The sequence below is a fragment of the Chenopodium album genome, chromosome 1, assembly GCF_948465745.1.
Source record: "Chenopodium album chromosome 1, dcCheAlbu1.1, whole genome shotgun sequence".
Classification (NCBI taxonomy): Eukaryota; Viridiplantae; Streptophyta; class Magnoliopsida; order Caryophyllales; family Amaranthaceae; genus Chenopodium; species Chenopodium album.
Window position 1 is genome coordinate 38667756 of NC_137834.1, and position 72089 is coordinate 38739844.

Genomic DNA, 72089 nt, shown 5'->3' on the forward strand with positions numbered 1-72089 from the left:
GGAAAATCAGGGAGAAAATAGAGCCCCAAGCTTTGCTCCTCTACTTAGTCCACGAGATTCGACCGAGCTGTCCACCAATACTATATTGGTCGAGTGATTGAGGAAAATCACGATCACCACCTTTACGGACAATCAACCACCGCACGAACCACCACCACCACCACGAACCACCACCGGCGTGAGGAGGAGGAGAGAGCCGTGTGAGAGAGAGGACTTTGAAAGGGGTTAGGTTTCGTGTTTGCTAATTAGGGTTTGATCACACTATTCAGTTAATTGCTTACTTGTAAACCTAGGCACCTTGTCTTTTTATAATCCTATTATAATTAGACTAGGGCACTAAGCCAAAAACCCCTTCTAATCCTCCATATGGCCGGCCACCTAGAGTGATGAGGCCCATGATGGGTCTCGTCCTCTAATGCTCGATCTAGCCCCGTTGTGTGACCTTATAGGATCCGTCCAATTGCGATTTGGGCTATTTTACTAGTCCAAAGATCGTTAATACCTCTAGCTATGGCAAAACGACGACCCTAATGTACGAACTTAATTATCTCCATAAATTGATCCATTTATATATCTAGTAATTGCACACGACGAAGACATAACTCCTTCACATTGCATTTGCAAAAACCCTTAAACTCATATAATACTCGGTTTTTGGTCGGGCCTCGCTAACCTCGAGGCAACGGACCTAAAAGTCGGAAGTCGTTTTTGCGGGTGGATTTCCGTTGGAGGTTCTTGTGTTTTCGGGTCTAAGCTTTCAAGTAAGAGCCCATTCGGTCGGGCAAAGCACGCGTCAAAGGTATATTTCCTATTTTTCCCTTTGTGATTATTTTATGCTTTTGTGATATTAATTATTGCGAGCGTGATCCTTGGCTCGGGTTTATTTCTGCGGTGAGTCGGACTCACCAAACCCCAACAATGATATCCTCTTAATTATGTCATCGTTGGTCAAAGTCCCTCGATATGTCATTGAAACTTTAGCGTGATTTAAACAAGTTATAAAGATGATAAAATGGGTGTTTCGACATTCGTAGCCTAACATGTGAATAAAGTTCTTGACAATTTTCTTGTCAAAACACAGCATTCGGTGTCCACAAGATAGAATTACATGTCTCAGGACTAGAGGCAATATCCAAATCCAGTGAGAGAGAAGAAAATCGACAACTCTCTTAGCAGTTTTGTCCACAAGATAAAAACACGTGTCTCAGGATTGGGGGCACGTTCCTAAATGGATGCGACATCGTACGTCTCTCTTTATACAATAGGTAGACGACACCCTAACTGTCCGGTAAGTCAGTAAGTGCACTAACTATAATATTTGCTTTCTTTATACAGGGGGTGAACGACACCCTAACAGTCCGGTAAGCCAGTAAGCTAACTAGCTATCGTATTTGCTTCCAATTAAGAAGTGTCTGTTCTAGAATGGTTCGGCGCGCCTGTCGACTCGTTAGCTAACGCCTAAAGTAAAGCAAAGAAATTCTACCTTTTAGTTAAGAGAGGTAGATCACGTTAAGCTAGAAAAAGGTGAAATTTTGCACAACACCTACACCATAAAATTTTATGATGTATGCTACGCCTTCTTTTTTACTATGGACGACAAAAAGAAAAAAAAGAACAGGACATTTGTAAAGTCTGTACAGTAAAAAGACAAACCTGTCTGTGGGAGCTTTTACGTAAATGACGTGGGGAAAACTACGTCGTTTACTCATCATCCCTATTACGTCAAACTCAATTTATAAACACTTAACAAACCTATATACGAGTGTAGAGGCAAGTCAAGGGTTGAACCCAAAGGAACGGTAATGTTCAAGCACTCTCTATTATGTGCCTAAGCTAGGTCGAAATCGAATGTAAAAGGTAACACTAACAACTAACAAAACAAGCCACCAAACAAATAAAACACTAGGGAACGGGGATCAACAAGTAATCATGTCAATTGGAACAACTTGGGAAGATCATGTCAATTGGAACAACTTAGGAAGATCATGCCAATCAAAGGTTGTGAAGACTAATGATAAGAGCTATCAATTGGAATTAAAGACCTATCTCCTAATTGTTAAGTTAGGGTTCACTATGAATAACAAACTAAGAGAATCACAATCCAAACCAATCAGTAATTGCAATTCCTAAATCAAATTAATCTTGTCATTAGCAATTACAATGCAATATAGCATAATTCTCAAGGGCTAATCGAATTACACACATGAAAACCTTCATTAATCACTTTAATCTCAACAATCAATCAACACAATTACCAAATTAATCACAATCAATCAATCATACAAGTTTCACCCAATTCCTAGCCAAACAACTACTCAAGAATCATCATCTATGAACAAACAACTAAAGAAATCAAGAATTAATAAAATATAAAGAACAACTACACCAATCAAGCATCAAAAATCAAAATCAAATCAAACAAACATGAAATTAAACAAAGCAATAAGATGACATAGAGAAATTCTCATTGATTTATTAAGACGATCTTCAATACAATTGTCACCATTGAATCTTCAACCTCTCAAACCACCATTGTAATCCTTCACTATCTCTCTCTAAAGCTACTCCTAAACTAGAGAGAGGAACTCTTAATATAACCTAATCCTCCTTAGAGGAGAGAGAAACTATTCTAAACTAAAGAATTACATTAATCAAGAATAAAGAAAGTTGTACAAAATATAAACAAAAGGAGAAAAGAAACTAAATCCCGTAAAAGACCCTGAAAGCCGCGCCCGCGGAGGGTAACAGGGCACCACAAAAGCCGCACCTGCGGCTAGAGCCCGCACTCGCGGGGTGCCCGCAGCCAACCCGTAGTGGCATTCTACTCGAAATGGGTAGATTTGGGATGCAACCACCCCGCGCTCGCGGCTGCAGGGCCCGCACCCGCGGCTGCTTGCTGGGATGTTGTGCGCTCTGGCTGCTTGGTGGTGCAGCCTTGGTGCGTTGCTGCTGATGCGCATTGCTGCTAGGGGGAACATGCTCGAGGCTGCAGCTGCGCACAGAGCTACTCCTTGCTGCCTAGGGCAGCTTGCTTGGGCTTCTAACTTGGCCGAGCTTGCTTGCTTGCTTTCTTGGCTTTAATTCCTGAACTTGGTTCCGTTGGTTTCTTTGGATGTGCTTGAGCTACCTCTGTGATTAAATCCCGAGAAACTTGACACACCTACAAAACAAGTTAAAGAAACGGAGAAACGAGAGAAATAGCCGAGAAATGAATAAAATAATAAGAAAACCATTAAAAACACACATTTCTCTAAAACAACACACAAACACGCAAATCAAGCATTATTCCCTTAAACCACTACAAAAAATACTAAATACGAGCCTAAAAATACGAAGAAAACCTACCCTAAGAGTGCCATAAATGGCAAGCATCAGTAAAGCACCACTACGGAACGTCTTAAGACACACTTACGAAAAACGTCCAAAACGTATGCTTAGGGCAGGCACAAAGCACGTTGTGCATGGCGGATGATGCAAAAAACTATCAAAGAAGAAAAGACACTACTGGATTCAAATCAATTTTAAAATATTTCGATAATCTTTGTGTTATTACGTCTAACAATGTACAAAACCGTTGGGAAAAACGGATTCAAATTTGAATACTGGTATTTTAGTTACTAGTGTCCGCGCGCAACTTCGTAGGTCGCACTGGCCAGGCGAGCGTAAGAAACTAGGTTGCGTTGGGATGCCATGCGCAACTTGATGCGTTGAGCGCAACATTTGAATTAGTAAAAGAGTTGGAGAAGCGCAATCTGCAGCTTACTTTTTTCTTCTCCACTTTCTCCAATTTTGATCTATTTCCATATTTTGGTTTCGTTTAAAGATAAGGAAATCAAATCTTGCACATTTTATTTTACCAGACTTTGATCTTGGTCAATAAAATGGAGAAATCGAATGAAGAATCCTAACTTGAATTTGGGGTTTTCGATTCGACTTGTTTTCATGATTTGTTTGTTTGTTGTTAAGACATGTTTTTGAAATATATTGCAACAAATTTCATGTGAAGTGGTAAAGTATTTATCTGGTATGAGCATGTACAAGCATATATATACTTCCTTCGTTTCTATTTAGTTGACGCGTTTGATTTAGGCACATATATTAAGGAGAGGAGAGAGAGTGAGAGAGAATGAAAAAGCAAGTGGGTTAGCTTGTAAATGCAAGGTAAAAAATTTACTCCAAAAGGAAACGTGTCAACTATAAAAAAAACTTCCTTAAAAGGAATACGTGTCAACTAAAAAGAAACGGAGGTAGTATATGTTTTTTTAATTTTGAGTTTGTGCTTTATTTCTCATTTGTTTTCTCACATAGACTATACTTGTTAATTTTAATGTAAATTGAAGTGTTTAGAACAACAATTATGCATTAAAAATTATAAATGAAATTTTAAACTTTGATAATAGCATGAAATTCTTCTTGCGACTCATGTTTTTTTTTTTCACGGTATGTTGCAAAATTGGTTTTATAAATGATAAAAATAACCGATGGTTATTATTATTCACTTATAAAATTGTGATTTCAATATTTGCACAAAACTAGTTAGTTTAGGAAATTCTTGAAGCCATCGTCGAACTAGAGTAGTTTGGGTTACTTTGGGCTGTTGAGCCCCCTTTTCATGTTTTCAAATATTGTAGCCCCCATTGTATGATATTCGAATATTATAATCCCCAATGTTTGGTGACTTCGATGACTTGTTTGTTTTTAGTAATTAGACCTTTCATGTTGCTTGAAATGGGTCTAAAAATCCTGTGTTTCGTCTTATTATGATAACAACTAGGTTTTAGAAACGATTAAACTGGTGTGTTTAAATCGTTTTTTACCATTCATAGTTTTAACAAGGAAATTTGCGAAGCCTAGTAGTATCTGTCATTCATTAGAACAAGTAAGAGGGAAAATGAAATGTTGTTCAAATTTTCCCTATATTCTTGCTACTTTTGAATTCTTTCTTTTGACTTCAAATTTTGATACTGTTTTGAAGCTCAAGAAAGTAGATGTTATCCTCCTTGAAAAATTCCAATGTGTGCAACAATGGAGGAATAATTGAAGACTCCTTAATTTAGAATTTAGGAGTCTTTTATTTAAATTCTAACTCATGAAATTGTTTGTCTTATGTTAATAAAGTGTCTTGATATAATTTTTATGATGAATGTTGAGTACTAAACTTTCGTTTGAGCAAGTAGGTTTGATGCATCATTTTGTTTCTTTTGCTCTATACTAGTCATACTCTCTAATCTCTAGAGTAAATTTGAAGAATTGAAACAACAATTATGTAGTGAGATTATTTTTTGAAGTTGAACTTGAAAATAGCTTAAGTATTTAATATGTTAAATGGAGAAATTCAGTTACAAACTTAGTTTTCAAAAGGATAACATGATTATTAAATAATTGTGATACATTTGAAAATTGTAAGGCTTGAGATCTACGTGAACCATATTTAGTTTAGGCGATTCACAAAAGTAGCTCGAATGGAATGAATATCTCATTTTTTTGTGTGGATATTGGAGCCCCCATGTGTCGGGTTATGCACATTCTTACTATTTCAGAAGTCTTAGAGCCCCCGATTTGGGGTAGTTCTAATGACTTGCTATTGTTTAGGCTATTCATATAATCATGATATTGAGATGGACCTATGTATATATCTTATTTTTAATTTGAGATATTTAGGACAATGACATGGTTTTTGCATTTTAATTAAAGTCATGTTCAATAAAGCAAGTTAGTTCTTTGCTTGTTTACAAACCAAAACCAATTGTGTTTAAGGTTAGTAATCTTACCTTATGTCTAAACGTTTGTAAAGATCATTGCGGTGATTTTATTCTCAAAGTTGATTTAGAACATCAAATATTTTCTTTGTTCTAATCAATCTATGATTTTAAGCTTGTAGGTTGCTGGTTTACTATCCATAAGCCAATATTCGTAAGAGGACTAGGCGAGAACAAGTTCAAGTCAAGAAGAAGTCGAATCTTAATTCATTCCTTTTGGAAATATTTATGTATATACACATTTTATCCTAACGGTTATTGAGAATCTTAAAATTTATTTACTTGAAAAAGAGAAACAAAATTCAGAAAGGGAATTTTGAATACTATTTTTTCATTAGAAACATGTTATTTCGAACTAGAATTCAAAATTTGAAAAGGGTCCAATAATTTAAACGAAAGTTTGTTTGGAAAAGCAACTTTTACTAGGACGTAGGTAAAATACATAATCATATTATTTTCAAAACTGGACCCAAAATGGAAAGAAAAGTCTTGCTCGTAATTAAGTTTGACTTTTTTGTCCAAGATTGATGAAGGTAAGTTGTAATTTGCAACTTATTTCAACAAAGATATGAAAATGTGAGCAAATTTTCGTATTTCTGATTTTGTTTATGTTTTTCTTTTTAATGTTTGTCATCATTATCATATTTTTTTCTAATTGAAAGTGAAGTTCTTTCATTAAATAAGCATCGTAGTTTGAAAATGAATGTTTATCAAACCTTGGTTTGGTGGAGTGTTAGAATAATTCATAATATCATTCCAATCACTCACCAAAATATAGTCTTATTTCAAAATAAAAGCTAAGGTGAGACCTATATTTTTGTAGCCCCAAAGTGTAACCTTAGGTGGCTTTTGCAATTCATATATACACATGCTAGGAAATATTTCTCATGTTAGTTTGAAGCCCCAAGATTTGTATTTTAATTTGTGGAATATTGCATAGGTTTTTTTTTTTTTTTTTTTTTTTTTTTTTTTTGGTAAATAGGAAAGTTTTATTACCAAAAGGAAAAGTTACAACTCACAAGAGCTAAGTTATAACAAGCACCAAACCCCACAAGACCTGCAAAACAGGCCAACCACCCACCAAAAAGTTCAAGCCCTTTCTCTAGCCACCTTCTAGAAAGGGTTCAAGAGAAAAAGACATGAACAAACTAAACTCAAGCTTCCAACCACCTTCTAGGAAGGGTTCTGAAAGCCAAGCCCAGGAACACAAAAACAAACACAGAGCAGGACAAACCTGCAAACAGCACACACCAAAACAGACCTGCAAACTGTAAAAAGAAATAAAAGCCCCCATCTAGACTCAGCTGCAAAAAGCAGCAGGACTAGACAAAAGAGGCATGACAGCAACTCTGAGAATACAGATCAAAACAGCAAACTGAACTCAAGACTGGTAAAACCAGGCTGAGCACCAGAAAAGACAAACCTGCCAAAGAAACAAAATTACAGGATCAGCAACTTCCTATCAGAACCAGAACATCTACAGGCAACAACAAATAATACATCTTTGAGCACAGCTTAACTAGATTTGCAACTTCCTGTAAAGATCAAGGAGTTTCTCTGTAACCAAATATGATAAACAGTTTCAGCAAAACACATTCCCAACAGTCTGTTTTTAGCTCTATCCTTCCTGCAGATTTTAGAAACCCACATAACCTCAGCATCAAAGCATAAAATAGACCTGTTGCAACCAAAGATATCCAAAATTCTTTCCCAAATGACCTTAGTAAAACTGCATTCAAAAAATAAATGCTCAATTGACTCAGGATGCAGATTACAAAGGAAACAAATAGGATCACAATGCATATTCCATAGACTCAATCTATCTTTTGTGAGTAATCTGTTCCTAACAGCAAGCTAGAGAATGAACAAGCTCTTAGGGGTAGCAGAATTGTTACAAAAGAGTCTTCTCCATGGAACTTTGGGAGCTTGAGTCATAACCTTAAAATAAATCTTCTTAATCTTGATTTTATCACCTTGTTTAACAGCATCCCAACCACCAATATTATCAATAACAGTTCTACATTTCAGAATTCTACTCAGCACCCAAGAACACTTCCTGGGGGCAGGTTTATTCCACCAAGGTTTATCTTTGAAATAATAGGTATGAACTCACTTCACCCATAAATTGTTAGCTTTATAAGCAAGATCCCAAAGAAGTCTGGAGATAGCAGCAACATTCCACTCAGGAAGAGAAAGAAGATTCCAGCCACCACTAACTTTTGGGAGACAAACTTGAGACCAAGAGACAAGGGATTTCTTTGAGGGATTAGCTTTCCCAGTCCAAATAAAAGCTCTAAATCTAGCTTCAATTTCTCTTAGGATCTTTTTAGGAAGAATGAAGATTTGAGCCCAATAAGTTTGTATGCCAAACAGGACACTCTTGACTAATTGGATCCTACCAGCATAGGAGAGGTGCCTAGCAGACCAACCATTAATCCTAACAGTCACTTTATCAACAAGGGGATTGCATTGAGCAATGGTCAACTTTTTAGAAGAAAGAGGAACCCCTAAGTACTTGAATGGAATAGTACCAGGAGCAACCCCAATCAAATCTCTCAACTCATCCTGCTCAGAATCAAGGAGCCCACCAAAATACACCTCACTTTTATCTAAGTTAGCTGATAAACCAGAAGCTTCAGAAAACTTAGAGAAAGCTTGGAAAAGCAAAGAGACAGACTGAGCATCTACTCTAGAGAACAGCAACAAATCATCAGCAAACATAAGATAGGTTAACCCCATTTTCTCACACCTAGGGTGATAATTAAAATCAGGATTCAGCTGAAGCTCAGAGAGACATCTGGAGAGGTACTCCATTCCAATGGCAAAAAGAAAGGGAGACATGGGTTCACCTTGCCTAAGACCCTTCTTTGCAGGGAATGGATTGGAAGGAATACCATTGATCAAAATAGAGAAGGAGACAGAAGACAAACAAGCCATAACCCAGGCAATAAACTAGTTAGGAAAACCAATCTTAGACATAATAGTCTTCAGAAAACCCCATTCAACAGAGTCATAAGCTTTTTTCAGATCAATCTTCAACATGCACCTTGGAGAAAGGAACTTATGTCCATATCCTTTAATAAGCTCAGTGGCTAACAAGATATTGTCACCAATATGCTTCCTTGGGATAAACCCAGATTGAGAGCCATCATTAACCTCAGAAATCACATTTGCAAGCCTTGAAGTAAGGATTTTTGACATAAGCTTATAAAGAACAGAACAACAAGCAATTGGCCTAAAATCTTTAACAAGGGAAGGATTCTGAACCTTAGGAACTAAGGTTATAGTTGTGCAGTTCCATTGCCTCAGCATAACACCAGTATTGAAAAACTCCATAACACCAGCATAAACATCATTTTTCACAACATCCCAAGTTTTCTTGAAGAAGTGAGAATTAAACCCATCAATTCCAGGAGCTTTGGAGCTATCAATATCTTTCAAATCTAAGTCAATTTCCTCAGTGGAAATAGGAGCAATAAGAGACTGCTGAGAATCTCTAGAAAGCTGAGCACCTCTTCTCACAGTACCAAGATCAACCCCATGGAGGGAATCAGCACTGGAGCCAAGAAGAGCTTTATAAAAACCTGTGATTTCTTCTTCAATAGCAGCAGGGGTTTTTAGTAAAGTGCCATCACTAGTAAAAAGAGTATCAATCCTATTCCTGCCTTGTCTTTATTTCATAACAACAAAAAAATATTTGTTGTTACTATCACCAAGTTGAAGCCAATCCACTCTAGATTTCTGCCTGTAAATACTTTCCTGAACATTAATCCAGTATTTAACAGTTTGAATAGCTTCTAACTCCTTCGAGTGTAAATCAACACTGTTAACATCATGTATAATCTGCTGCTGAATGTCAATTAGAGCATTCTGAGCAGCTTCAACCATCCCAGATACATTACCAAATTTCTTAATGTTCATAGACTTAAGAGCAGTCTTAACTTGTTTAAGTTTAGACCAAACCTTATGCATTGCATTACCAGGAACAGGAACATTGCCAAGCAGAATCCACAATATCTAGAAAACTTTCATGATCAGCAAGATAGTTAAGGAACCTAAAAGGTCTCCCTTTGCCAGGCTGAAAATGAAAAATATCAAAGAGAATAGGATTGTGATTAGAGAGAGAGGGGGGCAAATAAATAGCTTCAACATGCCCATAATATCCATCCAATCCTGGTTAACAATACCTCTATCAATTCTAGAATAAGTCCTAGGACCATTATGAGCTTTGTTACACCAAGAGAAGAAGGAACCCTTACTCTTAATTTCAGTCAAAGCCAAATCATCAATAAAGCTCTGAAAATCCATGGTTTCATAGTCAGTAACCACTGCCCCATTAATTCTATCTTCACAAGATAGAATAGAGTTAAAGTCACCAGCACATAACCAGGCTCCAGAGATACCAGTCAACTGCCTTAGACCAACCCACAGAGGTAGCCTATCCTGAACAGTATGTAACCTGATTAGGGTATTTTTACCCTAGACACGTGGACCAATGAGAGGTCGCCACGTGTCGAGCTCGGGATGGCCCATGTGGCTCAACATCCTCTTGACACTTGGCGCCCTCATATATGTTTCCGAAATGGCGGCCTTCAAGGGCCCAAATTTCTAGGAGCGCCGTAAAACGGCGCAGCCCACTAAAATCTAGGTCAAGTGACCTAGGAAGGGGCACATTTTCCAACGACCCTTTAAATAGGGAGATATTTCCCCATTTTGGGGACACATGCAATCATTTATTACGCCCTTATTCTCTTACATCAGAGAAAGACCTGAGCTTGGAATCCGAGCAGATACCCACCTAAATTTCCGTTCTCTTTATTCCGTTTCAAGTTACTAACTTGACCGTCGGAGGCGGAGCTCCGACCACCCGGAGTCTCCGTTATTTTGCAGGTACAACTCAGCCGGATCAGACTTCGTGACGTAACTCTCCCAAGGGACAAAAACACCCCAAAACATATGGCGCCGTCTGTGGGGAGAGTACCTCGAAGATGGTTCAAGAGTCTGTACCACCCCCTAACCGTCTGACGATGACCCAGAAGTTTTTACAGACCAGGAGGATGAAGATCCTCAGGTCGAAACCTTTACAGCCGAAGACGGCTCTCTCAAAATCAAGCGCATCCGGCCCAGAGAGACTCTGGAGCGGGGTGCCTCCCAGGCGGGTCCGAGCAGACCCACCGGGCAGCCGGAAGGGGAAACCCAAACGGCCGCTGGATCAGCCCCTGTCACCCGAGACGAACTCATGAGATTCATGACAAGTTTCAAGGGTGAAATTAAAGAGCTGATCACCAAAAGCCGGGCTGGCCCAAGTAAAGGTCAGTCGGCGAAGAAGACTCCTCCAGAGAAGGGGAAGTCAGTCAGAGACCGGCAGCCCACTCCTCATCCAAAGGAGAAGGCAGCCGGGTCAGTCGGCGAAGGAACACCAATAACACTCGCCGGACTCAGCAGCCGGTGAGAAGTAAAAAATCAACTCTTGATGCCCGGGAGATCATTAACCGGAAGAGAAACCAATCGCTGTCTAAGTCGGCTTCAACGTCGAACTTTCCAGACAGCTTCAACAATATTTCTGCAGGGAGTGCACCTTCCTTGCATGAGAGCCAGACAGGCGGTAATACCGTCCATTCTGGCCCTCACATGATTGGAGTTGTACCGTATGTGCCTACTCAGGCTTACGGACAGTATCCTCCTAACTTCATGCAGCCGGCCTTCTTTGGAGGTCAGGCGGCATATCCAAATGTCCAGCCATTGGACTGGCAGCTTCGTCTGCTGCGCCTGGGTGAACAGCCCTCTGCGTTCACCCGGGAGATAACCGAGGCGGCCCAGCCGGCCAAGGTTAAGAATGTGTTGGTTGGTACCCATGATGGTACCACCAACCCGGAAGACCACCTTATGACTTACACCAACCTCATGTATCTGCAGGGGTTGGATGATGCCACTTGGTGTCGGTGCTTCCTGGCTACATTGAAGGGCATTGCCCAACAATGGTTTGGTAATCTGCCAGCCGGGTCCATCGATAGCTTCAGGAAGCTAGCCTTCCTGTTTGCTTCTAACTTCTCAATGAACATCCCTGCTAAGAAAACAAGCCTTGATTTGAGCATTGTTAAGCAGGGAGAGAGAGAAGGGCTGCCCTCACATGTCAGGCGGTTCAATCTGATCAGAATTCAGATTCAGGGACTGTCTGATGAGGTAGCTTTTACAGACTTTTTCAAAGGTCTGAGAGACGGGTCGACCTTTAAGTTCGACCTAGTCAGAAAAGGGGCTTTCACCCTACAGGCGGCCCTGAGGGAGGCGGAAAGCTACATTCAAGCTACCGACCTCTGCTCGCCTGGTAGCCAGTTGGACTCTAAAAAGTCCGACAAGCAGAAAGACAACCGGCCTGCTCAGCCGGCTAAAAAGAAAGAATAGAGCAAAAAGAGAAAAGAAATCTGGGCGGTTAGTGATTCTGACCAGCCGTCTCAGAAGAAGAAGAAAGAGTTTAAACCGTACGTCCCCAAGTACGAGTTTAATAAGGATTGCAATTCCATCCTCATGGAAATTAAGGACCGGCTGTCCCTAGAGAAGCCGAATCTAATGAAAAGTTCCATTCAATCAAGGAACAAAAATAAATTTTGCCAATACCATGAGGAAGTTGGCCATGACACCAACGACTGCTTCAGCCTCCAAAGGGCGTTGGACCGTCTGGCTGACAAAGGAATGCTGAAGTCCTATATTTCTAAGTCCCCAGCCGGGGCAAAGAAGAAGAATAAGGGTCAGTCCTCCAAGACTACCCCCCAGCCAGCAGTAGCTCGGATACCGACAAGGAGCCGGTCTACACAATAGCAGGCGGGTTTTCCTGTGGTAGCCCTACCATCCGGGGCACCAAGAGCCATCTTCGAAAGATGGACAAGGATGATGATGAGCAGGCGTCTACAAGCACCTCCTTCCCAGACGTCTTGATCACTGAGAAGGACAGAGGTAGCGTCCGCCGTCCGCATGATGACCCGGTCGTCATTGAATGTAAGGTTGCTAACCAACTGGTTGGAAGAATCCTTATTGACACCGACAGCTCATCAGACATCATCAGCCTCCGGTGCTTGCAAAAGCTGAAATATAATGTCAGCAACATGCATCCGGTCACCCACCCCTTGGTTGGTTTTGGGGGTGGGATGGTCTACCCAGCCGGAAGAATTGACTTACCCATCCGGCTGGGAGAGAAGGGCCAAGGACGACACATTGTCGTCAGATTCTTGGTCGTTGAGGAGTTGACCGCCTACAACATTATCCTTGGCAGGCCAACCCTCAACGTAGCGAAGGCAGTAATCATCCTATCTCTCATGCTCATCAAGTATGAGAGGGATGATGGCACTGTTGGTTCCCTGAATGGGGATCAGAAGACGGCTCGAGAGTGTTATCTTTCAGCCGTCAGAGATACTGTAACCCCAGGCGGCAAGGAACCAATAGACCTTGACAATGTCAAGGATGCTGACCCAGCGCCTGCCCCACCAGCCGCCGAAAAGAAAAGAAAGGCACCTATGCTTGTGGAGGTAAAGAAGGAGAAAAAATAGCAATCACTGACTGGTGAACGGTCAGATGAGCTCCGTCCCCAACCGGCTGGTGAACATATTGACATACCTCTGGACGACAGCCGTCCGGAGCGTACTGTGAAGGTTGGGACGGTTGCCTTTGCTAAGTTAGGTGTAGACTTGCACCTTCTACTGAAAGAATTCAAGGACATTTTTGCCTTTGAAGTGGAAGAGATGCCAGGCGTCAGCCCGGATCTCGCTGTCCACAAACTCGCCGTGGACCCTAAAAAGAAGCCCATCCGGCAAAAGAAAAGAAATCACGGCGAGGAAAGAAGTCAGGCGGCAGCTGCCGAAGTAAAAAAGCTGTTGGATGCTGGGTTCATTCGACCATGTAATTTCCCCGACTGGGTGGCAAATGTTGTGCTTGTAAAGAAGCCGAATGGTACCTGGCGGATGTGTGTTGATTACACAGATCTCAACAAGGCATGTCCCAAGGACAGTTATCCGCTTCCTAAGATCGACAGTCTGGTCGATTCGACAGCCGGGCATGTCTTGATGAGTTTTATGGATGCCTACTCCGGCTTCCATCAGATACCCTGTGGAAGAAAGATCAAGAAAAGAAGGCCTTCGTCAATGATCAGGGGCTATTCTGTTGCACGGTGATGCCGTTTGGCTTGAAAAATGCGCCGGCTACGTTCCAACGGATGATTAATACTGTCTTTATTAATCAGATTGGGAGGAATGTAGAGGCATACATTGACGACATGATAGTCAAATCCAAACAGCAGGCGGATCACCTTGCTGATCTCCGAGAAACCTTCACCACACTCAGGTGGCATAAGGTCATGTTGAATCCTAAGAAATGCGTCTTTGGTGTTGAGTCTGGGAAGTTTCTCGGATTCCTGATTGATCAAAGGGGGATAGAGGCTAACCCTGAGAAGATACAGGCGGTGATTGACATGAAGTCACCCCGCACTATCAAGGAAGCAAAGAGACTAACCGGTTGCCTGGCTGCTCTGGGGAGATTCCTCAGCCGGTCAGGTGACAAATGCCTTTACTTCTTCCAAGCAATCAGGAAGAAGACCAGATTTGAATGGGGGGATGAGGCTGAGGCGGCCTTTCAACGGCTGAAAGAACACCTCCACTCTTTGCCAAGACTTGTTAGTCCACTGCCTAGGGAGGTGTTATACATGTACTTAGCCGTCTCATATCATGCCCTCAGTGCCATTCTCCTTGCTGAGAGAGACGGTGTTCAGCTTCCGGTCTATTTCATTAGCCATGTCTTAAAAAATGCTGAGCTCCGGTACCCCATGGTAGAAAAATTTTGCCTTGCCCTGTATATGGCTTTCAAGAAATTGAAACCTTACTTCCTGGCTCATCCGGTGGTAATCTACACCGACCAGCCCCTCAAGCGGCCAATGTCTACTTTGGAGTCATCCGGCAGAATGTTGAAATGGGCTATTGAAATGCAAAGTCTTGAAATCACTTTTGAACCTAGAAAGGCAGTGAAAGGTCAGGCGTTTGCCGACTTCATTGTTGAAATGACACGACCGGCGCAACCGGATAATGTTGACCAGGTTTGGAAAGTGTATGTGGACGGAAGCTCAACAAAGAACGGCTGCGGTGCAGGAATTATATATGAGTCCCCTGAGGGGGACAAATTTGAATATGCATTGCGGTTTAAGTTTCAAGCCTTAAATAACGAGGCGGAATATGAAGCCCTGCTAGCCGGAATCCGCATGTGTAAGGCAGCAGGGGCAACTAAAATTGAGGCCTATTCTGATTCACAATTGGTCGTTAGCCAGTATGAGGGAGCATATGAGGCAACTCATCCGGCTATGATCAAATATCTTCAGGCAGTCAAAGAAGAGACTGGGGCACTTGAGGAATTCTGTCTGAATCAAGTGCCTAGGTCAGATAACAACCAGGCGGATGCATTGTCTAAATTGGCTTCTTCCGCCTGCTGTGATACTCCTCGGTCGGTCTTTTGGGAAGTTCTTGAAAAGAGAAGCATACATGAAGAGCCCATTGGAACCTTAGACCGAAGCTCTACCTAGATGGATGGCATCCGGGAATATTTAGCAGACGGCACGCTTCCTGATTCATCACAGGAGGCAGCCGTCCTGAAAAAGCGGGCAGCAAACTTCGAGTTGAAAAAGGGAGAACTCTTCAAGGCAGGTTTCCTCAAACCTTTATTGAAGTGTGTTACCCCAGAAAAGGGAAACGAAATTCTCGAAGAATTGCATGCCGGATACTGCGCCTCTCATGTAGGCGGCAGGTCTTTAGCCGTCAGAGCCAGGCGGCAATACTTTTGGCCTACTCTTGAAGCAGACGCCAAAGAGTTGGTCAAAAGATGCGACAAGTGCCAAAGGTTTGGCCCACTGATTCGCCGCCCGGCTACTGATCTGACGGCAATCCACAACCCAATCCCATTTACCAAATGGGGCATGGATATCTTGGGTCCTTATACGCCTGCCCCAGGTGGAAAGCGCTACATTTTGGTGGCTGTGGATTATTTCACCAAATGGGTAGAAGCTGAGCCGGTTAAAAACATCAAGACAAAGGATGTCATCTCGTTCATCTGGAAGAACATCATCACCCGGTTTGGGGTACCTATGTCTATGGTGTTTGACAATGGCTCTCAGTTTGAGACCCCTCAGCTCAAGACTTAGTTGGGAGATCAGGGTGTCTCACATTGTTTTGCATCAGTCGGCCGACCCCAAGCAAACGGCCAAGTTGAAGCCTTCAACAAACTCATCTCAGACGGCATAAAAAAGAAAATTGAACGGGCCAGTGGTTTATGGGCAGAAGAATTAATTCATGTCCTATGGGCCATCCGGACAACTGCTAAAGGGGCAACCGGAGAAACCCCATTTCTTATGGTATACGGTGCTGAAGCTGTCTTGCCTATTGAGCATTATGAGCCGACTCTCAGAGTTATGCTCTATGATGAGGAGGCAAATTGGGAGGCCATGCGGCTGGCATTGGACTCTTTCCCGGAACGTAGGGGCAATGCTGCCCTGCGTAATGAGATATACCGTATGAGGATGACCAGAGCCTATAACAAGAGAGTGCACAAGCGTCCCCTGAAAGTGGATGACTTTGTGTTACGAAAAATGGAGGCAACCGGTAGGGCCAATGAGGCTAGGAAGCTAACCCCTAATTGGGAGGGCCCCTACCGGATTTATGAACACTTCAGGAATGGCACCTACCGTCTGGAAACTCCGGACAGACGCCGCCTGCCTAGAACTTGGAATGTAGACAATCTAAAAAAGTACTACTTCTGAGAATGTGTAATTTTTGTAAACAATAAGTCAATTAATGAAAATTCCGGCTTTGTTTGCAGAATTATTTTGCCATTTTTATTGTTCGTCCGCCGGGGCAATACCCAGACGGACCCAGTGTTTAACTTACTAAGTTTGATACTTAGTTTGGTTGAACATTATAACTGCCTGACCGCCTGGGTAAAGCCCAGACGGACTCTTTATTTATTTAACCACGTTTGATAATTTAATAATTGTTGGACCGCCTGGGTAACACTCAGACGAACTATTTGTTCAACAAACTAAGTTCGATACTTAGTGTAAATTCAATGTTGTAATTATACTCGGCTAAATGATCCGATTAAAAACTAAGCACAAAAATGATTAGTAGCTATACAACCGGTCTCAAACAAGACCAAAGGCCAATATGGCCGGATGGTTGCTTATTTTATAAAATCGCCTGTCCCAACATGGACAAGGGCATCCGGCGACACCCCTCCGGGTGCAATCGTCGCAGAGAACAGACTATTTGTCGGTTCTACGTATCCATGCAGACTGCAAAAATTGAACGACCAAATTGGTCAACTCATAGTTGTCTGACTAGAATAATCTATGAAGAACAATTAAGTAACCAAGTACCGGATGCCCTAAGGCATCAGTCGGTCATTGGTTGAAATTCTTACTTGGGTTATTTATTCCAAAGTTGTACTCACTTCCCCTATTGGGGCAAAAGATTGTGTAATGGCTACGCGTTAACTCCAGACGGAATATAACCGCCTGGGTAAGAAGCTCAAAGCACCCGCTTTTATGGCCGGCTGTGCACTTGGTTTGGGGCAATCACCATTGTGATTGATTGGCCTAAAAACACTTCATACTTCTCCAAGTATCAAGTGTTTTCAAGCCAATCAATCAGCTTGACATAAAACCAACCACACAGCCGCCCAGGGGCAAGAGCACCCGGATTGCAAATTACCGCATGCTTTTTTAAGTTAGGCAAAATACTAAAGAATTGCAAACAGATGCAACATTCAAATTGAAAAAATTCATAACACAGACATATATATAAACACCGACTGAGTCGGAATATTTCATTTTTATTTAAAATGGCACAAACGCCAGAATAAGTGTTAATCGGACACATCCGGTGAAGAAAGAAAATGAGAAAATGTTAATCCAACCCCATGGTTGGTAAAAGATACAACAATACACGACATGCAAGCCGGTAAATAACATTGTTGGCATACTGCCACAGAAAGTGGGGAGGCCCGCCTAAGGCTGAGGTGGAGTCTTCTCCGGCTGAGTCTGGCTAGCCTGGCCCTCGTAATGATCATCTGCCTGCTCCTCATCATCAGAGACTTCATATCCCTGCTCAGCAGCCCAGTCTTTGAAGCGAGGCGGTGAAGCATCACCCAGTTGCTGGGCATCATACACCGCAGTGGCGTAATCATACCTCAGCTTATAGACCTCAAAGTCTATTTCTGGGTAAATGAGGCCCCAGGTGATCTTCAGCCGGGCCAAGTTGTCCCGTTCATTCTCCTCAGTCAGCCGGGTCTGCTCCTGGGCCAGCTCATCCGACTGCTTGTTGCGCAGACTCATGAGCTCGAGCTTCAGGCGGTTATTGTCAATCCGGAGTTGGGCATTCTCCTTGTCAGCATCTTCCAATGCCTTAAGATCTGATTTGGCATCTTTCAGCTTCTTGTCAAGGTCATCAGCCCGACTGTTAGCTTCATTGTTTGCAGCCGTCAAACTCCGGATCAGCTCCTCCTGTTTCAACTCTACTGCTTTAATCTTTAAATTACACATATAATCAGAATGTTCAGCAAAGTTGAGATTTTCTAGGGCCCTCCGTTTGGCGTCATTTACCTCTTCTTGCTTCCGCCTGAAGGGGCCCTGGAGACTGTCCACTCTCACCATAGCCTGAGATAATGACAGCCGGTTTATGAGTTACTTAGTCAAATTAAATATTAAAGACATCAAGATAGAGGAATCATTTACCTCAGCCAGAGAACCCATTAACCGGTCAAAGTCCACGACCTGCAGATCAGGTATGGAAGCCTTCTCAGACCGGGTGAGGGTCCTCACCATCCGCTTTGCGAAGCTCGCAAGATCCGGCTGGTAAGAAGTCAGATCTGCATCAAAAGTAATGCTTTGTAAGATAGAAGCAGCGTAGTCGGCATTCATTCGTTGCCGGCGGCTGACTGACCCTTTTGAAGAATCAACCTTGCCTTGATTCTCATAAAATCAAGTGGCCAAGGTATTTCAGTTCGTTCCTTACCTTGAGCTCCCGGATGGGTCTCCGGCTTGTTCTCCTCCCCAGTGGTTGCCGCACCACCTGCAACCTTAGGTGTCTTGCCACCCTTCGATGCCGTTGAGACATCCGGCGCTTTCTGCTGTTCTGAGCTTTCGCTGAGTTTTTTCAGAACAGCAGGGGATTTGCCCCCAGTCGTTGAACGACCGGATTGGGCAGATGTTTGTTTCTGGGGGGGATTCTTCCTGGCGGCTTTGGCAGCCGGAGCCTTCTCCAGATCATCTCCCTGCCTTTTGAGCAACTTGCAGAATGATCGTGGAATCCTCTTGACGGACTCCTGAGAAAGAAGCAAAATGTAAGCATACCCAACCGGTATATATATATAAAAATATATATATATATATATATATATATATATATATATATATAAAGTCAGGCGGTCTTACCCCGCCTTTCTTCGTATCCTTAGCCTCGACGGCTGCCTTTTTGGCAAGTGCCGCCTCCTTGCGCAGCAGCGCCGCAGACTTAGCAGGAGTTTTACCTTGGTCAACCATCCTCAAGGCTTCGTCTGCAAAAACAAGAATTTCAAGTTAGAAGAAATTAAGGCAAGTTTGCAATAAAAATGAAATAACAATCATTCCGGATGAGAAGTATTCTACCCCTGGGGAACATTGTACTCAGCCCGCAAGCGGACAAGAAGCACTCGTCCTTGAAGAAGTCTAGATGGGGGATCCAGTTCTTGGGTACTATAATGTGAGTCCCATCCCCCATGGGCTCAGTTGTCGTTTCAAAGAATCCCGGCTCCATGATTTACTCCCGGGCCTTAGTAGATAGTGCCGGGAGAGGGCATTTACGTCCAAGGAGAGCCGGTTCAGTATTATACCGGCGCAGTGTCCGGTTGTTTCTTAGGGTGGGGGAGGAAATCAAATAGAACTTGTCCTTCCACCCGGACCACTTGGACACTTTGTCCAAAGTCATTAGATATTGGGGCAAGGTAGTCAGCGTATACCATGCCCCATGGCCGCCTGGGGCCTTGCTCAAGTAGTGCATATGAGTGAAGGCGGAAAAGCTGGGGTTCAAGTTCTGAAACTCGCAGGCGGCGATGTAACTCAATATATTCACCCACGAGTTAGGGGCGAGTTGCCAAACACCCAGGTCATACCCCTTGAGGATTCTCCTAATCCTAGGGTGGAGGGGGAACTGGAGGCCGGCTTCGATAACCGCCTCATAACAGATGAAGTAATCATCTGCATGGTCAATGTCGTCCCCCCAGGCCATCACAGCATCAGCCGGAGGGACAATAACTTTCCAACCCCTTCCAAATGGATGTTTCTCTTTGAAGGCCCTAAACCCGCTATTCAGAAGTGCAATGTTGCTCGGCAGCATCCGGGTCTTCTTGGGGTTGGGATTGTCAGCAACCTTGGGCGGCTGCTGATAGTCAGCCGCAAAATCACCCTGGTCAGAGCCGGAAGATTCCGCTCTTGATCCCTGGCCGGTCTCAGCATCACCGGCTTCATTAGAAGAGGCAGCTCCCTCGCCGTCTACCTCTCTTACTCCAGAGCTCCCAGAGGTAGAGGGAGCCTCTTCGTCAGATCCGCTCTCCTCCCAATTCCTCTGTTCCCCTTCCGGGAAAACCTCATCGGCTGACACTCTCATGGTGCGCCGGCTTTTAGACCGCCTGGCCGTTTGTTTCGTTCTGGCCATTGTTTCCTGCACAGACACAGAGAGGGAGGAATTCGGAGATGAGCATATTGGTTCCGACAGTCCAGAAGAGGCACCCCCTGTTCTAGACTCAGCCGTTCTGGGGGATCGGTTGAGTGTCCTAGGAAGTGCCGAGTGGGTGGATTGGGAACTCATTTATATTCTCTTTAGAAAGCCGGGTATACAGGCGGAAAAAATGGTATGCAAATTGAAAGGGAGAAAAGCTAAAATGGTACAGGCGGTTACCTTGCTTTAACTCTGAAAAATCTAAAAACCGCAACAGCCGGTGAACCGGGTGATGAATTGCTAGCACTCGGAAGCTTGAAACTTGTTGTGATGCAGACGGGAGCAGAGAAATCTCTCTGTAGAATCTCTCTTTTTTCTCTCTCTAAAAAGTCAATGTGAACGTAAGGTGTGAAAAGGAGAGGGGTAACTTTCTATTTATAGAAAGTAAAAGTGGGGGGAAAATTTTTGATTTGAAATTCAAAATTTTTTCCGTTACTCTTCACCTATGAAAGGTGGACACGTGTCACAGGCCCCACGTGATGTGCACGTGCGACCTGTGAGGGGCAAATGTTTAGGGTATTTTTACCCTAGACACGTGGACCAATGAGAGGTCGCCACGTGTCGAGCTCGGGATGGCCCATGTGGCTCAACATCCTCTTGACACTTGGCGCCCTCAGATATGTTTCCGAAATGGCGGCCTTTAAGGGCCCAAATTTTTAGGAGCGCCGTAAAACGGCGCAGCCCACTAAAATCTAGGTCAAGTGACCTAGGAAGGGGCACATTTTCCAAGGATCCTATAAATAGGGAGATATTTCCCCATTTTGGGGACACATTCAATCATTTATTACGCCCTTATTCTCTTACATCAGAGAAAGACCTGAGCTTTGAATCCGAGCAGATACCCACCTAAATTTCCGTTCTCTTTATTCCGTTTCAAGTTACTAACTTGACCGTCGGAGGCGGAGCTCCGACCACCAGGAGTCTCCGTTATTTTGCAGGTACAGCTCAGCCGGATCAGACTTCGTGACGTAACTCTCCCAAGGGACAAAAACACCCAAAACATAACCTATACACAAAGGTAATGAAAACCTGAGTTTGCAGATCTTTTGTAGTGATCAAACAATGAACTAACTGTTCTTGTGAAGAAAGAACAGCTAAATTGAGAAGATCAGCTTTCCAACCTATCCAAATTCTACCCCTTGGAGAATTAGCATAGTTAGCAAACCAAGTCCAAGCAACCCCAAATTTACTCTGAATCTTGACAGAATTATGTTGTTTTACTTTAGATTCAATAAGGCAAAGAACATCACACTTCTGATCATACAGTAGCTTCCTAACAACAGCCACCTTCCTAGGGTCATTAAGACCCCTAATATTCCATGAGAGAACTATCATGACCCTAAAGGGGGATTCCCACCACCCCCGTTAGGTTCATTAGTTTCATCTGCAATTTCAACACCATCAGAATCCAAAGTCAAAGGTTGATAAACATTAGAACTAGAGACATGGAAATTGATCTGTCTGTTGGCTCTTTTCTTGGATTTCTTGCCAGGATTTGCCAGTCATCATTGTTCTGAGTCTGAGGGGGTGGTGTAACTTCCTTAATAGGAGCAGGAACCTTAGCAGCCTCAGCAGGAGCCTTGGTAATCTTCTAAGGAACCCAGACTTTCTTAGCCTAAGTTTGAGTGGTCTTTAGATCATCTATTTGCTTCTTTTTAACAGGTGGAGGCTTGGAACAGTCATGCCCAACCTTATCACATTTTTTACAAAAAGGAGGGGTCCACTCATAATGCACTGTGATCTCAATCAATTCACCAGCAGGGCTCTCAACCCAAACAGAGCTAGGCAAAGCCTTAGTAACATCAATTTCAACAAGAAGTCTAGCAAACGAAACCCTTAGCTGCCTAGAGGTACACTCATCAGCACAGACTAGAACACCAAGTAGACTACCAATTCTGCTTAGGGTTTCAGCTCCCCAACAGTTCAATGGCAAACTAGGAAGCTTAATCCATAGAGGAACAGTTCTCACTATTTCAGCATGGAAATCAAATTTGTCAGACCACGCTTTAACACTGGCTGACTTACCAAAGAAGATGTGAGGACCAAAACATAAAATAACATTCTTATCTTCATTAGATTTCAGATTGATTATAAAATATCCCTCATTATGCCAAAATATGTCTAGTTTAGCAATGTTACTCCAATTATCAGCAATAAACTTATGAACTGCAGAAATAGTGGGAGAGTAACCAACAACATAAAAGATAAGAGCATTACCCCAATTTTTGTTGCCCTCACAAATATCAGCAGAGCTAAGCTTAGCAATCGATTTTCCATCTCTAATCTCAGGAGCAATGAAAGATAGAGAGGTCCTTTTTGCATTGAGCTTCCCTTTGAATAAATCCTTCCATTCTTCAGGAGCTTCAGGAACTTGATTCAAGCTATCAGGAGCCTCAGAAGAGCCAGGAATAGCAGCAACAAGGATTATCGGGCTTTGATTTTGACAAGAAACCAATGGAACAGTAACCGTAGAAACCCTGGTTACTGTTCCATTGGTTCTAGTCTGAGATTGAGCAATCGAACCTCTATAAGACCTTTCAAGTATTCTAACTTCACCTCTAGATATCATTCCACCAGATGGATGCACCAAATGTGGAGGAGGAGTGACCAACTCATCTTCTTCAGCAATCGGTTCAGATGAAGAAGTTCCAAATTTTCTCAGCTTATCCAAAATCTTATCAATAGGGGCATTGTTTTGTGGAAGAGGGGTTGAAGATTTCTTCTTACGAGCCATGATGATGAGGAAGCTAGATGAAGATCCCGACCTAGCAAGCAGAAATCGCCATGGAAATCGCCTAGAGAGAAAGTCAAAAAGTCAACCCTCCTTCTTAGTGGAGGTCTTAATCCGTATATTGCATATGTTTATCATGAATTGTATGATCAAGTAACATAATTAATTATATTCTTCCCTTAGTCATTTAAAGTTATTACGATGTTTCGTATTAAGCTTTGCATGACATTGATTTCGCAGCACAAATAGCGTGTTCAAATCTATAAATAGAGAGAATGGGGATGTACTCCAGGCTTTTTTAGCCCCCAGTTTGAGGCAAAGAGCGAAAAAATTATACTATTTTTCAAGTATTTAGTTGCCAAATGGGAGGGATTATCCCGACTTACCCCCTAAAAAAGAAATGAACAACAAATACGGATTTGTATAAAAAGGAAGGGGAATCCAAATTTCCCATAGAAGAATGAAGAAAGAAAATTAGATATATTTTCGAAAAGCAAGGATCATTGACTTAATATTTGAATCATCGTGATGACTTGGCAGTGACGTATACGTGTGATAGCGATAAAGATCCTTTTTCATGTAGTGATCATGTTCAATCAATGTTCCTCACTTGGAGAAGATGGAGATATCCCACGCAAGCGAACATATTAGTTGCTCATGATTAGTGAGAAGACCAATGCTCAAGAATCGTAAAAGACGTCTAAAGTTGACGTCGAGGCTGTTGATATATCAAATAAATTTATTGTATTCACTCTATTTCTTTCTAGGAAATGTATATAAAACTTGAATTAGCTTGGAAATAAATAGCCCTATTATTAAAAGAAAATAAGATGAGTTTTTTCTTGGCAAAAAATATGGAAAACATCGAATTTAGTTTGATTCGATTGCTTTACTAAAATGGTGTCATCAAGCCAATGGCTATCAAATCGTTTAAATCATTTGATTTTTTTATATGATTTTTAATCATAACTCATCATTTCATGCATTTTATATATGGGCATGCCTAATCAATAGTAGGTCCATATGTGCAAAGGCCTAAGATTGGCCATATTTTCATGGAGTGATGACTTTGGTATATGGTTATTGTCTACCTCAAGGAGGGCCTTTCCAAGGTTGTAATGTGGCTAGGCTTAGGGTTATGAGGAATGGACAGGCTCAAGTATACTCCCATAATCCCTTACTTTTGGTGCTTATCCCTTACTTTGTGTGGCAACTTTCTACATTTGGTGCCTTTTCCTTGTCCTCTCTCTCTCTTTTTTCTTTCTTTTACATTTGATCTTTCCTTTTGGTTTTGTACTAACTTTTGTGTCCCCCTCTTGTGTTTCGTTCCCCTAATTTCCTATTTATATCTCTTTGCACCATTCCCATCCCAAGGTATGGAATAATGTAGGTTGAATTACTAAGGCTTAACTGACGAGGCTCAAAGGGGCTGCCAAAAAGATGGATTTTCTCTAAGGTTAAAAACATGGGATTATATTTGTGGAGTTTTAAGTTGCCTCTTGTGTTGGTGAAATGTCATATCCTTTCTTTGTGGGCCAAATATGGGCCTCTTTTTGTTCGATAAATCTAGTAAGCCAAAGCTCATCAAGATTCTTAAAGTGTTGAGTATGTATGCCTTTTTGATATTGCCTGTTTGTATGTATATGCTTTATTTAATTCAAGCCAATAACAATAAGGAGATTGAAAAGACAACAAGATAGACATACTTGAAAATATATTTTTTATTCATTAATTAATAAGAGTACAAAATAAGTTGATTCGACAACATGAATCTCTTAGTCTATCATAAAAAAAAATTTAAAAAAAACAAAGGAAAGAAATAAAACAAGACCTAGGGTGCTACATCTTGAATTGTTAACAACTTCATGAAATTGCGTCTTTGAGATTTGTCCTTTTCTGACGTAGGTAAAATCCTCTCTAAAAATCTAGTCCATCTATATGATTCATTGTTTCATTTATCAAGTCCCTTTAAATTATTGTTCCCACAGTATAGACCTTTTGAAATGTGTCTAAACCAAGGTATTGTAAATTTTACTTGTATGGTGGAGACATATTGTCTATGAACTTTGGAAAAAGTTCATGATCCGGAGGTCTTTGTGAAATAAGAGAAACCTTTGAATGCCACCTGGAAAAGAAGTCAATAAAGCTTTCTTCTTCCCTTTTCTTAAGCAATTCGAGATCGCGCAAGGTAGTTGTGGGCTCGGTGTTTTCTCCATATTGGGTTAAAAACGCTTTTAGAACATCACTCAAAGTGGATGTTTTTTTTTTGCATCAAGGTTATAAAACCATGATCTAGTAGTTGAGTCCAATGAAAGAGGAAAAGTACATGCATATAGACTTTGCTCAAACCCTTTAAAATCCATAATTCCAATAAAGCTCATTAAGTGAGTCCTAGGATTATCTATAACCTTAAAGGTCGGCAAATCTGTAGTTATGAACATTTCTAGGAGAGTCTAGCCACTTGGTTGTGGTGCAAGATCATAATTGAAGTACTTAGTCCCTAAGCTAGCTCGAAGTACAAGTTTCTCCAAGGTCTCTAGCCTTTTGGTTCTTGCTTTTTCTCGCAGAATATTTTCTTTTTCTTTCTCTGCTTTTATTTTAACCTTTTCTGCTTTTTTATAAGCCTTTAATTGGGCTTCTTATTCTTGTAAGGCCTTTAGGTTTTGGAGTTCCTGTCTAAGTTTTCCAGCGTAGCTTTGTCACCCATGATTGGACTAGTATGCGAATGTGTATGACCTAGTAATGTGTGTTACGAGAAATTGAGCGTGTTCACTTAAACCTTTTCTACTAAGCATTCAAACAATGAATCAAAGTCAAAATGATTGTTTTATTTCTTTTTTTAAGCCTTATAATACGAATTCACTTCAAGCAAGTTTGTTGATGAAGAATGTAAAAAAAATAAATTCACGAACAGTCATTAATGGAATGTCATGATTTGTGTTGACTTCGATCAACAAGGAAATCATCTAAGGATTTTACTTTAAATGAATTGTTTTCAAAAAAGGTAGAAGAGAAAGACAAGAAAGTTGGATTGAAAATGCTCATCAAATTTTTTAGAAATATTAATCGACCCAAACACACTCCTTCAAAGGATCAAATATACTAAGGTATTTGTTGATCATTTAGATTACAATAGAGATCTATATTGTTTTTTTTTTAAATTATGATTCTCATATTGCTCATCTGTAAAGGATAATATATTATTATTTTCTTAAAAAGAATGATGGCCTCCGAATGTAAAATCCAATAAACAATTAAATCATTTTCTCGGTTTTATCATTCATTATCTTCTTTCTTTCTTTTTTTTTTTTGAGAATAATAATATATTTTTTCGTATCATACCATTTTTTTAAGAACGATTTTTTTTATTCATTCTATTTCTCTCTTTTTTTGTGTGTGAGGCAAACATCCTGTAGACATCTACTATTGGCCTCATGTCCCGACAGGAAGTGCAATGACGAAAAATAAAGCCATCTTCGTGTTGGATTAACGTGAAGAACACTTATGGATAACTTATTGAATTACAAGAACATAAAAATAAGCTAGCCTAACCTAAAAGCAAAAGCATTAAGGTCCAATCAACTAAGCCCGATCATAAATAGGCTTAAGCCCGAGCTTAAACCCTAAAAATGGCGGATTTAGAGGCGCCTAGGTTAAAATTGATGCTGCCACAGATAAATCCGCGCGCATCTCAAAGAGTCGCACTGGTTTGGCGCGCACAACTTACAAGGTTGTGAGCAACAATTAGCGCAACTTCCGGTGATGCGCTTACGGAAGATTCAAAATTTTATAAAAATATGAAATCGAATCTTACCATAATATCGTGCGCAAGACAATCTATTGTGCTGCTAATAGCAACGTAAAAAAAATCACTTGCGCTGGTCAGTCGTGTGCAACCCAATTAGATGCGCGCGACACCTGCTCCGACAGAATGCTCAAAACCCTAATCGTATTCCTTCCCTATAAATAGGGGCTTAATACTAGACTCAAACAGACATAAATTAACCTAAAACGCTGGCAAAAATCTTGTGAACTTGTGTGCAACCAAACCCTCTTGTCCTAAACACTCACCCCTCTAAATCTTTGTTACTACGGCGGAGGTTCCCGTACCAGAAGGAGTCCATAAGTGTTCTAAACGAAGATCTAGCAAAGGGAAGTGGTAAATTCCTGAGCACTTAGATCAATCATTTTTATTTTTTATTGTTTAAAAGGAATTTAATTAATTAATTAGTGTTGTTTGATCACTTTAAACGGATTTCTAATTAATCAATTTCACATAGTATCTTGCGTTAAAAAAGAAAAGAATTGAATAATTAATTGTTGAGTGATCACTTAAGCCAAGGAGAATCTTGTTTATTTTGTTTTTCTCACGAACTTGAATTAAATAAAGAATAATGACTTTGCAATGTAATTCCTACATGATCAATATATGTAAATAAAATCAACTAACTTAATTTTAGGTATCACGTTGTATATATTGTTTGGTAATGAAATTGTGAAAAAGGAAGAGCTAGTAGAGGCCGTAACTAGGGCTAGAATAGCGATTCCTCCCTAAAAGGAACATTATTTTAGTACCCTTGCTCCCGAACTCATTTCTGGTTTATGTACACCAATTTGGGCATGGGTATACTTATAATTCGTGCTAATTATCTCTCGAACTCTACTTGGGAGGAAGGCATGAACGAGGTTTATGAGTTTTCCTAAAACTCAGTGGATACTCCTACTTGTTTTTTACAAAAAAAAAAAGCGTGATCATAGTACCATCTCTAATTCAAGGTCTCCCAAACAATCAGGAATTCAAATCCTAATACACCCTAACAAGTGTAAAGTCCTAGGCTTTTAAAGGGCCATGGGCATCTAAGGAGAAAGATCCCCCACGATGGGAACACCATCCTTATAGTGGCGACTCCACTGGGGACTTAGAGGTTATAAGATTAGTTCGTAGTTATGGTTCAAGGTTTCCAACACTAGGTTGCTTATGGATTGTAACGAGAATTAACTTGGACAATCTTTATTTAGAAAGGGAGACTCGAACGCATAATATCTTCCTTTTTCACAAAAGTAAAAGCCAAACAAGCAATATTACATAATGCATAATCTTAGCACACCTTAACCTTTGGGGATTGGCTCATTAACTAGGGGTTGCCAACACTAGGCTTCTATCCCAAAATCAATGAAAATAATCCCACCTATATCGCCAACAAAATGTTGGGAGGGCTATTTCATGAGTCAACACGTTGAGTGATTGTTTTGTGCGTCGTTCCAGAAGATGTGGTACATTTGGACACCAAAGCTTATAACCTTAGACTGGCATTGCGTGAACCTAGGCTTATTGTATGCTGATATGATTACATGACTATGTGTGACGTGTTAAAACAACTTTTTCTTTTCTTTTTAGTTTGGTCTAGGTTCCCAATTACGAAGTTATCTCTTCATAATTTTGAGTCATATTCGAAGGGTAACATAAAAAAAATCAAAAAAAAAATTTAAAAATACAAAACAAAAAAAACTGCTCGAAAAGAAAAAAAAGGGTTGCACGAGTAGGTGGCGCGCGCAACTCATTGAGTTGCGCGACCACAACCAGCGCAAGAGATTAGGATGCGCGCGCCTTTCGCGTGAAGCCTAGTTACGTACTTGCGCGCGCCTTCTGTTACGAGCCGTTTTGATTTTGCGAAAAACAAATTGGCTCGTTCAAAAAATATATTTGTTGAAGAATTGTTTACAGGCGATGTTATCCATTCGAGTATATCTTGCGTTCTTTCCTTTTCTTTTTTCTCCTAAACAAGCGTATTGATTTACTTATCCTTTCGTACTTCTTTTAGTGCCGGTTTTCAAGCTTGGGAACAAAGTCTCTCGGGTGCTCGTATTCTACATTTACTACCAAACAATCCACCCCTTTCAAACCACCTTCCCTCTACAACAAGTTCTAGTCCAACAACAATGTCATCCATAGAGCAACTTCAAGAAGAGATTGATCTCTTAAGAGAAGAAAAGGCTCAAGAGGCCAGGGAGAGAAGAATTAAGTAACTTGAAAAAGCTGAAAAGAAAAATGCCGAAGCTTTAGCTTCGCAACAAAAGATGGAACATTATCCATCAAAGAGAAGTCGTTGGAGAAGCTTGTTCTTCGTTCTTCAATGGGAAACAAGTACTTTGATGCAGAAAAGTTTGCTCCTCCTACAAGACTCACTTTACTAGAAAAGTTCGTAGCTACGGACTTGCCAATATTAAAGGTGACTAATAATCCACAAAACCATTTAATGTGTTTTACAAGCACTATGGCTTTAAAGGGAGTTGACCCTAAGCTTTATGCTTCGACTTTCCCTTTATCTCTAGACCAAACCGCAAGAGAGTGGTACTATGGGCTAGACCTAAAATTCAAAGCAACATGGGAAGATGTAGTCTCGGCTTTCATCACCCAAAATGAGAGTAATGTAGAGTACAAATCAACTGTACGTGAACTTGAAATACTTAATGATAAGTGACTTTTATGTTACTTTTAGGGTGTTTATGGAGTAGTTTTCTGGATTATTTTCAAATAATTTAGCTCATTTTATCCTTTATTTCTATTATTTTTTTATTCTCATCTTTTATCTTTATTTTGAGTATTTTTGTAGTTTTTAGTTTAATTTCGTCCTAGTTTCTCTCTTTTTCTTATTTTATTTTAGTTTAACCTATTATTTTCTTCGTTTTATTTTATTATTTTAGTCTTTCTCCTGATTCTCCCTCGTATTGTTTTTTATTGTAGGTTATTTCGGGTCCTTGGCCGAATTTCAAGTTCAAATAGAGTTCAAGGTCCGAGGTTTTGAGGCGAATGTACAAGCTTCCAAGCAACAACCCCTGCTGCCAGCTTATCATACACCACACCCTTCACTACCCTACACCACCCCAAACAACACACACCAACATCACAACACTTCCCCTGCTCACGCAAACCACCAGCCAATTCCCCTGCTCCAATACACCCAGATGTCGCCTTAATTACCACCCAACACCACCAGCAAACTCCCACGCATCTCACCTCAATTCACCAACAACAATACCAACAGTAGCAGCGTTGCTCACGCAAAGACCACAACAGCCCAAACCACCCAAAACACTTCCCCTGCTTCCCTCACCTCACAAAAACAGCCAACACAATCCCCTTCTCCGTCACGCAAACCAGCCCACGCAACTCCCTACTCCCTCAATTCCACCACCGCAACAACAACAAAAACAATCACCTGCCACCGCAATACACCCGCAATCCAACCAGCCATGCTACCAGCCTACTTCAACCGCAACCACGCACAACAGCAAATTCCAGCCACCACTCTTCATCAACTCCCAAACCGAGCAACCCCAATCGAACTCAATCAAGCCCCAATTCAATTAGATTTCCCCGCGGGCGCGGGTGTGAGAGGAGCGGACGCGGGGCTCGATGCACCAAATTTGCCAATTTGTGGCAGAAAATAGCCGCGGGTGTGCCGCGGTCTCTCCGCGGGCGCGGTCTTCTGGGTGAGAAAAAATTCATATCACGAGCTTCTCATATGATAATTAATAAGATCGAGTGGTCAAGATTATTTGCTGAAAATTGCTAATGGTGCTGATTTGATGATGGATGTTTGCGATGGTAGTTATAATGGTTGTTCGATGATGATGAAATCAGAACAGCCACGAAGATGGGGAATCGGGGGTCAGATTGTTTTTTTTTTTGGTGGGTTTAGCTTGTTTTTTCCCCTTTTTAATTTCTTTTTCCTTTCTTTTCTATTTTTTTTAGTTTGTTATTTTATTAGTTTAATTAGTTTTCTTTTTATTTTCTTTTATTTTACTTGTAATATAAATACCCCTTGGAAGTTTAATACTCTCTTAACTTCTAATTAGCCTATTTTATTTTCTCTCTCTTAGGGTTAGATTAGGTTTTCTTCTCTCTAGTTTAGGAGTAGTTTTAGAGAGAGAAAACTTGGATTTTTCATGGACTTTTGGGATTTTGAAGAAGCAATTTGTGGATTTTTCTTCTCGTCTATTCAATGAGTCTTCCTAACTTTCTCTCACCTTTATTGCTTTCATTTATTATTTTTTTTGCTTATTTGTTTGTTGATTTGAGTAGATTAATTAGATTATTTGTTTGATTCTTGCTTTTATTTTTGTTTTACCTTATTTTCCTTGTTTTTGTTCATCGTCTTAGTTTAGATTTTGTTAGGGAAAGGGATGAAGGTTATGTTAATAAATTGAATGTTGATTGTGATTAGTATGAAATTGATTCTTGATTATTGTGTATGGATGATGCTTTTATGGATTAGAATCTTTTTAGCTAATTAATTCTATGCTCTTAATTGTGCTTTCAATCAATTGTGCGAAAGTGAGTTGTTTAAGAGCCCTAAATTCTTCCATACCTTTGCTAGGCTAGTTGCACAAGAGTGAATTAGTTTAGTAGGATAATTAACATGCTTAATTGTGCGAGAGTGAGTTCATTGTGTTAATTGTTCCTAATTGAGGTCATTTTCATCTAATTGTATGATGTTGTTGAATGCATTGATGTAATTGGATTCCACATTCCCTAGTTTTAGTTGTTTGTTCTAAGTAGTCTTTAGTTTAATCTCTCTCTATCTCACAACCTTTCCTACTAGTCTAATTTGCATAAATTGATACACTTAGTCTTCGTGGTTCGACCCTTTACTTGCCACTAACTAGTTTGGTGTAAGTTTAGGTATTATAAATATCTAATTTGGTTAGGGTTAGTAGACCAACAACCTACTTTTACCCTCGATAAAATTTTGGCGCCATTGTCGGGGACTAAGGCGTTCATTAGTTTGTGTTGATTAGATTAGCTAGGTTCTTGTATATTATTTGATTTTTGTTTGCCTTCCTTTGTTCTTTGTATAAAAATGGCATGCTTATCTTTTCCTCAATTAGATGGTGAACCCTTCTATGCTTACTTTGAAAGACTAGATTGTTTCCTTAGTTACCATGGGTGTTCTCTTAGTGATGATTGTGGTATAGCTTATTGGGGCATGAATGAGTATACTAGGGGAATAGTTGAGGACATGAATAATGGTAGATTTTGTCATTTGTCTATGCATGATGCTTGGAATTTTTTTCACATCACTTGCTAGAAATTCTTATGATAGAGATTGTAATGTTTCTTGTTTTGATTCTCAATGTTAAGATTCTTTTAATTTTTGCATGAATTCTCTTGATACCTCTAATGTGCCTTGTGATTATCCAAATCTGCATGTTGACCTCCTCCCCTCTTATGCTCATTGTGATGAGGTTTGTGCTAATTTTGATAATATGCAATTTGATTTTGATCATGAACCTCAACCCGATAACATCGATGCCCAAATTCTTTTTCAAATGCAATATCTCACCCAACAACTCCAAGAGCTAAAAGAGGAACAAAAATTGAGAGAAGTGAGGCTTGCCCAAGTGTTGAGTTCTAAGATTGATTTAGATGGATGTGAGGCACCTCACTTGGAGTGTGAGAGTGTTTTTGAGGATGATGTGGGCCAAGGGTGTGAAGGTGAGGGAAGATTTTCTTGTGATGAGAGGATTTTTGAGATTTTTGATCCTTTTCATTCCCCATTTGAGCTTGAATTCCATCCTTCCCCTTATTCACCCCCTTTGAGAGCTTCCCTTGGTGAGGATGTGAGTGAGCCATCTTCATGTTTGAATGAGAGAGTTCATGAGGATGATGATGGTGAGATTGAGCTACCAAGAGAGATTGAGAGTCCCTTGAGTGGTGGTGGAGGAGTTGAGAATGAAGAAAATGTCGATTTTGAGGATTCCAACCCCCTTCCCCATCTTGATGAGTCTACTTTGCACGCTTGTGACCCTTCTATCCATGAGTCTTTGGACTCTTTTGAGGATATTTCTAGTATATTCATTGAAGGAATAACAAAGCATTTTTATAGCTTTTTGAGAGAGTTCATTGGCAATGCTTCATGGGAAAGGGATGAGTTTGAGAGAAATTTTTATCCTTTCATGCATGGTTTAGAGACTCTAGGCTTTGAGGATCTTGAGGGAGTTGTTGTGCATTGTTGTGATAGAGAGGATGATGAGGTTATTTCACTTGGAGAGTTTTTGTTTGAGGGAGATGTGAGTCATGAGTGTTCTTTTGAGGATTCTATGATTGCTTTTGATGCCCTCATTGGTGATGTGAGGTTTTGTGAGACCATTGTTTCTCCTTCCCTTCATCATGTCCCTTTTCAAAGAAATTCGACCACATCCCCTACTATCCTATGTTCCTCCCCTCTTTTATCTTAAAGCCTATTGAGGACCCTCTCTTCTTTGATGAGACTCTTCCTTTTCATCCTCCCATTATTGAGGAAATGGATGATTGTGCCACCCAAAAAGATTTTGAGGAGGTTTTTCCTTTTTATTCTTTTTCTTATTCTTCTTCTTCTTTCTCTTTTTATTTTCTTGTTTTGTCTTTTGATTTTTCTTCTTTCTTTTGGCATCTTCCTCCTCACTTATGTGCAATAATCTTGTTGCACGCCCTCCTTCCTTCATTTGCCTACTTGTTATCTTATGAAATGTGTAGTAGTGCATTTAATAAGCTCTTGCGTTCATTGCAATATTATTTACTAGAGTGGTCTCGCTTAGACGTTAAACAAGCCTTTCTTGGGAAGTAACCCGAGGTTTTTATTACTTTCATTTTCTTTTATTTTTAGATTAGATGTTCTCTCATGCAAATGTTTGTGTGTCCCTTTCTAGGTAGATGACTTGATACACTCTTATGCAATGGTGTGGATCAAGCATCAAGGAAGTTTGACACCTATTTTTTGCTAGCACAAGGAAACCAAGATGCAATTCAAGAGAAAATTTGCTTTGAAAGGTTAAATTGGTTCATTTGCAGGTATTTACACCCACCTATATCCGGTAATATCTTTCCTAGCTCTTTCTCTAATGGTTGGTGACTAGTTGGACATGTGTTGGTTTGTTGGGTTGATTTCTTTCTTTTCCCCTCCCATGGATTATTTGGTTTATGTGTAATACCCCGTATTTTTAATGTATTTTATAAATTATTTTATTTAATTATAAAATATATGGAAATTTCACCAAATTCCCCTGAGTTAATTTTTTATTCACCAAATACCCATCAAAACTTTCAAATTCACCAAATACTCCTGAGTTTAAGAAAAATGTCACCAAATGCCCTTAATGACTAATGGCGGTTAACACCGTTAGTCATTAATGACTAATATGCCACGTGGCAGCCTCTAATTGGTTGTTGTAATTTTACTTAATTAATTATTAAAAAAAAACTTTAAAAATAAATAAAATTAAAAAAAAAAATTTAAATAAACCCCACCAGCCACCACCGCCACCACCCCCAGACCCTACACCGGTGGTCCATTTGCGCTGGCGAGGGCAACCCCCCCACCCTCCGACACCCCCCTCCCCTACCCCCAGCCCCTTCTCCCTCCATTTCCCCTCCCCTTAAACCCCCTCCCCCACCTCGAAAAAACCCCCTTCCCTTCAAGGCCGGCGCCCAAACCCCCTTCTCGGCGCCGGCGAACCAATTTTGTCCCACCCCCTGCCATCCCCACCCCCTTTCCCCCCTAAACCACCACCCAAAAAAACCGAAAACCCCCCAAATTGAAACCCTAGATTTCGATTTGGGGTTTTTCGATTTAGGGGGTTTTCGGTTTTTAGGGTGGTGGTTTAGGGGAAAGGGGGTGGGGATGGCGGGGGGTGGGACGAAAATGGTTCGTCGGCGTAAGGTAGGGGGTTTTTTGAGGTGGGGGAGGGGTTTTAAGAGAGGGGAAACGCGAGGAGAAGGGGCTAGGGGAGGGGAGGGGGTGTCGGAGGGTGGGGGGCTGCCCTCGCCGGCGAAAATGGACCACCGGCGCAGGTTCTGGGGATGGTAGCGGTGGTGGCTGGTGGTCATTCGTTGGGGGTGGGGTGGGTCTTGGGTGGTTGGGGTATTTTTTTTAATTTTTTGTTAATTATTATTGTTTTTTTTTTAATTTTTAAAGTTTTTTATAATGAATTAATTGATATTACAACAACCAATTAGAGGCTGCCACGTGGCATATTAGTCATTAAGGGCATTTGATGACATTTTTCTTAAACTCGGGAGTATTTGGTGAATTTGAAAGTTTTGATGGGTATTTGGTGAATAAAAAAATAACTCAGGGGCATTTGGTGAAATTTTCGTAAAATATATTTTTGGTCAAACTATTTTAATTATTGGATTATAAATAAAGCAAGTATTTATATTTGGGTCAATAAGTATTTAATCCAAACGTAGCCCATCTTTATTATGAACCCAATAATCCTATTTTTACTTTTGGGCCACCTATTTCATCATTTAAGTCCATTATTTTTATGAAGCCCAAACCTACTCTAACCTACTCTACATTATAAATACTCCATTTATCCCCAAAATTTTCCCACACAAAGTCAACAAGTCAAAAGGTTAGTTTCTCCTCTCTTTTTTTTTTTTTTTTTTTTTTCCCTTTTCCTTTTTCTTTCTTTTTCCTTCTTTTTCCCTTACTTCCATTTTTTTTTCTCTTGTTCCCCTTACGTGAGGTCCATGGGTGGGTTCCATGAACCCACTGCCATGTCACCCTCTAGCCGCCGGACCACCTTGCCGGGCGATCACCTTCCGTCGACCACCAGCAGCCGGCGGCTGCAGCCACCCCAACAACCACCGGTGGTGTTCATCCCTTCTCTCTCCTCTTATTTTAATTATTGTTCTAACAATTTATAATTTGGGCCTTTTGATTTTAATTGTTTAAATATGATTAGTATGTTTGGTAATTATATTTTAATGATTAAAGATTGTAAATTTTAGATTATAAAGTGTTAAATTTTCAGATTTTATGAAGTATTAAAAGTTAGGGTTTTAATTATTAAAGTGTTGATTTTTAGGGTTCTAACTTACAATTGATTTGGGGGTTTTATATACCCATTGATTGTAAGTGGTAATAAAGCTTAAAGATTGTATCTTTATGGAGTTTTATGAAATTTTAATGGGTTTTTGTTAATAGAATAATGCTGGAATTTTTTATTTACATACTACTTTTGTGTATTAATTAAAAGGAGTTGATTACCCATAAGTAGAGAATATTTTAAGTGGTTTTAATCTAATTTTCAGATTTATTTAAGGGGTTTAAGCCTTAAAAAGTATGCTGGAATTTTTATATGAACACTATAATTGAGTTGATAGAGAATTGTATGCTAGTGTGTTAATTGCGCTTATGTACTCAACTTTGCTGATTGAGTGTTTTGTGTGTTTATTGGCCTTGTCTTTATCTTGGCCCTATGATGACCCATTTTTAATGGAGAATAGTGGAAATAGGTAGAGATAAGCTTTTCAGGTGTTGAAGCATATTCATGAATGGGCATGAGTGAAGAGCGTATTATGCTAGTTTCCATATGATGTGTTTATCGCTTTAACTATTTATGATAATATTACTATGCGTGACTAACGAAAAGGGTTTTGAATTTGGTTTGGTTTTAATAAGGCCCTATAATGGTTCCATGTTGTAGGTTGATTTTATTTGACTTTCGTTAACTTTACTTTCGTTTGGTTAATTTCTTAAGCTGACTTGTTTTTGAATGGTTTTGAAATTAGTCTTCCATTGTGTGTTGTTGATAATTGCCTTAGCCGTATTCACGGTGGCGGTAATGTCTTAGAATTTCCTATTTCGTATTTTAAAATAGTAAAACAGGTATTTTAAAGGAAAGGAATTTCTAGGGTGTTACATTATGTTTGAGCTTGTTGTCTCATTCAAGCTTGGGGGAGGGTATTCTATCATGTTTGGTGGGATGTTGATTCATACATGTTGTGCTCTTGAGTATATGCATTTCCATGTCTTTTCTTATATTTTGAAAAATCCAAAAAGATTTTTGTTTACTTTCAAGGTAATTTTGGCAACTTGTGTTTTGTTAGTTCTTGTTTTGGACATTCTATTTTTGGACTTGTATTCTTAAATGTTTTTCTTCCTAAGTGGTAAATGTTTGCACGGTTTGAGAGTGTCATCGGTTGACTCTAGGATACTACATGCTAAGGTAGCCGGTTTGAGAACTTTTAGGAGTCCATGAAGCCTTAGTTCACGGGAATGTGGTAAGATGGAGTTGCTCTCTCTAGTGGATTTGAAACCCTTAGTTGGTATTTTTTTGGTTATAATCCCTTGTGAGCTCCATTTGTTCTAGCCTTCATCACCTTGTTGAGCGGCAATTTAGGATCCTTGACTATGCATGTCTTATTCCTTGTTTTGACCTCTAGCTTCTAAAATCGTGACCAAGCCACTCTAGGGGAGGAAAAGGGCACCTTTTTTTCATTTTTCTGTATCTTCTTTATATTTTGTAACAAATCTGGTTTTCTATTTTGCTTCAACCTACTTATTAACCAATTTGAGCCTAATGTTTCCCGCTCTTGTTTAAACCGTGTTACAAAACTAATGGCCTATGTTTACCAACCCTATTAGTTAGTGAAGCATTGGCATGTGAGGTTTGAGTTTTGAGAGTGTTGAATATGAACAAGACATTTTGATAATTGATTTAAGTACGGTATTGAAAGTTGAGCTTGAAAAGAATATGCAAAAAATTTTGAGAAAAAAAAAAAAAGCAATTCAAGAAAATCAAATAAAATTTCAAGCAAAAGCCGTCCATAGTTAAAAAAAGGCAAGGACAAAAAATAAATATTTTAGTTGGTTTCGTTTTTCTTCCCTTGTTTAAGCATTGGGGACAATGCATCGTTCAAGCTTGAGAGGGGGGGGGGGGGAGCGTTCCTTCATTTTTGTATATATTGTGTGTTTGTGTTGAGTAAGCTTGGGGGAGATGGTTTTCTTTTGGTATTTTTGTTTGATGTTTGGTGGCTTCTTGAGTTTGTTTTTGAGAGAGGGCCCCTCTTTTGCTTCATGATGAGTGACATTTATGTCACTCTTAGGGAGTAGTTTTAGAGTTATTTCCGTGTTTATTTTCCCTTTTATTCTCTTGTTTTCTTTTTAATAAAGTTTCTAGTTTATTTCTTAGTTTTAGTATGTTTTAATTTAATTTATTTATTTAATTGATTTCTAGTTTATTTTCGTATTTTATTTGCTTTTGATTTATTTTATTTCGTTCCTTTTCTTTGTTACTTTCATAGTTTTTATTAGTTTTAAGTTTATTTTGTTATTTATTTTATTTTATTTACTTGTACAGTTTTATTTAATTTTTATTGGTATAGTGTTATTTATTTTATTTTCTATTTTATTTTCTTTATTTCCATTTTATTTATTTTATTCTTTGTCCCAATCCTCTCCTCAATCTTCCTCGGGTTTGTTTGTGTGTAGGTTCGAGTTCGAGGTCAAAGGCGAATTCCCAAGACATGCTCACACACCAATCTATTGTTTCCCCTTAACCTTCACCCCACAATCACCAATCCTTCACCACACCAAATTCACAACCTCCACATATCGCAGCCCTCACACCCGCCGCACCTATCAACAGCAGCCATCAATCACCACCTACCTAACAACCATCGCCACCACACTCACCTCCAATCTACCACCAAAATCACCACAGTGCCACCACCATTTTACACCAACCCATTAGCCCCCAAATTCACCAGCACCAGCCACCTCAATACACCTCTCTGCACAATAACAACAGCAACCAAACCCACACATAACTCACCACTCTAGCTCCCACGCAACTGCACCACCGCAACAATCAACCAACACCCCGTAACAGCCACCAACCTTTCCCCTGCTCCCTCACGCAACCACCAATTACCAACCCAGCCACACCGTTGCTGCCTCTTTCCACCATTTTCAGCCACCCAATAGCAGCCCCTACACCACTGTCCACCAAAACCCACACCAATCAACCACCTTTAGCCACTCAAATCGGCGCACAGAGCAGCTCTCCTCCCCGCGCAAACCCACCTTTCCCAGCAGCAGCAATTGCGCCCAAATCAACCCCATCAATTCGCACAAGCATCACCCAAATTTAGAGCACTTCAAGTTCATTTGGGTTCGAGCAAACTGCATAGGAGTTCGGTCAAATTGCGAGTCAGAAACTTTTGAAGTTTTGTAATTTGAAGAGGTGTGGTTGAACACACCCATGGTTCGACCGAACCAACCCCGTAGTTCGGCCACATCAACCCATGGTTTGATTGAACCATTTCACGAGCTCTGCGCGTGGTTATTAACGAAGATCAACGGCTTGAATTGATGCCCGATGAGTGTTGTTGAAGATGAACGGTGGCGATTTCATGATAAAGCTTGATGATGGATTTTGGTAGGGTGTGAAGTAGGGGAATGAATCCCATTTTTAAGAGCAGCCAAGAAATCGAAGCCGAAGAAAAGGGTATGATGTTTTGAAAATTGTGGGTTTATTTTTCTTTTTCTTTAAATTTTTATTTCTTATTTTCCTTTCCCTTTTCTTATTTCTTTCTTTAGTTTCATTTTATTTCTTTTTATTTTTCCTTTTCTTTCTTTATTTTATTTCCTTCTTTTATTTTTCTTACTTTGGCTAGCTTAGTATAAATACCCAATTTTGGGGTAATTAGAATTAACAAACAAGGAACAATTATTAACATTTATTCTATTCTCTTATTAGTTTTTAGGAGAGCTTCTCTCTCTAGGTTTAGGTTAGGATTAGGGTAGTTTAGAGAGAGAAAGTAAGGGTTTCACCATTGTTGAGTTTGGATTTTGAAGAAGAAATTAATCATCTTTTCTATAGACTTTCATCTTCAATCAATGAGAATCTCTAACTCTCTGTCCTCCATTTTTATTGCTTTCTTTTGATTATTATTTTTGTTGTTAGTATTGCTTGTTAATCATGTTGATTCTTGATTATTTGTTGATTAATCTTGTTGTTATCATGATTAGTGACTAATTCCCCCATTAAGGGGATGGTTGTGGTGTAGTTGGACCTTGAGCATGTTCTAGGGTTTAGAATTGATTTGTTTGTGATTAAAGTCTTTATATGATTGATATTCTTTGATCTTCTTGCAAGTGCACATTGTTGGTTGATTAAAGGTGAATCTTTGCTAACAAGGAACGAAAGATGACTCAGTTAAGGTTCATTATTATCGATTGTTATTTAATAGTACCTCCTAGTATATGGTTCAAATGTGGAAACATAGAGGCTATGTTAGGAGAAGCCAATTGACCCCGGAAGGCGGTTAGATTGGATCCTTTACTTCGATATTTGAGCATTTTTAGTTTATAATTAATTCAATTTCCGTGCCTTTGTTTATGTTCAAGTGAATGCTTTACCTAAACCATTTCTCTTAGTGTTTTGTTTCTTGTTTTAGCATCTTTAGACTTTAGTTTATTTATCTCTTACGGACTAGCTTAATTGTCGATAAAATTTGGTGGTGTTTATTCGTTCCCTTTGGTTCGACCCCTATGCTTGCCTTATACTCGTATTAGGTTTGTTTAGGTTGTATAAATTGTATTTGATCTAGGGATAGACTTTTGACGACGCGTTTATTCCCATGTCACTTCACTTAGGAAATATCACCAAAATTTTCAAATTTTTACCCCTAGTCTTACGTTACATCCAATAAAACACCCTTACACTTTAGGGGGCTTAGGTCAAAGAACGGTGGAGGGAGATAGACTTCACACCTATGGAGAGAGTATGCATAATTGATATGTCGGGATTACCTTCTCAAAGTTTTTCATTTCTTTATCTTTTTCCGGTTCCTTCGAGGAATCAAGAGAAGCTAGCTTAAGGGTGGAGCTAGGGTGATTGAGTCCTCATTAGTTCTCTATGCTTAGCATATGTTATGTTTCAATCAACCATTGACATCTTGGGACGTGTATACATTTGTCTACTTAGAAAGGTTTGCATTCATTGGTGCTTGTTCCTATCTCTTGTCCAAATATGAACTTGTTTCTTGCTTTCTCTTTTTATGTTTATTTTTCTTTTTGTTTATTGCCTTGCCTTGGTTTTTGTATAGAGTTGTGGGTTAAGTCTTAGGAAACCCTCACGAGAGCACACTCGTCCTCTAGGGCGATTTAAGGGTTTAAAGGGCTTGTCTTTAGTTGCTAAAATTGACCGTGATTTCTATGAAAGTGAGTTAGTGTACATTCTTATTTTCCTTTAGTGTCTTAGCTTTTCTTGAATAATTCACTCTCCTTCTCTCGTGTTTCATGTTAATTTGCTCAAGGACGAGCAAAAGGTTAGCTTGGGGGAGTTTGATAAGTGACTTTTATGTCACTTTTAGGGTGTTTATGGAGTAGTTTTCTGGCTTATTTTCAAATAATTTAGCTCATTTTATCCTTTATTTCTATTATTTTCTTATTCTCGTCTTTTATCTTTATTTTGAGTATTTTTATAGTTTTTAATAGTTTTTATTTTTTTTCGTATTTTTAGTTAATAATTCCTAGTTTCTCTCTTTTTCTTATTTTATTTTAGTTTAACCTTTTATTTTTCTTCGTTTTATTTTATTATTTTAGTCTTTCTCCCAATTCTCCCTCGTGTTGTTTTTGGTTGTAGGTGTTTTCGGGTCCTTGGCCGAATATCAAGTTCAAATCGAGTTCAAGGTCCGAGGTTTTGATGTGAATGCACAAGCTTCCAAGCAACAACCCCTGCTGCCAGCTTATCATACACCACACCCTTCACTATCCTACACCACCCCAAACAACACACACCAACATCATAACACTTACCCTGCTCACGCAAACCACCAGCTAATTCCCCTGCTCCAATACACCAAGCTGCCGCCTTAATTACCACCCAACACCACAAGCAAACTCCCACGCATCTCACCCCAATTCACCAACAACAATACCAACAGCAGCAACGTTGCTCATGCAAACACCACCACAGTCCAAACCTCCAAAAACACTTCCCCTGCTTCCTTCACCTCACAAACACAGCCATCACAATCCTCTGCTCCCTCACGTCAACCAACCCACACAACTCCCTGCTCCCTCAATTCCACCACCGAAACAACAACAAAAACAACCACCTGCACCCGCAATACACCCGCAACTCCAACTAGCCATGCTACTAGCCCACTTCAACCGCAACCACGCACAACAACAAATTCCGTCCACCACTCTTCATCAACCCCCAAACCGAGCAACCCCAATCGAACTCAATCAAGCCCCAATTCATTTGGATTTCCCTGCGGGCGCGGGTGTGAGAGGAGCGGACGCGGGGCTCGATGCAACAAATATGCCAATTTTTGGCAGGAAGTAGCCGCGGGTGTGACGCAGTCTATCCACGGGCGCGGTCTTTTGGGTGTGAAAAAAACCCATATCACGAACTTCTCACGTGATAATTAATAAGATCGAGCGGTCAAGATTATTTGCTGAAAATTTTTAATGGTGCTGATTTGATGATGGATGCTTGCGATGGTGGTGATGATGGTTGTTCGATGATGATGATGAAATCAAAGCAGCCACGAAGATGGGGAATCGGGAGTCTCATTGTTTTTTTGGTGGGTTTAGCTTGTTTTTTCCCCTTTTTAATTTCTTTTTCCTTTCTTTTCTATTTTTATTTTAGTTTGTTATTTAATTAGTTTTCTTTTTATTTTCTTTTATTTTATTTGTAATATAAATACACTTTGGGAGTTTAATACTCTCTTAACTTTTAATTAGCCTATTTTATTTTCTCTCTCTTAGGGTTAGATTAGGTTTTCTTCTCTCTAGTTTAGAAGTAGTTTTAGAGAGAGAAAGCTTGGATTTTTCATGGTATTTTGGGATTTTGAAGAAGCAATTTGTGGATTTTTCTTCTCATCTATTCAATGAGTCTTCCAAAATTCTCTCACCTTTATTGCTTTCATTTATTATTGTTTTTGCTTATTTGTTTGTTGATTTGAGTAGATTATTTAGTTTAGTTGTTTGATTCTTGCTTTTATTTTTGTTTTACCCTGTTTTCCTTGTTTTTGTTGATCATGTTAGTTTAGATTTTGTTCTAGAGAAAGGGATGAAGGGTATGTTAATAAATTGAATGATTTATTGTGATTAGTATGAAATTGTTTCTTGATTATTGTGTATGGATGATGCTTTTATGGATTAGAATCTTGTTAGCTAATTGGTTCTATGCTCTTAATTGTGCTTTCAATCAATTGTGCGAAAGTGAGTTGTTTGAGAGCCCTTAATTCTTCCATACCTTTACTAAGCTAGTTGCACGAGAGTGAATTAGTTTAGTAGGATAATTAACATGTTTAATTGTGCGAGAGTGAGTTCATTGTGTTAATTGTTCCTAGTTGAGGTCATTTTCATTTGGTTGTATGATGTTGTTGAATGCATTGATGTAATTGGATTCCACTTTCCCTAGTTTTAGTTGTTTGTTCTAAGTAGTCTTTAGTTTAATCTCTCTCTATCTCACAACCTTTCCTAGTAGTCTAATTTGCATAAATTGATACACTTAGTCTTCGTGGTTCGACCCTTTACTTGACACTAACTAATTTGGTGTAAGTTTAGGTATTATAAATTTCTAATTTGGTTAGGGTTAGTAGATCAACGACCTACTTTTACCCTTGATCACTTAAGCAAGGCGACGACGAAGGTTTCCTTGCTTTCCATTTTAGTTGGCGAGAAAAGGCAGCCCACCTTGCCCAAAGGCCACCTTAACTCAAGTTAGTACAAAAGTTCATTGACAATTGTCATGAAAAGTACAACAAACATCTGCGTTACCTTTGTTTAGACACTTTCCAAAAGGTCTATTATGTGGCTACTAGGATTGAAGATGATATTGCTAAAGAATAAGCAAATCTACAAAAGGAGGAATGACAACGCTTCGTCCTCTAATGAAGTATTTGCGACTTCTACGCAATATAATAGCACGGCCCAATATCACATTAATGATCCTCGAAGAAAATGGACAAAAGAAAGAAAATTTATACAATTCCCTGTGAATTACAAAAAGTTGTTAGAAAAATTAAGCAAAAAAGGTTTACTTAAACCAACAGGGCCAACGCCACCAACTCCATCAGAAAAAAGATATGCCCAATGGGATGGCAATGCTTACTGTGCTTATCATAGGGGTGTTGGGCATGATACTGTACATTGCTATGTCCTAAAGCACAACGTACAAGATCTAGTAGACGATGGAAGAATTCCTACACTTAAACCCAACAATAATGTATCCTTATTAGGGGTATTTCACATTGATGAGGAACATATGGGAAGTGATACGTTCTTTGGACTATATCACACATATAGGGAAACCTCTAGCTACAACACTCGTAGGGGCAACTATCAAAGTGTGTGGATTATGGGATGACGACTTTCAAGACTTATATGTCTCTAAGTACGCCGCCGTCCCACCTCCACCTTGTCTATAAAATGAGACAAATGGAGCGCTTGATTGGGATCATTTCTTGGGGAAATCACAAGATTTATCAAATCTCTCCTTGGATGAACAATGGAATCAAGCACAACTCATGGAACATCTTGAAATGGAAGCACATTCAAAGCCTCTAGAAGAAAGTTAGTTCACGAGTCCTACAACTAACCCAAATGAATAGATCATCTAACTCGTTCTGGGCGAGTTTATCAAGCACCACCAAATGGATCTTCGACCACTCAAAATCAAACTCAAGGACAAACTCAAAATTCAATACCACCTCTCCTTGAGATGGAAGATCCATTGGTCAAACAACTTCGCCAATCCAAGGAAAATGTTAGCATTTGGGAACTCCTAAGTACTTCTAAAGATCATAGGAATTCTCTTATGAAGGCTTTAACGGCTTTAGCTGTAAGCACATACACAACTCCCCAAGATCTCGTTAGCTTGCTTACTAGAGAGAAATCCGACAAATCAACCATTTTTACTAGTGATGATTTTCATTCAAAAGACACTACCCACAACAATGTATTATACTTAACTGTGGGGTGCAAGGGATACGACATCCCTCTTACTTTTGTGGACAATGGGTCAGATGTAAATGTGTGCCCATTACAAACTGCAAAATATCTAGGCCTTAATCCAGAGAAAGACTTCCAATCAACAACACAAAGCATCAGGGCCTATGACAACTCAAAGAGATCGGGTTGTTATTTAGCTGTGATATTGTGATTATGTCGATTGATGGTGGATAGTATAGGTCGGTTGTCATGGTTAAGTCTGGGTCTTGTTAGCTTGCTTGGTGTGTAGTGGGTTGAGGCCCGTTTTTAGTGCTGTCACCTAGCATGAGGTGCTAGTTGATGGCCTGGTTTGTATGGTGGGTGTTTCTCCTATTGCTACCTTGTTTCTTGCTTCTGTCTGGACTTCTTTTTATGCCTCTTCTTTTGTGGTAGTTGCTGGCCTATCTTTTCCTCGGCATCTTATGCTTTTCTTCTTTGCTTGAGGCCCTTGTGTTTGTGATGTTGGTTGATGGTTCATGGCTACGATCCTTTGTCCTGTTTTGTATTGCTGTATGCTATTGTTCTGTCCCGGCATGCTGACTACGGGGTTATTACCAAGCTGTTTTTTATGGTGATGCTGTTGGAAGGTGTATGTTTTTCTTTGTTTTTTTTGGTGGAGGTTGGCTCATGGTTGAAGCTTGGTCATTTTAGCTTCCCTGGTATGTAGTGGGATGAAGCCTGTTTTTAGTGTCGTCTCCTAGCATGAGGTGCTAGTTGATGGCTTGGATTGTATGGTGGGTGGTATCCTTCTTTCTACCTTGGCTCTTGCTTTTGTCCAGACTCCTTCTTTGCCTCCTTTGTTGTGGTGGTTGTTGATCTACCTCTATCCAGGCATCTTGTGCTATTATGTTTTTCTTGAGCCTCCTTATGTTTGTGCTGCTGGCTGATGGTTCATGGCTGCGATCTTTTGTTCTGGTTTGTACTGCATGTATGCTATTGTTCTATCCTGGCAGGATGACTTTGGGGTGTTATCAAGTTGTTTTATGGTGATGCTGGTGGTGGTGTATTCTTTGTTCTGTTTTGGTGTGGTGGAAGTTGGTTGTCATGGGTGAGTCATGGTTATTCTAGCTTGCTTGGTGTGTAGTAGGTTGAGGCCCTATTTTTAGTGTTGTCTCCTAGTATGAGGTACTAGTTGATGGCCTAGATTGTATGGTGGGTGATATTCCTATTGCTACCTTGTTTGCTGGTTCTTCCAAGACTCCTTCTTTTGCCTCTTCCGTTGTGGTAGCTGTTGATTTACTTTATCGTGACATCTTGTGCTTCTCTGTCTTGCTTGAGCTTCCTTATGTTTGTACTGCTGGTTGATGGTTTATGGCTGCGATCTTTTGTCCTGGGTTGTACTGCATGCATGCTGTTGTTCTGTCCTGGTAGGCTGACCGTGGGATTGTTATCAAGCTGCGTTTTATGATGATGCAGGTGGATGGTGTATGCTTTCAAGCTAAGCCAATGCTTTTTATGCTCACCTTATTTGTTATCTTTGGTTGTTTGGGTTTTTACCCACTTTTGGTTGTAGCTTCGGTTTCCTCTCCCTTTGTTAGTTAGAGGTTCCGTAGTTGTCGTTTTTGTATTGCCTTCGGGCTTTGGTTTTGTTGCTTCTTTGGCCCAAAGGGCATGTACTGAACTTTCATTTCTTGTAGTTGCTACTTTTATGGGGGTAGTAACTCTTTACTTTTGGTAATAAAATTCTTTATTTACCAAAAAAAAAAAAAAACTCAAAGAGATCGGTGTGTGGAACTGTTAAGCTACCAATTACCAAAGGCCCAATTCAAAAGATGGTTGAATTTCATTTCATGGATATTAAACCTACATTCAATATTCTTCTTGGACGTCCTTGGATACATGAGCTTGGTGCAATACCATCCTCACTTCATCAAATGGTTAGGTTGAACTATCAAGGTCTTCATATGACTATACATGCTTCTCCTCTCAAAATAGTAATAAACAATTAATCACTTCTAGAAATAAACCATGATAATGATGAAGAGGACATGTGGGGATTTTCCGCGGATGCAATTTGCACACTATAAATGGAGGGGAGCCTTGAAGAATCATTCAATCTTGATCCATACTCCACCCTAATAGTAAACAACATCTTATTTAAGAGTAGTTACTTTCCGGGGATACCTTTGGGAATAAGATTGAAGAAGTCTATCTTACTTCCTATCCCAAAGAAAAGCTTCTCCTTTGGATTGGGATACAAACCAGTAAAAGAAGAACAAGGATCTCACGATGCTAAAATCAAAGCACATAGAGACAATCACAAGAAAGGGATAATCACTTTACTCCCATCCTAAAATCAAACCCTTAATGGACAATTCATTAGGGAGGGAGTGGATTTCCCATGCTATGACTTTCCAAAACCACTAGTTTTAGAAGGTATCAAGAAGCCTGGATTTGAGGTATTCCACGATTGCTACTTCTTGAATGACGATCTCGAAATTGTTCAATCAAAATACCCAAGTCTAGGGTGCTATGATAGGAAAGCATTCAACTTGCAGTTTGGACTAGAGCAAAATCATGTTGCTACAATGACTAATCAAAATTCCATCCAAGATGAAGCTTTTAACCCATTCTCGTTGTTCACCTGAGACCTTCAAGCATGGATAGAGGAAATCTTTCAAATGGACCAATCATAAAGGTGATAAGTTGGAAATCGTCACTGGCGAAGGGACGATTTTTGAAGAATCTGACGATGAGTCCACTTTAGATTTTAAGGAAGCTGAAAATTTAGGCCTTGTGGCAATTACTGAGTTTTTATTTTCTAGTTCTAAGGACAAAGATCCCATAAAGGATTCTTCTCTTCATGTACTTTCTTTTGATTTCAATAATATGAGCTCTATTTCCGAGTATATGCCTTCTCTTGAATCTTTTGAATTCTACAACAATCAATCTAATATAGATAATAATATTAACAAATTGGTCGTGTATTTTCGGAGCTTAAAGCTTTCAAGTAATAGCCCGACTTTGAGGGCGAAGCACGCTTCAAAGGTAAATTCCGATTTTATCCTTTTATGTTTATTTGTTATGCTTTATGGTTTTATTAATTGCGAGTGGTTCTTTGGGTCGGGGTTGTTTCCGCGGTGAGTCGGACTCACCAAACCCCAACACTAAGAGGGTCTCTACTTCTTCTTTGAATTGAGATCCCTGATCACTAATTAGTTTATGTGGAACTCCATATCTACAAAATATGTTTCGCTCGAGAAACTTTGCGACATGTTTAGAAGTGATAATTACTTAAGAAGTAGCCTCGATCCACTTAGTAAAGTAATCGACGGCTACTAGTACGTACTCATGTCCTCCTATTCCAGTTGGAGAAATTTTGCCATTTATGTCAATTCCCCAAGTTGAAAAAGGCCAAGGGGAAGTGAGGTTGTCTAGTTCGGATGGTGGGAGATGTTGTAAGTTAGCGAACATTTGGCACTCTAGACAGTTCTTGACGTATTGTATGCAATCATGTTCCATAGTGGACCAATAGTACCCTTGTCGTGAGATTATTTTAGCAAGCATTTTTCCGTTCATGTGAGGTCCACAAACACCCTTGTGAGTGTCTTCCATAAGGCGTGTGGATTCTGGTTAGTCTATACACAATAAGCTTTGACCATTAGGTCACTTTTTTCATAATTGACCATTTACTAGACCATATTGGGCTGCGAGTGTTCTCAAGGCCCGTTGGTCTTTCGATGAATTATTTTCAGGATATGTGCCATGAGTAATATACTTGAGAATATGATCATACCAAGGATTATTTCCTTCAATGTCATTTATTTCCTCTATTGCGTTGCAATACGCTGGTTCTTCTCTTCTATCAATACATAATGGCATCATATTTAAGTGATATGGAATGTTGATCATTGAGGCTAATTTTACTAGCTCATCGGCAAATTGATTATCATCCCTTGGGAGATATTTGAAATCAATATGTTCAAAATGCTCGATGAGTTGCTCTAGGTGTGCTTGGTTTACTATCATTGTGGAGTTCTTTATTTTCCATTTTTTATAGTATATGATTTATTATCAAACTAGAATCTCCATATACCTCTAGTTTTTGCACACCTATGCTAGTTGTTGCTTCTAGTCCAATAATGCACGCTTCACATTCTGCGGCATTATTAGTAACCTTAAAGTCTAGTTTAATAGAGATTGGAGTATGTGCTCCCTCTAGATTTATGAGTAACACTCCCACACCACATCCTTTTTAATTGGATGCACTTTCGAAGTACATTACCTATTTGTCATCTTGCGTCATGAGAATCTCTTCATCCGGAAGATGAGTAGATTCTGCATGACATATTTGAATAGGATGTTAGGCCGAAAAATAAGATATGACTTTCCCTTTTATTGACTTTTCAGGGATATATTTTAGTTTGAATTTTGCCAACATTACCAACCACTTGGATATTCTTCCTTTTATGGGTAGTTGTTCAAACAAATACTTTATCGGATTTTATTACGAAATAACATGAGTAATGTGTGGTAGCATATAATGTCGTAATTGTTTAGTTGCCCACACCAATGCTAAACTTGTTTTTTCCAAGGTGCTGTATTTTGTTTCATATTGAATGAATTTTTACTTATGTAATACATTGCAAGCTCGACTTTTTCTACCTCTTGTGCTAACATGGCTCATGTGGCCGTATCTGTGACTGTGATGTATAGCCTAAGAGGTAGTTTGGGTACTTGTGGTGCTAAAACTTGTGGACTTTTTAGAAAATCTTTGATTTTCTCTAAGGCCTTTTGGCATTAATCGTCCCATTGATGTTTTTCCTCCTTCTTCAATTTTTTAAATATTGGCTTACAAGTCATAGTCAATTTGTTGATAAATCGACTTATGTACTGTAGTATACCAAGGAACCCCTTAATTTCTTTTTCTGTTTGAGGGGGAGACATATCAACAATTGCCTTTATTTTAGAGGGATAGATCTCAATGCCGCGTGTGCTTACTACGTATCCGAGTAACTTGCCAGAAATTACTCCAAAGGCGCATTTTTGTGGATTCAATCGCATTCTATATTCTTTTATGCGAGTTAAGAATTTGCATAAAGCTTTTATATGTCCCATTATATCTTTGGAATTTACAATCATATCATCCACATACACTTCTATTTCATTATGCATCATATCATGCAAGAGAGTCATAGTCGTTCTTTGGTACGTAGCTCTTGCATTTTATAGACCAAATGTCATGACTGTATAACAATATGTACCCCAAGGGGTGATAAAACATGTCTTTTCTTCGTCTTCTTTTGCCATTAGAATTTGGTTGTAACCTGCGTATCCATCCAGAAAGGATAACATCCCATGTTCAGCCATGTTATCTACCAATATGTCAATATGAGGTAGAGGAAAATCGTCTTTAAGGCTAGTCTTGTTAAGGTCCTAAAGTCGACACACATGCGAAATCGTCCATCTTTTTTAGGGACTGGGATGATGTTCGCTACCCATTTTGGGTAATTACATACTTGAATGAAACTTACGTCTAATTGCTTTTGTACTTCTTCTTTTATTTTCAGAGCGACATCAAGTTCCATTCGTCAAAGTTTTTGTTTTACTAGTTTAGAAGTAGGGTTCAAGGGAATTGTATGTTCCGCAATTTCTCTATCTATTCCAGGCATGTCCTCGTATGACAAGCGAACACATCATTGAATTCTTTGAGCGTTGATATGAGGATCGATTGCTCTTAAGGATATAAAGTTAAGCTAAATTTTACTTCTCTTTTGTTCTCATTAGTTCCTATATTGATTATTTCAGTTTCTTCAATTATAGGGTTCTTTTGTTCTTGTTCATTCATTAATTCAACCGATTTGTAATTACTCTTCTTCAATCCTATTCCCAAAGGCATCCCGGAAATTAATTACTCTTGAATAAGATGTTTACTATTGGGTTGGAGTATGGATCAAGCTTGAATGGTTCTTCAAGGCTCTCCTCCATTTCTAGTGTGCAAATCGCCTCCGCGCCAAATCCCCAAAAGTCCTCTTCATCATTATCATGGTTGATTTCTAGAAGTGATTGATCGTTTATTGCTATTTTGAGAGGAGAAGCATGTATGGTCATAGGATGACCTTGATAGTTCAACCTAACCATTTGATGAAGTTAGGATGGTATTGCACCAAGATCATGTATCCAAGGACGTCCAAGAAAAAGATTGAATGTAGCTTTAATATCCATGACATGAAATTCAGTCATCTTTTGGATTGGGCCTGTGGTAATTGGTAGCTTAACAGTTCCTCACGCTGATCTCCTCGAGTTGTCATAGGACATAATGCTTTGAGATGTTGATTGCAAATCGTTTTCTGAATTAAGGCCTAGATATTTTGCAGTTTGTAATGGGCACACATTTACAGATGACCCATTGTCCTCCAAAGTAAGAGGGATGTTGTACTCCTTGCACCCCACAGTTAAGTATAATGCATTGTTGTGCGTAGTGTCTTTTGAAGGCAAATCATCACTAGTAAAAATGATTGATTTATTGGATTTCTCACCAGTAAGCAAGCTAACGAGATCCTGGGGAGTTGTGTCTTGTGCTTAAGAGTTCCCAAATGCTAACATTCGCCTTGGATCGGCTAAGTTGTTTGACCAATAGATCTTCCTCCTCAAGGGAAGGTGGTCTCGAATTTTGAATTTGACCTTGAGTTTGATTTTGAGTGGTCGAAGATCCATTTGGTAGTGCTTGATAAACTCGCTCAGAACGAGTTAGATGATCTATCTCATTTATGTTAGTTGTAGGACTCGTGAATCAACTTTCTTCTAGAGGCTTTGAATGTTCCTCCATTTCAAGATGTTCCATGAGTTGTGCTTGACGCCATTATTCATCTAAGGAGAGATTTGATAAATCTTGTGATTTCCCCAATAAATGATCCCAATCAAGCGCTCCACTTGTCTCATTTTGTAGACAAGGTGGAGGTGGGACAACGGTGTACTTATAGACATATAAGTCTTGGAAGTCGTCATCCCATAATCCACACACTTTGATAGTTGCCCCTACGAGTGTTGTGGCTAGAGGTTTCCCTATAGGTGTGATATAGTCAAAAGGATTGAAGGTATCACTTCCCATATGTTCTTCATCAATATGAAATACCCCTAATGGGGATACATTATTGTTTGGTTTAGGCGTGGGAGTTCTCCCATCGTCTACTAAATCTTGTACTTTGTGCTTTAGGACCTAACAACGTTCGGTATCATGCCCAACACCTCTATGATAAGCACAGTGCATTGCCATCCCATTGGGAATATCTTTTTTCTGGTGGAGTGGGTGGTGTTGGTCCTGTTGGTGTAAGTAAACCTTTTTCGTTTAATTTTTCTAACAACTCTTTGTAACTCAAAGGGAATTGTGTGAATCTTCTTTCTTTTGTCCATCTTCTTCGAGGATCATTACTGTGATACTGAGTTGTGCTATTGTATTGCGTAGAAGTCGCAAATACATCAATAGTGGATGAAGTGTTATCATTCCCCTTTTGTAGTTATTCTTACGTTGATAATGATGAGGCTTATATTCTTTTTCTTTAGCAAGATCATCTTCAATCCTAGTAGCCACATAATAGACCTTTTGGAAAGTGTCTAAACCAAGGTAACGTAGATGTCTGTTGTACTTTTCATGACAATTGTCAATGAATTTTCGTACTAACTCAACTTTAGGTGGCCTTTGGGCAACGCGAGCTGCCTTTTTCTCGCCTTCTATCATAGAAAGCAAGGAAACCTTCATCGTTGCCTTGCTTAAACATTTCAAGTTCACGTAGAGTTGATTTGTACTCTACGTTACTCTCATATTAGGTAATGAAAGCCGAGACTACATCTTCCCATGTTGCTTTAAATTTTGGATCTAGCCTATAGTACCACTCTCTCGTGGTTGGGTCTATAGATAAAGGGAAACTCAAAGCATAAGTCTTAGGATCAACTCCCTTTAAGGACAAAGTTCCAATAAAACACATTAAATGGTTTTGTGGATTATTGGTCACCTCAAATATTGGCAAGTCCGTAGTGACAAACTTTTGTGGTAAAGTGAGTCTTATAGGAGGACCAAACCTATCTGCATCGTGTTGGGGTTTTGTGAGTCCGACTCACCGCGGAAACAACCCCGACCAAAAGAACCACTCGTAATTAATAAAACCATAAAGCATAACAAATAAACATAAAAGGATAAAATCGGATTTACCTTTGAAGCGTGCTTCGCCCTCAAAGTCGGGCTCTTACTTGAAAGCTTTAAGCTCCAAAAATACGCGAGCCTCCTACGGAAATCCACCCGCAAAAACTACTAGAGACTTTTAGGTCCGTTACCTCGAGGTTAGCGAGGTCCGACCAAAACCCGAGTATTATATGAGTTTAAGAGTTTTTGCTAATGCAATGCTCTATTGAACTCCTACTCAAGCACTCCTCCCAAAAACCCAAGATGGGTATTTATAGGCAAGAGGGAGAGTGGGAATTTCTATCCCATCAATGTGGGAGTCATGAAATTTCACAATTTATTTTAAAGCTAAAATAAAATAAATAAGCAAACTAATAATAAATCTACAAGTGGCACTATCATATGTAAAAGGTGGTGAGGACCACATGGAGAGTAGGGGACCATACTTGCTCCCCACTCAATACTCTCCTTGTGCCACATGTCCGTCACCCCATTTGCTTCCATATGCTCCCACTTGCTTCCCCTAGTACTCGGCCCTATGGCCCAGCCGCAGCCCAGCCGAGAGCCCAGCCTCGCACTTGATGTTGCGGGCTGCTGCTATGGCTAGAAATCCACGCACACAAGTGCGGGCTGTGGGCCCTTGCGTGCGCTGCTAGCTACTGCTAGCACGCAAGGCTTGCGGCAGCTAGCTGCTGCTAGCACGAATGCTTGCGGTTGCTAGCTGCTGCTACCACGCATGCTTGTGGCTGCTAACTGCTACTAGCATGCGTTGCTTGCGGCTGCTAGCTATGGTGCGCTAGCACGCACCAGCCGACCATCCATGGCTCGGCTTGGTGCGCTTGCTAGCCACCTATGCTAGGAAATTTTTGCCCCTAGCACTTGGATGCTCGGGGAACTCCGATGCTAGGGGTATTTTGGGAATATGGTTGATTTATTATTATTTTGCGCGTCTCGTCATTTACTATTTTCGACTCGACTTCTGACGCTCGGTTTCGACGCTCTAAGCTCGAATTTCCGACGTCTAAATATATAATACTCAGGCGACAAATTAATTTCTTCTGAATTAATTCGTCGAGTCGGTTCGTTGACTGTTAAGGGTATGACCCGAAGGGTTCAGTCAAGATTAAGCTGTAATATTAATTATGCATTAATATTACTGATCGTAAGCGACCTCCACCTAGACATTCCGATCACTTGACCTTACTGAATATATTAGATTTCTAATAATTCTGAACCCACTAACGGAATAGTACACTTGTTTGAAGGACACCATTCCTTTCAATTATTGTACACCCTTTTTTCTATGTCGCTTAATGTCTCTTTATGAACTATAAGGTAAGATTATTTTGTCATCCTTATTACATCCAGAAGTGTTTCTCGATTCCGAGTCCGACTGTCAATGAACATATGATTTCTAAAATCCATCCGAGCACGGCCATGCATTTTCACCGTCTCGCTCTACGAGAAGCCTTGTATACAACAAAGACATCTTCCCTATTTTAGTAGGGGGGACATTCCCAGTCTTGTAATGTAGCTTCTCTTACTGAGAGGACCTAGCCGCCCAAGTGTTGCCGTTTTAATCCCCTATTACGGTAGACGTTTGACAACATCAAAGCGGACTAGTACTGAAACAAGAGAACTCACAATACTCATGGTCGAGGAAATAGGTTTCGATAGCCATAATGAGAAGTATACTTATGACGTTTTTAATCTCTTAAGGTATTCTCATAGGTCGATCCAGTATGGTTCTAAACCAATACCTATGCAAATGATTTATGACATTCATGTCCTCGTAGCACAAGAAACGGTGCTATAAATCAGACTACACACTAATCTCAATTGGTCATTAATCGTCCATCGTTTAAATGACCTCGATTAGGGATAATTTTCGATTATAATATTCAACGTTCACTTAATAGGTGTCGTTACCAAGACTGGTCTTGATACCCTATTTTGAAAATTCCAACAATCAAATGGACTCATTATTTAATCCTAAAACACAATTAAATAGCAAACGGAGTGATAAAATATTGCATGAAATTTATATTACTCCAAAACTTGAATGGTTTTTCTTAGTGTCTTACATTAAATGTTCAAAATTTTAACTAAAATACTAACCAAGGAAATCAAAGCCAGTGTCCTACATGCTTGATTCCCATTGCCTCAACGTGCTTGTTGTGCTTCACTTGAGGCAAAGGTTTAGTAAGTGGATCGGCTACATTGTCATCCGTTCCAACTTTGCAAATTCTGATTTCACCTTCTGATTTCCATTCGCGAATCATGTGAAACCGCCGTTTGATATGTTTGACTTTTTTATGTTCCCTTGGCTCTTTGGCCTGAGCAATAGCTCCATTGTTGTCACAATAGAGGGCTATTGGACCCTTTATAAAGGGTACAACATCAAGTTCGCCAACGAACTTACGAATCCAAACAGCCTCCTTAGCCGCTTCAGCAGCTGCTAAGTACTTGACTTCAGTTGTAGAATCTGCAGTTGTAATCTTCTTGGCACTCTTCCAACTAAACGCTCCTCCATTTAGACAAAACACATATCCTGATTACGATTTGAAATCGTGTCTGTCTATATGGAAGCTTGCGTCGATATAACCTTCCACAACTAATTCCTCTAAACCACCATACACTAGGAATTTATCCTTGTTCCTTTTCAGGTACTTTAGGATATTCTTGGCCGCAGTCCAATGGGCCTCTCCTTGATCTGATTGGTAACGGCTCGTAGCACTCAAGGCATACGATACATGTGGCCTAGTACATATCATGGCATACATGATCGATCCAATAAGCGAAGCATATGGAATCTGATTCATTCTTACCCTCTCATCAGGTGTCTGTGGACACTGCTTCTTGCTTAGGGTTATGCCATGTGACATTGGCAGGTGACCTCTCTTGGCCTCTTCAATGACAAATTGAGCAAGTACCTTATCAATATAAGTACTTTGACTTAATCCAATCATCCTTTTTGATCTATCCCTATAGATCTTGATGCCTAGTATGTACTGAGCCTCTCCTAAGTCTTTCATTGAGAAGCATTTTCCAAGCCAGACCTTTACAAACTCTAACAACGGAATGCTGTTTCCAATGAGTAATATGTCATCGACATATAAGACTAGGAAGGCGATATCACTTCCACTGACCTTCTTGTAAACACAAGATTCATCTGGATTCTTGATAAAACCAAACTTACCGATTGCTTCATCGAATCGCAGATTCCAACTTCTGCTTGCTTGCTTTAATCCATAAATGGACTTCTTAAGCTTACAAACCTTCCCAACATTGTTTTGGTCGACAAAACCTTCAGGCTGTGTCATATACACAGTTGTTTCCAAAATAACATTAAGGAAGGCGGTTTTGACGTCCATATGCCATATTTCATAATTGTAATATGGAGCAATCGCTACGAGGATCCGAACGGATTTAAGCGTTGCACTTACAACCGATAGGTGTATAACCTTTGGGTAAGTCAACTAACTTCCAAACTTGATTTTCAAACATGGAATCCATTTCAGATCTCATGGCCTCTTTCCAATTAGCAGAGTCGGTGCTTGCCATCGCTTGCTTGTAGGTTGCCGGTTCATCTCCATCCATGATCAGGATGTCCTGATTCTCGGTTAATACTAAACCAAGATATCTATGAAGTTGAGATCTCGGCCTCTGAGACCTGCGTAGGGTAATGGATTGAGCATTTGCATTGTCGGTTTGACTTTGCACATTTTGATCATTTTGACCTGCGTCAACAGATGCTGTTTGAGCACTTTAACTGTCATTCTGATTTTATTGCTCATCCTCACGAACTTTGTCGAGTTCGATTTTCCTCCCACTTGTCATTTTGGAAAGGTGTTCCTTCTCCAAAAAGACACCATCACGAGCAACAAACACTTTGTTATCCGATTTGTTGTAGAAGTAATACCCTTTGGTTTCTTTTGGGTAGCCCACAAAGTAAACCTTGTCAGATTTGGGATGAAGTTTGTCAGAAATCAATTTCTTGACATATGCTTCGCATCCCCATATCTTTAGAAAAGACAACCTAGGAGGTTTCTTCGTCCATAATTCATATGGAATCTTTTCTACAGCTTTTGATGGTGCACGGTTCAGTGTTAGTGCCGCAGTTAGAAGTGCGTGTCCCTAGAAAAAGATAGGAAGATCACTAAGACCCATTGTTGATCGTACCATGTCTAACAAGGTCCGATTTCTCCTTTCAGATACTCCGTTCCATTGTGGAGTTCCTGGAGGTGTCAATTCTGAAAGTATACCCTTTTCTTTCAGATGGTCATCGAATTCTTGGCTCAAGTATTCACCACCTCGATTCGATCGAAGGGCTTTGATTTTCTTGCCAAGCTGATTTTCAACTTCACTCTGAAATTCTTTGAACTTTTCAAACGATTCAGATTTATGCGACATTAGGTAGACATAACCATATCTACTATAGTCATATGTGAAGGTGATAACATATATGTGTCCATTTCTTGTGGTGAAGCTCATTGGTCCACATACATCAGTGTGTATTAGACCTAATAAGTCTCCTGCCCTTTCTCCCAACTTGGAGAATGGCTGTTTAATCATCTTGCCTAATAAACATCCCTTGCAATTCTCAAACTATTCTAAATCGAAAGAGTCAAGAACACATTCTTGTAGAAGTCTCTTGATGCGTTTGATGTTAATGTGGCAAAGACGAAAATGCCACAAATAAGTTTGGTTTGACTCCAAGGTCTTAGCTCTTTTGGTATTATCATAAACAATTTTGTCTAAACACACAAAAGGTGTAATTTCCATAAATATAAGCAAGACATTTAAACAAAAGGTCTTGTGATCAAGGTTAAAATGAGGTCCAACGTCGCAAGATCAAAGTACGGTAGATAAAACTTAACAAGTTTTAGAATTTAGACAAAATACATGAGATTACAAGCTTTCTTTGGATAGATTTTCTTCATCTTCCACTTGTGTACTCATGACCACTTGAAAAACACCGCTCATTTCGTTCCTGAAATAAGAGCATAAAATGAGTCAATTTTCAGGTATCTAATACCTTATAAATTGCTTATTTTCAAGTGTGTAGATGATACCTGAGATTGAGGCTTTCTTTCTTCTTGCCTCATCTTCCAGATACTCGCTACATTCTCTTTTGTAGTTGCCTTGCTTACTACAATAGAAGCAGCGCATTTTAGCCTTGTTTTTGAACTCCTTTTTCTTGAGCCTTAGAGCAAACTTAGCCGCCTTGCAAGAATAGGTTTTCTGGAGCTCTTGGACAACTTCCTTGTAGGACAGTTTGTTTCTAGTGTTGGTAAGTCGCATCTTAATTGCAACGTATCCCGAAAGGAGTGAGCTTAAAAGCATATGAGTCGCTTGTTCATCCTCCACCGGTTTAACAATCAGTTCCAGATAGTTAAATAACCTTGTCATCTTTTGCACATGGGCTTGAAGTGGCATCCCGGGTCTAAGTCTTGCACTATAGACCCTAGCCCATACTTCTTGCCTTTCTTGGCTAAGACACCCATCTTGCGGTGGCTTGATCCTCATGTTAGACAATGACCTAGTCACTTCTTCCACGAGTCCATCATAGTTGCCCTTATCGCTCTTTGTTACCCTCAAATTGACCACATCTTCTAGAGCCTTGAGAAGTACATCCGGAAGGTAGTTGGAGAATTTCTTCTTCCACTGTTCCGGAATGGAGTTTGCAATGAGTCGAGTGACTCTCTTGCAATCATAACTCCACTCCTCATGAGCCATATCGCTCATAATCCCTTTTGAGTAGAAACTCGGGATGGGCGTATCCAAGATTTGCTCTAGGTAGCAATTGTGGAGGGTCAAACGGAGTTCCTCTTCCCAATCCTTGAAGTTTACCAAATTCAAGCTAAATGATAACTTCTCGGGAAGTTCTGGGAACATATGATTGTTGTCGATAGTTGAAGACATGATTCTACAATTCAAAGAATTTGAAATGAAAAACCATTCATAATACTTTAAATAAGATTGAATTTAGGCATTTTTAATCAAACTTATTTAAAACATCTTATTCACACATTTAAAGTTGTCCCCATTTTTGGGTGAGAATAAGTCGATTCCAAGATTCGAAGAAACAAAGAGTGGTTAAGCATGCTTTGGCTTGTCTTAACACTCAATCTCCTAAGGTAAGCAACGCTTTGCTAATGGCTCCAAGCCACTCTTGGTTGAATAAATCGTCGCATCTAATGCTCTCTCAACAATTTATTCACTTTGCCACGACATGTTAGGACTCCATCACTCATATCGTTGAGTACAACCAAAACAAATTTGCATACCCGGTATGCCTTACGTTCCTTGGAGAGGTAGTGATGCCTCGCTTTGGCGTAGCCCACCACTACCCTCGTTCGGTTGGTAAATGTTGTTTTGGAATGGTAAGTTTTACTCAATATTTAGGGACCTAGGGTTTCTATGTTGGTTGATTTAAGTGAACTTAATTAATCATCACAACATTCTAAATCCTAAACATGCATCTAATATATAATTCATATACATAAACACATATATATATCAAAAAACATAAATAGAGATGCATTTGGCAACTAGCATGCCCCCTTGAGATCTTGAAATATCCAAAAGGTCTTCATTTGCAACTTCATGGCTTCGTCTTCCATGACTTGACCAAAATTAAATGCAATTACAAGTATCTACGATTAAGACTAATCTAAATATTAAGGTACAAAAATACTCAACGGTTCGTAGACCGTATTTAGATTTACAAAAATACATCACGGATCGCAGTCCGTATTTTCTATCCTTATTGGGCCCCACTAGTTGTCATTTTCATAAAACATATGAGAGAATATACATTCCATTCATCCATTCACTATCTGTTAATGGCCCATGCATTTTACAACGATAAACAAGTAATAATGCATAAAAGCGCGTGAACTAGTAAGTAATCTAGGTGGTTAATCCAATTAACACTCCTAATTAAAACTAGTCAAAGTTGTTTTAACCGGTTATGTAAATAAGCGCGATTAATATTTGAAGCTCCCACTAAATTCCGCATCCAACTCAATTAATCCAATTAATTAAGCCTGTAAAACCCAAAATTTGTCAAATTAAATTTTGCCAATGCCGCTCAAAACCCGAGGCCTAGCCTCCAAAATTTATTAAAGTAATTAAAACCAAATTAGATTAATAAAATAATTCAAACGACAATTTAAGCAAAATTACGTAGTCCAAAATGTCTAAGTGCCTATAACTAAGACATGGAGTGCTCACATTTCGCACAACCGTTTGATGCTCAATGAACGTGGGAAGGGGCCCGATGTCGCTAAGCGTTACACCGCCCATATCAGCAAACTTTCACACATCAATAACGTGGCCCTTGATGGCCATGTTGTACGAACTCATTGCACTACATTGCTTCGCAAGCAACGTCTACGCATATTCCCTTTTACACGACGTATGCACCAAGCTCAAGCACACCATGCTCGTGCACCACACACCACGCACCATAGCAGCCCCATACACCACGCACGCACGCACCATCAAGGCAGCGTGCTGCTGCTGTGATGCTGCTGCTATGAGGCCGTGTGCACCCTAAAGGCAGCCCCTTGGAAGCCACATGCAACAGCCCGGCTAGCCAAGGGTGCTTGTACCTTGATTTGCGTGCCATAGCCTCGGGACTTTGATCCCAAAATTTTCCGTGACATTTAAATTAATTCTAAATTAATTTTAGAATTAATTTATTGAGCAAAATGAAAATTTTAAACAAGTCTAACTTAAAATAAAATTTTCAAATAAAACGGAGTTGGAAAAATGAACATAAGTTCAATAAAGATTCCAACTTTAATACTTGTGAATCCTTGAAAAATTATATTTTCTAATGTGAAGATAAACAATTTTCTATCACAAAGTTTCAAACTTTATGATTCCAATCAACTAAAAAATGATTAAATCAACAAAGTTTAACAAAAATTCATGGAATTTAGTAACTTAAAGTTTCAATCACTTAACATAATTAAAGATTGAATCTTTAGTACTTGGAAGCCTCAAAGAACAACAATTTCACACTTAATGCAATTAGTTTGCAATTATGTTAAAAATAAAACAAAGCTTTTAAGCACAAATTACCACCAAGTAATCATGCCTAAAGAATTTTAAAATTGCATATAAAATATGTATTGAACCAATTACATAACAACCATAAATATGCAATTAATTTTCAAGGTTAGAAAGACTTAATATTTTTCGTCAAAACAAAAAAATCCCTCGAAAAGTGCATTTATGGTCGTTTTTTGGCTAAAAACCAGGTCCTGAAGGGAAAAACCACTTCCAGAACGCCTTTTCCACCCAAAATTCACTATTTTTGGGTCGAAACTAGGTTCGAGGCTGATGATAGCTTTAATACGAGGTTAAAATAAATAAAACGAGCTACTAATCTAATTAGCAACTCAAAACCTGAAAAATTAAGCCATAAAAACACCTTGAAAAATATTATGATTTTAAAATAAACGAGTGAGGCTCTGATACCACTGTTGGGGTTTGGTGAGTCCGATTCACCGCGGAAACAATCCCGGCCCAAAGAACCACTCGCAATTAATAAAACCATAAAGCATAACAAATAAACATAAAAGGATAAAATCGGAATTTACCTTTGAAGCGTGCTTCGCCCTCAAAGTCGGGCTCTTACTTCAAAGCTTTAAGCTCTGAAAATAAGCAAGCCTCTTACGGAAATCCATCCGCAAAAACTACTAGCGACTTTTAGGTCCGTTACATTGAGGTTAGCGAGGTCCGACCAAAACCCGAGTATTATATGAGTTTAAGAGTTTTTGCTAATGCAATGCTCTATTGAACTCCTACTCAAGCACTCCTCCCAAAAACCCAAGATGGGTATTTATAGGCAAGAGGGAGAGTGGGAATTTCTATCCCATCAATGTGGGAGTCATGAAATTCCACAATTTATTTTAAAGCTAAATTAAAATAAATAAGCAAACTAATAATAAATCTACAAGTGGCACTATCATATGTATAGGGTGGTGAGGACCACATGGAGAGTAGGGGACCATACTTGCTCCCCACTCAATACTCTCCTTGTGCCACATGTCTGTCACCCCACTTGCTTCCATATGCTCCCACTTGCTTCCCCTAGTACTCAGCCCTATGGCCCAGCCGCAACCCAGCCGAGAGCCCAGCTGCAGTCCAGTCAAGAGCCCAGCCCCGCACTTGATGTTGCGGGCTGCTACTATGGCTAGCAAGCCACGCACACAAGTGCGGGCTGTTCGCCCTTGCGTGCGCTGCTAGCACGCAAGGCTTGCAGCAGCATGCTTGCGGCTGCTAGCTATGGTGCGCTAACACGCACCAGCCGGGCATGCATGGCTCGGCTTGGTGCGCTTGCTAGCCACCTATGCTAGGACATTTTTTCCCCTAGCACTCGGATGCTCGGGGCACTCCGATGCTAGGGGTATTTTGAGAATATGGTCGATTTATTATTATTTTACGCGTCTCTTCATTTACTATTTTTGACTTGACTTCCGACGCTCGGTTTCGACGCTCTAAGCTCGAATTTCCGACATCTAAATATATAATACTCGGGCAACAAAATAATTTCTTCTGAATTAATTCGTCGAGTCGGTTCGTTGACTGCTAAGGGTGTGACCCGAAGGGTTCAGTCAAGATTAAGCTGTAATATTAATTATGCATTAATAATACTGATCGGAAGCGGCCTCCACCTAGGCATTCTGATCACTTGACCTTATTGCATATATTAGCTTTCTAATAATTCTGAACCCAGTAACGGAATAGTACACTTGTTCAAAGGACACCATTCCGTTCACATCGAAGTACTTGTTCCCCATTGTAGAACGAAGAACAAGCTTCTCCAACTACTTCTCTTTGATAGATAATTGTTCCAAAGCTAAAGATTCGGTATTTTTCTTTTTAGCTTTTTCGAGTTTCTTAATTCTTATCTCCTCGGCCTCTTAAGCCTTTTCTTCTCTCAAGCGAGCAATCTCTTCTTGAAGTTGCTCTATGCATGACATTGTTGTTGGACTAGAACTTGTTGTAGAGGGAAGGTGGTTTGAAAGGGGTGGATTGTTTTGTGGTAAACATAGAATGTGAGCGCCCGGGTGGCTTTTTTCCCAATCTTAAAATCCAGCCCTAAAAGAAGTACGAAAAGATAAGTAAATCAATACACTTGTTTAGGGAAAAAAGAGGAGGAAAGAGCGCAAGATATATTCGAACGGATAACATCGCCTTTAAACAATTCTTCAACAAAGATATTGTTTTAACGAGCCAATTTATTTTTCGCAAAATAAAAAAGGCTCGTAGCAGAAGGAGTGCATCCTAATACTCAAAGAGTTGCGCGCGCCACCTGGTCGTGCAACTTTTTTTTTTGAGCAGTTTTTTTTTTTTTATTTATTTTTAGTTAATTTTTTTTCGAATTTTTTTATGTTACCCTTCGAATATGACTCAAAATTACGAAGAGACAACTTCGTAATTGAGAACCTAAAGCAAACTAAAATAAAAAGAAAAAAGCTATCCTAACACGTTACACTTAGTCATATAATCATATAAGCATGCAATAAACCAAGGTTCACGTAATGCTATTCTAAGGTCATAAGCTTGGGTGTCCAAAGGTACCATATCTTAATGAATGACGCACAAATCAATCACTCAACGTGTTGACTCATGACATAGCCCTCCCAATATTTTGTTGGCGATATGGGTGGGATAATTGTTATTGATTTTGGGATAGAGGCCTAGCGTTGGCAACCCCTAGTCACTGAGCCAATCCCCAAAGGTTACAGTGTGCTATGATTATGCATGATGCAATGTTGATTGTTATTTTTTACTTTTGTGAAAAAGGAAGATATTATGCGTTCGAGTGTCGCTCTCTAACTAGATATTATCAAAGTTAATTCTCATTACAATCCATAGGCAACCTAGTGTTAAAAACCTTGAACCATAACTACAAATTGATCTTGTAACATCTAAGTCTCTAGTGGAGTCGCCACTATAAGGAGGGTGTTCCCATCATAGGGGATCCTTCTCCTTAAATTCCCATGGCCCTTTAAAAGCCTAGGAATTTACACTTGTTAGGGTGTATAAGTGTAGACACCCATTTGTGTCTCCTCAAAACCAAACCCGGTGATGAGTACTTTTCACGTCGAATCATAATCGAATGAAATGAAAGTGTGGAAGGCCTAGTGTTGCGGAAAGTTTTTTATTTCTTTTCTCTTCTCTCTGTTTTTGAAAACTTTGTTTTAAGAAAACAGTCAATCCAGTTTGGTTGGTCCATGATATGGGTCCAATAGTGGTGTAGTTGGATGGGGCTTGATAAGACCTTTCCAATGATATATTATAAGTCCAATTCCGATGAATATTGAGGAAGTTATGGCCAATTTACTAAACTGGGCCCGTTTTGAGCTTTATGTGCGGCCCAATGATCTAGGGAGGGCCTAATATGATTTATCATTCCTAATGCAATTAGGAATGGTTTTAGTCTTCTAGAATCTTCTAGAAGGTTCTTTTCATTCCTAATTCAATTAGCATTGATAAGTTGACTTTGTTGACTTTTCAGAGTTTTAATCAAAATCAAATAGCATTTTCGAAGAAAAATTATATTATTTTATCCTCCAGTACGGGAAATTTATCAGATTTTCGAAAACGTGTTGAAATCAAGCTTGGCGTCCAACCTCAGGCCTTGGCGCCTGGAACCAGGCTTGGCGCCAGGCGCTAGCCATTGGTGCCTGGCGCCAGCTAGCCAGGGTTGGCGCCAGCTTTGTTTCCTGAGCGTCAGACTCTGTTTTGTTAATTTATTTTTTTTGGCTGATTTTCTCTATAAATATCGTATTAAAAACTCCGTTTTCATACACCAATTCTCACCAATTCTCACCAATTCTCTCCAATTCTCACCAATTCTCTTCATTCGCAAGCTTTCATCAACAATCATTAATTCTTTAGCATTCTCTAATTCATTCATCTCCTAAAACATTCAATTCTTTCTTACTTTTTTTTCATACAAAATTCCGCATTCACAAGATCAAGAAACACCTAGCCATATTCGAAGTTGCCTTCGCCCTAGACGTGAAAGGTTTAATTTCTGAGGGTTTGGTCCCAAATCTCTCTTTCGATTATTTAATTTAATTGTTTGTTTTGATTATTATTTTTCCTTGAAGTTACTAACGTGTGTATTTTGTAATTAGAAAGAGGTACGAGGCATCAAAGTAAGTACTTTAATTGATTTTATTGATATTATGATGTAGAAATCATGTTTACATTGTTATTATGATATTCCTAGTATCATGTCTAGGGTATTTTTAATATTAAATATGATTGCTATGATGCTTCCTATATTCTTCCTAATATTTATGATTGTTAGTATCATGTTAGGGCTAAAGATATGATTTTTATTGCTTAGTGACATGCTAGGGTTTGTTATTAATCTTGTTAGTATCATGCCTAGGATCTTGCTATTTCTATTGTGCTTTAATATTAACATGAACATGATTATGATTATAATTGTTATAATTTATGATTATTATTATTATTATTAATATTATTATTATTATTATTATTATTATTATTATTATTATTATTATTATTATTATTATTATTATTATTATTATTATTATTATTATTATTATTATTATTATTATTATTTTGATAACGATTATAATTATTGTTATGATTATTATTATGTTGCTTGATATTTATTTATTGCTTGATCACACCTTTTATGCATGTTTAAAGGGAATTGGTACTTGTAATCATGTTTAATAAGATAATTAATAATCTTGTTAGGATTAATTTGATTATATTTCAAGTGATCGCCAATAAAAGTTTATTTGTGCATTAATATTCAACCAACATATATTAAACAGGTTTAGGGTTAATCCTATTGATTGCATGTTAATTAAAAAGCGCACATGAATACGAGCAGAATAAAGTAGAGGCCTATTATTAGGGCAGATTCAATCTCTTTTAGGTTGGATTTGTACCATCATCCCCGAACCCTTATTTGGTTCATGACCTTATGGAGTTGACGATCTCTTTGATCGTTAAGGGGTATAACCTTCAATCTCGTGAACGGTTTACAAGTTCCTTAAAAACTTGTTGGCGACTCTTTTGCTCTATCTTCTTCCCTTTTGGACGCCACCGTACTTTAGTGTATGATCACAGTGGGGTTCAAGCTAGTGGGATTATAAAGGCTTGAAATTATTCCCTACAGTTTTTGGCGACTCCGCTGGGGAGGATTTCTATTTTAATTCCTGAATTTGTTTCGGCAATGATTTAGAATGAGTGGATCAGACTCGAAAAGTTCTAAGTATTTCATGTGCGTAATTTTGATTAACATTATTGTCATATGCATAAAAAAGATCTCATTGGAAAGACCATCCGTAATGAGTTAAAAACATAGGATTTTACACGTAGGAAATTTGAGGAATGTCTTTCACAACTAGGACTGAAATAACACCACGCGAAACTGCAAGATTTTATCGAGCACAGAAAGCTGCCGAGGCATGTGGGAAGTAGCGTCAAGGGCCAGAGCTTGGCGCCACACTTTTAGCCGTAGTGCCAGACGCCAGTATTGGCGCCAGGCGCTACAGTTAAAAGTTGGCGCCAGTCTCTGTTTGCTGGCGCCAATTTCCCCCAATACCGAGCCAGAAATATGCGTTCTAATTTCGACCGGTTTTTCGTATTGTTTGCTCGATCCTACTTCCTGATTGAATTTTTTTCTTACTTTTCTGAAACCCATATGTGTTCTACATATGGACATAACCCTCTGGGAATTCATGCTCCATCTACCCGATTGAACGCTCCGTGCAACAAAGGGTACATCCGAGATGTTGAATTCACCAAACCATGGAAGCGAGTTTTTTCTAAAGCTCGCGGTGTCCCATCCACTCGCGCCAACCCTTCACAGTTAGGCTTCCGCGCGGTGCATCCGGACAATTAACCATGGACCCTCTATTGACTAAACCATATCCCGAACTTTAGAGAACTAGAGCCATGGTTAGGTTGCAAACTCATTGCATCATATTGTGCCTACTTGACTAATTGTGCATTATTTGTTGTGCATATATATTCTATGTTTCTCTTAACCGTTTGTTGACTTGTGTTGAAATTAAATAAATTAATGACTTAAAAAACTTTGCCTAATTAATTATTTAATTTGAGTCAATAAAATCTAATATTTTAATCGGAATTGACCTAGTACGACTTTAGGCATACCCTAGTTGACTAATAACACCAAAAACAGTCCCAGACCGAAGTTCCAATATTGGTGCCAAGGTCTGAGCTGTAGCGCCACACGGTGGAGTGTAGCGTCTGACGACAGCTATGTTCTCTGGCGCCAAGCTCCTCAGTGTGACGCCAGTCCTGTCGCTTGGCCGACAGTTCGGATTATTGGTCGAGTCATCACCTAGGGTCTAATTAATCAGTCCTCTATTTAATTCGGTTAATTTTCGCTGTCAATAACACCTTGTCAAGTCATTAATCGAGTCTTAGTCACATAGTCTAGCCACATGGTCATGACACGAGTCTTAATGTACCATCTACACTCACTAGTCTTAGCACACACGTTGAGTACATCACCATGGCCATGTCTTAGGTCCATGCATGAGTCGGTCTTTCCGTCATTTGAGTTGGGGGAGTACATTCTATTCCTAATTCTTCATATCCCTCCACCTAAATCTTCTTCACATTCTTCCATCTTTCTTCACTTCCTCCATCCATTGCATGTTGAATAAAGTTTGAGTCAAATAATTAACAATCAGTACCCCCAAATTCCTTTTCCACAGTACTTGGTCGAGGAGAGAAGGGCGATTAATCAAGGACAACCTCTTTATTCAAGTCTCGCTTTTTGATAAACCGATTCGTCAAAAGAGGAAGGCTAAGAAGATAATGGCAACTCAAGAAGAAGTCAATGATCTTAAGAACCAACTGGCTACCGTGACTGAAGCTTCTCGCACTCAAGGTTGATGATCCCGTGAAGAAACAACAGATGAACCTCATGCAAGAGAGTCTAAGAAAGCTATCTAGTGACTATAAATTTCAGGGCATGAGTTCACAAGAGGTCTCGCTGGACAAGGAACTTCTTCCACATAAGTTCAACGCCGCTGACATCCCAAAATTCAAGGCAACAGATAATCCATATTTTCATCTAAGAGCTTTCGAAACTATAATGAACATTAAGGGCATCGATAAGAAGGTCTTCCCTTCTCTGTTCTCACTATCTCTTGAAACCGTTTGCCAACAATGGTACTTCTCCCTCGACAAGGAGAAAACCTCTACCTGGGAATTGATAGTAAACGCTTTCGTTGATAGATATAAGTGCAACTCCAAGACGAAACAGACCACAGAAAACTTGAGATGTTAAAACAAAAGGAAAACGAAGGGTTCACTTCTTTCTTTAATAAATGGAGGGAAACTTCCGCTAATATGGTCAAGGCTCCTACCGAAAAAGAATCTGTGAGGATGTTTATCAAGAATATCCAAGGGAAGTATTCAAAACACTTAAAGTACCAACACAAGTTAGATACTTTCAAAGCTGTCTATAATATAGGCATTGACATTGAAGATGACCTTCTGAAAGACAATAGTGCGAGAGGAAAGAAGAACGACCATCCTTCTTCTTCCTCTCCCATTAATGAAGTACATGCCACGACCGCCTCTACCCCTGACGAAGTACGACGACGTCTCGAGCTAGACCTCGCCGGATCTCTCCGCCCCTCAGGTCTCGTACGGGTGTGAGAAGCGACAGGCTGGCCCTGCAAAAAGAATTAAATCAGAAACAAGGTAAAACTGAAGCCATAATGCAGAAATAATGAGTGAAGAAAGGCTACCTCTCGGACAACGTCATCTCGACGACAGGTGGTCGCGTTCCTCATCCGGACGAGCTGGCTCCGGAAGGCATCTATGCATCGTGCCATAACCGAAACCACCTCGCGTGAAAACTGTCAGAAAAATAAGTCAGTGAAAATGCATGATAAATGAACACAAAAATTCTGAATAAAAACTAGGCTTACACTAGTCTGGTGGCGAGGAATCGACCGCTCTACGAAGCGCTCGCCCTCGGGAGCCGGAGAAATCATCTCCTCGATCGGCCCGTATATCCCCTGGTAGTGAATGGACATACGGGGCGGCACAAACTCAGCAGGACCATCCTGATAAAACAGAAAAAATCAGTAAAGTATTACTTGGGGGCTACTTAGCGAAAAATAAAAAGCTAAGAATCTTACCCTCACATCCTCAGCCGGTACAGGGGCTGGAGCTAATAAAGGTAGTAGCTCCTCAGCGTAACACCGCCCGAGGATCACATGGGACCGCCAAAGGGTACCAGCTCCCTCAGCCATGCTCGACAACCGTGCCTCGTCGAACATGTGACGTGGTGGGGAAGCAGGAACGACGAAGACATCAGAAGAGTGCTGTCTAGCGAATCTCTCTCCTAAGTACGCGACCGCTCCATAGGTCCCCAGGAAATAGCGACGCTCAGCAGAGTACTGTGCGGCTAATCCAGGGATTGTCCAACCGCCCCACGGTCGGTATACCACCTCAGGTCCCTATAAAAAGCATCAATCAGGCAAGAATATATCTAAAACACCGCAAAAGAGCAAGATAAACATTAAAAGTCATACCGAGATGATCCCGCTCCGGACACGTGCAGTAGACATTTCCACGTGGTGGCCGCCCCAAGAGGCGCTCACTGGAAATCCCCTCGGCGATGGTCTCGCCGGCGCAACAGAAGGAAAGTACTCGTAGAACCAGATCTATAAAGAGTTAGAAGTGAGAATAAATGCTAACTAATATGTAGGGCTAAACTTTATAGGGAATAATGTTTACCTCTACAACCTTCCAAAAAGCAGACAAAGCAACATTCGTCCTAAAGGACCGATGACGACACGAGTCCCTCAGCGCACGAACGAAATCAGCATAGGCCAAGCTGGCGCAGTCATAAGTCCCGATCCGCTGGAGATCACGGACAACAGGGAGGTAGTAAAGCAATGCCCTACTATCCTTGTCAGGGGAGAATGCCCCTGACAACAACATCAGCACAAAGATGCGCACCCGCTGCTCTCGGGTGGTCGCATCGTCATCAAGAGCCGCTGCCAGCGTCGAGCGGCGAATCCCTCTAGCACTGAACTGAGTCGTCTCGACCTCAGCTCGGGCCCGAATAACAATCGACCCCAACAACTCCTCGACCTCTGAAGAAAAGACTTCGATCCCACCGTCGAACGGCAGTGGCACATAAGTGAACTCCAGTCCCGTGATGAGACTGAAGTCTATAGGGGTGACCATCATCTCGCCCCAGGGAAAATGGAAGGTGTTGGTGGTGTCCTAGAAGAACTCCACCAAAGCGCGCACTACGTGATGACCCCCGCTGGAGGCGACCATAGCCTCGGAGGTCTCAAGCAGAGTAACTAGCCCGCAAGACTCCCATAGGAGTCTCGTCTCAAGGTCCCTGACGATGTGCATCCTGTACAAGTCGCCTAGATCGTCACAGCCAGAGCCGTGATGCCGTGTCCTCCCGGGCTCGGTACCCCGTCTCACCCTCTCAGAAATGTGGTGGACAGGGGCAAAGAACAGAGTCTGCTCGTCCCACTCCGGAAGCCGACCAAGCGAAGTGGACGGCGTGGCGTCGTCCTCCACGGGCTCATGCTCCCGTCTAGTGTTTCGGGACCGTGAACCCGAGCCTCGTTGTCTACCCATGCTACATTGTGCAGAATCATCATAAATTAAGGTTCTATAGTATCTAAGGTTCGCCTAGCCGCGTGATACTATGTTCGCAAAAACAGAGTACGTAGTACTAAAACAGAGTAAATTCAAATTGAGCATGACAACATTTTTTCAAGAAATCAAACAATTTCTTGCAACACTATAGTGATTATTGTGACAAATTGAACAAGAATTGCTAGCAAAAATGTCAAGAACAAGCCACATTGTTCTTCACGACCTTAAGAGGTCCAACAATGGCAGATTGCTCATTTCTTCACCAAATTGAGTCAAACAAGTCTCAAATTACTCCCAAGACAATATATAAAGATAAACAAGCAATTTCATGGCATAAAACTTGACAAACAAAGCAACTTGAGCATCATAGAATTCGAATTTTCATGAAATTTGTGAATATTCATGCCAAGAATTCATAAAAACTGATGTGAGTTTGAGGAAAACTTACATAGATCGGGAAAATAAATGAGAAGAGCTTTGATTTGCAACAAATTTGAGCGAATTCGGTTGAAAAACGAGCAAGCAATGAGCAATTGAAGCTTTTGGTTTCCTCGAGCAGCTTTCGCGACGAACAGAGCAAAGAAATGAAGCGAAAACGGGCATTTAAAGAGAATCCCGTGCTGGCGCCAGTCCCTAGGCATTGGCGTCACAAGTTGGGCTTTGCGCCTGGCGCCAACATCAGCGCCTGACGCTAACACCAAATAGCTGGCGCTGATGGTTTTTCAGCGACGCCAAAGCACCCAGCCACCTGTTGAGGTTGTGCTAGCCTTCTACGACATGTTTTGGGTTCCTTGGTACGCCAGTTAGCCCCTCTAAGCAATTTGACATGATTTAAGTAATCGGATTGATTACATAAAGTGATCGACCTGATAAGAGATCGTCTCACTTAGCTTAAAGCGCCTAAGCATTAACTCATTAGCAAAGGGCACCGACATATAGGTTCAAGAGCAAAGGGCACCGACATATAGGTTCAAGAGTAAAAGGCATCGACATACAGGTTCAAAGCAAAAGAGCGCCGACGTACAGGCATAGCGGAAGCAAAGTTCAGGCGAACTTTTAAAAAGATCGGCGAGCGTGGGGAAATTACCGCATCAAAAGAGGATGACTTCAAGAGAAGATATCTTCGACATCGTTCCCTAGCTTGCGGAGAGTTGTCACGAACAACATGAGGATTATTTCAAGCGAAATAATCTTCGATAGTATTCCCTAGGATGTGGAATATTA